The sequence below is a fragment of the Camellia sinensis genome, chromosome 15 (genome assembly GCF_055761805.1).
Source record: "Camellia sinensis isolate YWXY chromosome 15, ASM5576180v1, whole genome shotgun sequence".
Lineage (NCBI taxonomy): Eukaryota > Viridiplantae > Streptophyta > Magnoliopsida > Ericales > Theaceae > Camellia > Camellia sinensis.
Genome location: NC_138975.1, coordinates 114,440,048 through 114,512,136, shown reverse-complemented (window position 1 = coordinate 114,512,136; position 72,089 = coordinate 114,440,048). Strand labels below are relative to the sequence as shown.

At 36.2% G+C, this 72,089-nt stretch overlaps 1 protein-coding gene across 1 annotated transcript; it reads left to right on the top strand.

Moving 5' to 3' along the window:
* The first annotated feature begins 23,382 nt into the window (after positions 1 to 23,382).
* Positions 23,383 to 66,735, top strand: LOC114277582 (putative disease resistance protein At1g50180). The gene is made up of 4 exons (XM_082909766.1): positions 23,383 to 25,231; positions 28,370 to 28,993; positions 64,302 to 66,057; positions 66,508 to 66,735. The coding sequence occupies exons 1-4, from the start codon at positions 24,805 to 24,807 to the stop codon at positions 66,521 to 66,523; spliced, it is 2,823 nt and encodes a 940-aa protein (XP_082765892.1). The 5' UTR covers positions 23,383 to 24,804; the 3' UTR covers positions 66,524 to 66,735.
* The last annotated feature ends 5,354 nt before the right edge of the window (positions 66,736 to 72,089 follow it).

The window sequence follows — 72,089 nt, the reverse complement described above, 5'->3', positions numbered from 1 at the left end:
TATCTTACATTGTTATGCATGTTTACATGCGTTGCAGCGACGCCATCCCTTGCATTGTTATTCACTTTTATGTGCGTTGTCACGCGCATCATGCTTGCATCGTCGTGCACATCCCCTCCATCCGCGTTATTTCACGTATTTCATTCGCATCATCATACACCTTATCATAATCATGCATTGTCATGCATTTCAACATCCCGCACCGTCATGCGCGTTTCATTTGCATTGTCGTGCATTCCAATAACCTGTATTGTCATGCATTTCAATAATCATGCATTTCAACATCTAGCATTATTATGCACCTTTCCTTTGCATTGTCATGCATTTCAACCTTCCTCTTATTATACACATTGTACACATTGTCGCGTGTGCTTTACTTATATGTGTTCAATTTCCTATTATACACATTGTACACGTTGTCGTGTGTGCTTTACTTACATGTGTTCAAGTTCCTCTTATTATACACATTGTACATGTTGTCGCGTGTGCGTTACTTACATGTGTTCAAGTTCCTCTTATTATACACATTGTACACATTGTCGCGTGTGCTTTACTTATATGTGTTCAAGTTCCTATTACACACATTGTACACATTGTCGCGTGTGCTTTACTTACATGTGTTCAAGTTCCTCTTATTATACACATTGTACACGTTGTCGCGTGTGTTTTACTTACATGTGTTCAAGTTCGTTTTATTATACACATTGTACACGTTGTCGTGTGTGCTTTACATATATGTGTTCAAGTTCCTCTTATACACATTGTACACGTTGTCGCGTGTGCTTTACTTATATGTGTTCAAGTTCCTATTATACACATTGTACACGTCGTCGCGTGTGCTTTACTTACATGTGTTCAAGTTCCTCTTATTATACACATTGTACACGTTGTCGCGCGTGCTTTACTTACATGTGTTCAAGTTCGTTTTATTATACACATTGTACACATCCCGCACCGTCATGCGCATTTCATTTGCATTGTGGTGCATTCCAATAACCTGCATTGTCATGCATTTCAATAATCATGCATTGTCATGGCTTTCAGTTCATGCATCGTCATGCGTGTCTCATTTGCATTTTCATACTTTTCAATAACTTCCATTGTCATGCATTTCAATAATCATGCATTGTTATGCATTTCAACATCTAGCATTATTATGCACCTTTCCTTTGCATTATCACGCATTTCAACCTTCCTCTTATTATACTCATTGTACACATTGTCGCGTGTACTTTACTTATATGTGTTCAAGTTCCTATTATGCACATTGTACACGTTGTCGCGTGTGCTTTACTTACATGTGTTCAAGTTCCTCTTATTATATACATTGTATACATTGTCGCGTGTGCTTTACTTATATGTGTTCAAGTTCCTATTATACACATTGTACACGTTGTCGCGTGTGCTTTACTTACATGTGTTCAAGTTCCTCTTATTATACACATTGTACACGTTGTCGCTTGTGTTTTACTTACATGTGTTCAAGTTCATTTTATTATACACATTGTACACGTTGTCGCGTGTGCTTTACTTATATGTATTCAAGTTCCTCTTATACACATTGTACACGTTGTCGCGTGTGCTTTACTTATATGTGTTCAAGTTCCTATTATACACATTGTACACGTTGTCGCGTGTGCTTTACTTACACGTGTTCAAGTTCCTCTTATTATACACATTGTACACGTTGTCGCGTGTGCTTTACTTATATGTGTTCAAGTTCCTATTATACACATTGTACACGTTGACGCGTGTGCTTTACTTACATGTGTTCAAGTTCCTCTTATTATACACATTGTACACGTTGTCGCGTGTGCTTTACTTACATGTGTTCAAGTTCTTCTTATTATACACATTGTACACGTTGTCGCATGTGTTTTACTTACATGTGTTCAAGTTCGTTTTATTATACACATTGTACACGTTGTCACGTGTGCTTTACTTATATGTGTTCAAGTTCCTCTTATACACATTGTACACGTTGTCGCGTGTGCTTTACTTATATGTGTTCAAGTTCCTATTATACACATTGTACACGTTGTCGCGTGTGCTTTACTTACATGTGTTCAAGTTCCTATTATACACATTGTACACGTTGTCGCGTGTGCTTTACTTACATGTGTTCAAGTTCCTCTTATTATACACATTGTACACGTTGTCGCGTGTGCTTTACTTACATGTGTTCAAGTTCCTTTTATTATACACATTGTGCACGTTGTCGCGTGTGCTTTACTTATATGTGTTCAAGTTCCTATTATACACATTGTACACGTTGTCGCGTGTGCTTTATTTACATGTGTTCAAGTTCCTCTTATTATACACATTGTACACGTTGTCGCGTGTGCTTTACTTATATGTGTTCAAGATCCTATTATACACATTGTACACGTTATCGCGTGCGCTTTACTTATATGTGTTCGAGTTCCTACTATACATATTGTACACGTTGTCGCGTGTGTTTTACTTGCATGTGTTCAATTTCCTCTTATACACGTTGTACATGTTGTCGCGTGTGCTTTACTTATATGTGTTCAAGTTCCTTTTATTATACACATTGTACACGTTGTCGCGTGCGCTTTACTTATATGTGTTGAAGTTCCTCTTATTATACACATTGTACACGTTGTCGCGTATGCTTTACTTATATGTGTTTAAGTTCCTTTTATTATACACATTGTACACGTTGTCGCGTATGCTTTACTTACATGTGTTTAAGTTCGTCTTATTATACACATTGTACACGTTGTCGCATGCGCTTTATTTACATGTGTTCAAGTTCCTTGTATTATACACATTGTACACATTGTCACGTGTGCTTTACTTATATGTGTTTAAGTTTCTCTTATACACATTGTACACGTTGTCGCGTGTGCTTTACTTTTAAGTTCCTCTTATTTTGCACATTTTATGCGTTGTCGCGTATGCTTTGCTCACATTTGTTTATGTTTCAAATTGCATTGTTATGCACCACTACCGGCTTGCGTTGTTGCGCATACCACCTCCTTGCATTGTTATGCACCACTACTCACTTGCGTTGTTGCTATGCATGTTTCTAACGATGTTGTACCTGTTAAGTTTCCTTTCTTTTTTAGGCACGATATTGTATGTACAGTTCATTTGAAGTTGGCACAACCAGACGAACCGGACAGGTATTGTATACTCTCCGCGTGAGACGTAGCGAGAATTGTAGAATTCTCTTACATCCTTTCTGCATGAAATGTAGTTAGATTTGTATATGCCTGCTTAAAACTATTGCATGTTATGCTTCATTACAGCTTTCTTTGCATGATCATAGGTTATGTTCGGCTTTGTGCATTGTCTCTGCATTTTGCCCCTGCCTTCGGGCACATATCTTTGCTGCTTGTATACTTTGTCTAAGTCTTCGGCCTCGTCAAAAATGGGTCGTTTCTGGACTTTGACATTCACTCTCATCATTGTTATGACTTTCGAGTTCTATCAAAGAGGGGCAACTGTAGACACCCCATTTTTGACCGTCCTCAAGACTTGGACGTCATCGTTTGAACACTCGATAATCATCCATGCTCGTGTTCATTTTGACTTCTCGTAGGTCTCGGCTACGCGCCTTGCCTCAAGATCTCTTAACTTGACTATTTTGTGCTTGGTTGTGGACCAAATATTTGTGTTTTTGCTTATAAGGGAAGAAAGTGGCTTGTTGGCCATCCCTACACCCTACCGGCCAAGGCTTGAGGCCACTGGCCCCTTTTTCTTTCCATCCGCCAAAAGTGCTGGCTGATCGGCACTATGTTTGGTCGGCTGGCCTTTGTGTTGGTCGATCGGCCATTTTTTCTGGCCGACCCCTTTCCATCTGCTTTTGGCAGATATTTTGTGCCAGCTGGCACAGCTGACACGGACAATTATCCCCCTCCATACACATGTATGGAGGGATTTCATCCTTGAGCTTAGCTTCTCTTAGAAGCTTGGAATTGGATTTTCTATAAGAGGAGGGCCTCCCCTCCTTTCCAGGGGTTTAAGAAATCTGATATACAAGTTAGATATAGCTCTCTCTCTCTCTCTCTCTATCTCTCTCTCTCTCTCTCTCTCTCTCTCTCTCTACATTTTGTGTGTGAGTTTGGGTTCAAAAGGGTGTTTTGTTCTTATTTTTGCATCCTTGGTTGCTGAAGTACTAGGAGGTTGTTTTTAAGGTTCTTGAGCTGATTTTGATCAGAGAGAGTTGCTGGTCTTGTGTTTTTGAAGTTGTTCTTCAAGGGTGAGTCAACTTACTTTAGATACCCCATTTTTGCTTAAGCTTTTACACATACTTCTATTTTGTTTTAAGCTTGACTCTAAACTACAAAAAGTTCTGATTTTGTATGCTTATTATTGTTGCTTAAGGTCATTTTAGGGTTGGGGGTCGTCTACCCCCTCTTAGGCCTTGTTTGGCCTTATTTTCTGGCTTTCCTTTTGAGCTTCGACCTCATCTTATTTTAACCTTCTCACCACTGAAATCCAGAGGATTTACAATAGTGGAGAAGTGGTTTTGAGATCTTGAATAGGGGAGGGACACCCCTCTCCCTTTGTGTCTCATTTGCTAGCATAAATGGCTCATAACATTTGCATGTTTGGTTAGCATGTCTTGGTTCTATTTCAGCACTTTTTAGTGGCTTTTAGGACCTGCCTTAACTCTATTCCATATTGGTTTGATGGCATCTTGCATGCTTCTTATACTTGTAGAGTAATCTTGCATATTTGCATAATATGCATCTTGCATTTAGACCATCATTCTTGCATGTTTTGACTTAACTTTGAGAAGTTTTTTAGCCTTGTTCCATCATGCTTAAGCTCTGTTTGGTGTTGTCTTGGTCATGTTTGCCATGCTTTGTATAGCCACCATGCATTCTAGCTTGTTAGCTTTGGGTGTGTGAGTCATTAGCATGCTTTAATTGGGCCATTTTAGTGATTTGGCATCATTTGTCATGATATTTTAGCCCATGTTCCATGCTTGTATGCTTGCATTCGCCATCCTTTCAATGCTTTGAGGAGTTGTTATTTTATGCTCCATATTTGAACCATTGCATGGGCCTCCATGATTAGGTCTTTGGGAGGCCTTCTTATTGGGTTTTGGGGCTTCTTTCGGCACATTATAACTCTGATTTTATTGGCCTAAGTCGTGCCATGTTTGGTAGTAATAGGTGTAGTGCAATTGCCCCTTTTGGGCCTTGTATGTGTCTTGTTTTGTGCTTGCCTTTGTAGCATGTTTTGGCCTCATCCCACGTGTGTTCTAGCCTTGATTTGGCCTGCCTTGGGACTGTTTTGGGTCACCTTGATCCTTTGGGGCTTGGTTGACATGGCCATGGTATGAGCTCCCTGACTAGCTTTGAGCATTGAACCCATTGGCATGCTATGCTTCACTTGTGTATATGATTTGGCATCATTATTCACATGATTTCAGAGTTCATTGCATTGTCATGTTCTCATGTTTGTCCCCTTTTGCTCATGTTTGAGGATTGTGCATTGTTGCATAGTGTTTAGACCAATATGTGTGCATGTTTGTTTCGCATGTTGGTACCTTTTGGTTTAAGTCCATTTGGGCATGGTTGCATTCACGGTATTTGCATGCTTGTGTTGCATCACTTTTGCGTGTTTGGTATATTGCATAATGCTTAGCTAGTTGCATCACATAACATTGTTGCATACTTGGCATGTTCATGTTACATTAGTTCGAATTGCATGCTTAGGTTGTATTGCATTTGACATATTTGCTACCTCAATCTTTTGTACATGTTTGAGTCACATTGAGTTTTGGCATGTTTTTGTTGAGTTGCACTACATTTCCATGTTACATTGTATTTGGCATACATGTATTGCATTGTGTTTGGTTTGGGGTGTCAAACCAAACACGAGGAGTGAGGAACACTCGTACTTAAAGTGACGAAACGTGCCTCAACCCTCGGTTGCCGACGCTCTTGATCAAGCATGATGGAGTTCTAGGCGTTCATTTGTTTTGTTGCATTCATTCCACATTGATTTGCACACTCGGCTCCTTTGGCCATCATGCATTGAAATGCGTGATTGGTGGCCCGACGGTCGAGAGCCATACTCCATTGAGTTCATAGCATGATAGGCAGGATGGTCGTGCACACATTGTCTTGTAAATGCTTTTCCATGCACTGTCTGTCCTCTGCTGCAGCAAAAACAGAATTCGACAGGAAGATATGGCCGGTCGGCCATCTTCAGTGCTAGCCGGCTACCCAAATATGGCTGAGAGCCTTACAAATGGTCAATAACCATTTTCCAATGGCCGGTGTTCTCCTACCCTGGCCGGTGACATCTCACAGTGCTGAGGGAGTGGTTCAGAAACATAATTGGGACTTGTGCAGTCTTCAAGGGAGCAAAACAGTGCAAACAGAGGCAACATGTGGCATGGCAACGGGTTTCCGAGCGAGGCGATTGTGCATGCATCATTCAATCATTCCGAGGTGGGGCTACAGCGGCCTCCTTTTGTAATTAACTTGTTAATTAATTAAGGGTTTGTAATAATTAATTAGCTAGGGTAGTTGATTAATTATTCAGTTTGTATTATTTATTCGGACCCTCTGTCGAGAGGGCGCAATTGTGTAATAAGTGTGCATGAGTGTGTGAATGTTTTCCAACCTCACGTCTTTCTCCCTTTTATTTACCTGCTTATGATGGTTAGTTTTAGGGCACGTTTCAATGAGCATACTTATGATAGCATGTTTGCATATATTCATTCGTATTGCACGCACTGGGCTCGGCGCATCATACTAATTGCATAGTATTTCGATTCCAACCTAAATACGTGTATCGAGTTGTTGCATTTCACATGCCATTCTTAGAATAGCCGAGCCTATTTCTAATTGCATTTCGCATGTGTTGCATTAGCCATCTTAACATGAACTAGGATCATGCATTGATTACTAACTAGTTCCTTGTTTTGGCTCAGAGTACACTGTAAGTGTTTATGCTTTAGCATCTCGCATATATGTGAATGTTAACATGATAGCATGCTTGCCATGAGGCTAATTGCTTATGTGATATAACTGCATGAATGCCTGTGGGTGAAGGTTGGATTGTTTGAATTGGAATAATTCATTGAAATCCGTGTTTTACCCTACTTGCGAGTAGCAAAATTCAAACCATTTGCAAACAAACGGATATGCGATGCTTTGTTCCAAAATTAGGCAATCTAGTCTATACTTGTGTGTTGTGTGCATCACGTAGTAAGATTAGCTAATTAACCGGAATAAGAACGCATGTGTTTTCAAAAACTCGATATCATGCTTAGTACAGGCCGATCTTCGGATCGGGCGAGCGGGGGTGCTTATTCCATGACCTTCCCCAATCGTACCCAAGTTCCTGAGCCAAGGCAACTTTGGTGATGACGGACATGTGGCCTCAGGCACGAGTCAGGGTTTCCTAAATTTCCCCAAAATAAAATATTTAGTTGGCGACTCTGTATCTGGCAAAGCAGTCCATGTTTGGCACTTCTTTCTTAAAAATCAGTTTTCCAAAACGATTTGCCAAATTTGGATTCTTTGGTAATTTATCAGTCTTGCATTGCACTTTGCAAGATCAGATTAAGAACCGTGACACAATGAGTCCGAACTGTGGTAGCAAGGCCCACGGGGCACGTCCACACCAGTGCACCATTTAAATCAACGCGTGCTATTTTAATTCCTGATTTTTGCTTTGCAAACCTGCTTAACCACTGTTAAGCTTTATCTTATGCTGTTCATGTTGCTCAGACCGGCTAAATTTGTTATGCTATTGATGGTATAGGAATGGATACCACATTATCTTGTCCTAAAGGAGGAAGAATTGATAGAACTTGGAATTCAAAGTTGGACTCTCTCGGATTATTAACCATCAAATCAAAGTAAGCATTGTGTATTTATCTGTGTGAGACTTTGGCTTGATTGTGGCATGGATTTAGAACATAATTGGCTCGATGCTTCACCCTTTTAGACATTGGTTTGATTAGTTAGTTTTTTTTTTTGGTAGTCCACTTTCTGTTATATAGAGTTCTGACTGCTGGATTTGGTCTTCATTGTAGTCCACTTTCTGTTAAAAATCATTTGATAATCAAAGGTTGTGCATGGAATCCACTGATCCTTAAGTTTATACAACAGTGATGAGTAGGGGAACATAACACCTCATGCACATTCCAGAATATACAGAACACACACACACTCTCTCTCTCTCATACACATCTTGCTGTCCAACTAAGGTACTATTTGATATAAACTAAATAAGTGCATTTATTTGAGTCACATCTTATTTTTCTATATATCTTTTTATAAAAAAATTTAAAAATATACTTATTTAGATTATTTCAAACAATTTTCAAAGTAGAATGTAGTTTAGGTGAATATACTCTATGCAGAGTTATGCTTGTCATATGCAGGATTTTGGGGTCATCATAGGCAAAATGGTCTCTAACATGTGCCAATCATTATCACATTTTTGGTTTTCCGAGATGACGATTATCACATTATTTGGTTCAAGACGAGGATAAAACTCCTGTTTGATTACTTTTTTCTTCAACAAATTACTCTTAACCCCTAGATTAGATTCAAAATAAAGGAGACCCCATATAGGCCTTGTTTGGGAAGTGAATTTTTGGTTTTTTTTGAGTTAAAATTCACAAAAAGTTAAAATTAGTTAAAATAGTTAATAAGACAAAATGTCATATCAAACCCATAATAGTTTTACTTTTTCTCTTACAAACATCATAACCAACTAAAAAAATTCAGTTCTCTTTCCAAACACAAAAATTTTAACCTATTAAAATACACTACAAAAAATTAAGGTTTTCGAGACAAAAATTTAGGAACAAAATTATTTTTTAGGGACCAAATGTTTTTGTTGCAAAAAGTGTTATTATATTTTTAGTAACGAAAAATGAACATTAGTAGTGATGAATTATTATCATTTTGGGATCAAATTTTTTGTCTCAAAAAATAAACCATTTTAAGACTAAATTATTTTGTCCTTAAAAGTCTATTTATTAGTAACATTTTCAAAATCTTATCGCTAAAAGCCTTGTTTTTACTTTTCGGGACGATTTTTTAGCGACTATCCTCACAACAATAGAAATTGGTCCCTAAATGTCTTTTGTAACAAAATTTTCAATTTTAGAGATCAAAAAATTTGGTCTCTAAAACTCTTATATGTTATAGTGATAGTAAAAAATTAAAATAATCAACTTTCAAACAAGGCCATAGTTTCATTTGTGATGATAAACCTCCTTGTGATGATCATCGTACTAGCTCTCTTAACCAATAAGATGATCTAAATAAGATGAGAGGAAAAAAAAAAAGAAAGTCGAACATTTATGTTCATAGTAAAAAAGTTCATTTTTGACATTGATTTTCCATTAAAAAACATTGAGGATATAAAACAGATGCAAAATATGGAATAATCACTACAGGAAAAAGCACATTTGGCGACCAAATTTTCCGACTAAAAAAAATTTGGTCTCTGAAAGAATAGCTTTTGGCGACTAAAAAAGCATCAGTAGACAAAAGTAAAGATTTTTGGCAACTAAAAAAATTTAGTAGCCAAAAGTATAGTAATTGGCGACTAAAAATCTGTTTGGTCGCCGATATATGACTTTTACCGACTAAAAAAAATTTAGTAGCCAAAAGTTAGGCCCTTTGGCGACTAAAATAAATTAGTAGCCAAAAGTGAGGCATTCGGCGACTAAATTGATGTTTTGTCTCCAAAAGTGAGGCTTTTACCGACTAAAAAAATTTTGGTAGCCAAAAGTTAGGCCCTTTGGTGACTAAAAAAAATTTAGTAGCCAAAAGTGAGGCCTTTACCGACTAAAAAAATTTTAGTAGCCAGAAGTGAGGGTTTTTGGCGACTAAAAATAATTTAGTAACCAAAAGTGAGGCAGTCAGCGACTAAAGAGAAGTTTAGTCACCAAAAGTAGTAATTTTAGCGCAAGAATTTTATTTTTAATGACTAAAAAATTATTAATAGCCAAAAGTATAGAATTGGTGACTAAAATTATGTTTAGTCGCCAAAAGTGGTCTCTTTTTTTTCTAATAAATAATTTATTTTTACATAAATTATGTTCAATAAAAAATAATTATCTTTATATATATACTTTTATATTAATACGGGTCTATGTACTATATAAATAATATATGTTGCATACATAATCATATGGTGGTATAGAGGCGTAGTGGAAAGAGGGTGTTGTATAAGGTTGATGGTGTGGGAGGTTGATGGTTCGAATCTCCACAATAGCAGAGTGTAATTTTTTTTTTTCACGAAATCACTTTTGGCGACTAAAAGGTTTGGTCGCCGATTCCTTGAGTATTGGCGACTAAAACATTGGTCGGTAAATGTATAATTTAAAAAATATATAATTGACTATTGGCGACCAATAATTTAGTAGCCAAACATTGGCCCTTTGCCGACCAACTAAAATTTAGTAGCTAAAAGGTAGGTTTTGCCAACTAAGGCCTCGTTTGGGAACAAATTTTTTTAGTAACTTTTTAACTAAAATATGATGTAAAAAAAATTAGTATGTTTGGGATGACTTTTTGACTTTTTACGAAAAGCTGTGCAAAAAGTAGAGAGACAAGGGAATCTTTGACTTTTTGATTTTTTTAATAACTTTTTGACTTTTTGGCTAATTTGGCTGGTTCCCAAACGAGCCCTAAATAAAATAGTAGCCAAATGTTTCACTTTCAGCGACCAAACACACGTTTAGTTGTTAAAATATTCGCCGACAGGGTTTAGGCGACTAAGTTGGCGACAAAAAAATTTAGTCGCTCATTGGTTTTGGCGACTAAAAAAGTGACCTTTGGCGACTAATATTTTAGTCGGCAAAACTGTTATTTCTTGTAGTATTAATGTACATACATGTACACACAGAGAGAGAGAGAGAGATGGGTATATATTTTTGGTGTTTAGCCTTGTTGGAGTATCAAGACAAATTTATAATATAATTATTTTTCAAGGCCCTTTAAGACGTCCCATTTATTTATTTTTTAATTCAAAATGAGGGGTATATGTCTATTAAAATACAAGGATAGATTCTAAATATCCCATTTATTTATTTATTCATTTTTACGCCTACTACAGAGAAATTTAATATATTTATTTAAAAGCTCTTAAATACAAGAGGGGAAAGTAACTCATTTTGACAACTAAAATTACCTTGGAAAGGATTAGCTAGAAATTAGAAATCTACAAATGTTGATGGAAGGCATGTGTCGCACTTTGTAAAAGTCTTCTCCTTTTTCCCCGTTGACCCCTTGAAGCTTGTATATAAAATGTTTTACTCAAATTGAGTTCGGTTCAATTTAGGTGTGAATTCGTTAGGTAATTGAGGGTTTTTGTGTGTATTTTTTTTTATTTTCTTAGTGGATTGATTTGTGACTTTTAACCCGTGATTTTTTTTAATCACAATTGAAGGTGCTCTAATTATGATTTTTTTCACGTTATATCATTGTGTTAATTTGTCATTGCTTGTTAATAGATATAATTCAATTTTTGTTTAATTAGATTACATCTATGATTGTTTGATTAGGAATTATTATTCAACATTAAAATTGAATCCTAATTGCAAATTACAATCAGGGAGGATTTCAAGATTTTCACTACCAAAAGACATCAATGCTCCTAGGAGCAAGACTTCTAATCCTTGGATCTCCAGGTGATTTTGGATTCCATTTATGATGCTGCCAATTCTCTATTTTACTCCTATCCTTTGGATAAAATGGTTCTAGCACCTACTGACCAAATAGGATTTGCATCTTTAGGAACTAGTGCAGGATTTTTTGCTCTCTGCAATGAGATAAACAGAAAAGGTTTGAGCAAACAACATCTTCTATGAAAGAGATGCAACTCTAAGCTCCAGAGTGTCTATATGTATATATGCTTAAAAAACACTACAAAGTTCAATGAGTATCAATCTAAGAAGCATTAACATTTTTAAGAAGGTAACATGTCGTGTTCGACACCGACATGACATGATACTCACCGAACTCTTTCCAACACTTAGACACGTGAAACATATTACAAGTTTGAATAAAATAACTTAGAATTCAATGAGAAAACAAAATTTAAGTAAATTTGTACATATTCTCCTCCTTTATACTTAAAAAATGAATATATTTTACTTAAATATTCATATTACTACAAGAAATAACAGTTTTGCCGACCAAAATATTAGTCGCCAAAGGTCGGATTTTTAGTCGCTGATACCATTTAGTAACTAATTTTTTTATCGCCAAGTTAGTCGCCTAACCCCTGTCGGCGAATGTTTTTGCGACTAAACACGCGTTTGGTCGCTGAAAGTGCAACATATGGCTACTATTTTTTTTAGTCAGCAATATTACTTTTTAACTACTAAATTTTATTTGGTTGGCAAAAATAAATGTTTTGGCTACTAAATTATTGATTGCCAATAGTCAATTTTATTTTTGGCTATTATACATTTACCAACCAATACTCAAGGAATTGGCAACCAAACCTTTTAGTCACCAAAAGGTCATTCGTGAAAAAAAAAAAAATTACACTCACTAGCTTCTCATATGAGATTGTAGAGAGTCGAACCATCAACCTCCCACGCCATAAACCTTATACAACACACTCTTTCCACTACGCCTCTATAACACCATATGATTATATATGCAACATATATTATTTATACAGTACATAGACCAGTATTTATATAAAAGTATATATATATATAAATATAATTATTTTTTATTGGACATAATTTATGTAAAAATAAATTATTTACTAGAAAAAAGAATGACCACTTTTGGCGACTAAACTTCTTTTTAGTCGCCAATTCTATACTTTTAGCTACTCATTTTTTTAGTCCCTAAAAAATTTTAATTCCCTAGATAAAATTACCACTTTTGGCGACTAAACTTCTTTTTAGTCACCAAAAAGCCTCACTTTTGACTACTAAAATTTTATATGTTGATAAAAGCATCACATTTGGCTACTAAACATCTTTTTAGTCGCCCAATGCCTCACTTTTGGCTATTAAATTATGTTTAGTATCCAAAAACCTCACTTTTGGCTGCTAAAATTTTTTTAGTCCGTAAAAGCATCACATTTGGCTACTAAACATCTTTTTAGTCGTCCAATGCCTCACTTTTGGCTACTAAAATATTTTTAGTCGGTAAAAGCCTTATATCAGCGACCAAACAGATTGTTAGTCGCCAAAACCTGTACTTTTGGCTACTAAATTATTTTTAGTCGCCAAAACCTATACTTTCAACGACCAAAGGTGCTTTTTTAGTTGCCAAAGATGTTTTTTCTTGTAGTGTATATATAACATAATAATTATTTATTCTTATATATAACATATCATAAATAAATAAATTATATATTTTGCTGGCGTCCCTACTGTGTTATGTTCTACATTTTTTTAAAAGTTTACATGTCGATGTGTCAGTGTCCTATCACATGTCTGTATCCATGCCTTTTAGGTATATAAATAACGGCTTGAAGGTAATTAAACCCCTCAACAAAATACACAAATTTATCCATTCAGGTACCAAATGGAAGCTTAATTCCAAAACATACTCACAAGTTCGTCTATGTCAACTATAAAAAAAGAGAGCTCCCTAGAGTCACCATCTTAGATTATCGCAACGGGTATCGTGATAATCTCATGAACTTTATAATTTTTTTTCAAATTTAGATTTAAATGTTTTTAAATTTAAATTTAAGTGTAAATTATAAATACACCATTGAGATTTGTTTAAAATATAAATTACACTTTATGATTTGAAAAATTAAAAATACTCTCTGTTGGGGAAATCCCACATTGTCTAAGGGAACAGACCGACTTCACCTTATAAGCGTACTGGCCCTTCAACTTGTCACAACGCGTTTTTCCCTGAGGAGGAACAAAGCCGTGAGGCTAACGTGGCTCTACGCCCACCTCGCCAAAGCGGACAATATTGTGGCAGGTACGCAAATTTGGTGCTAAAAGGAGGGCTCGTCTCTTCCCCCACTGTTGCGGGGCCAGTCTGCTAGGGGGTTATGTTGGGGCAAATCCACATTGCTTGGGGGGACAGACCGACTTCACCTTATAAGCGTACTGGCCTCTCAACCTGTTACAACGCGTTTAAAACTGTGAGGGGGAGACGGCCAGCTCCGTCCCTCAATCCCAAAGCAGACAGTATTGTGCTCTGTCGACTGAGCAGTTCCAGCACTCACCCAGACACAACGCGTTTCCCCCGAGGAGGAACAAAGCCGTGAGGCCGACGGGGCTCCATGCCCACCTCGCCAAAGCGGACAATATTGTGGCAGGCACGCAGGCGCCAAGCATAGCGCCAAATTTGCATGCTTGGTGCCTGCATGCCTGCCACAACATTGTTCGTTTTGGCGAGGTGGGCGCGGAGCCCTGTCAGCCTCACGGCTTTGTTTCTCCTTGGAGGAAAACGCGTTGTGACAGGTTGAGGGGCTAGTACGCTCATAAAGTGAAGTCGGTCCGTCTCCCCAAGCGATGTGGGATTGCCCCAAATAACCCCCTAGCAGGTTGGGCCCGCAATAGCGGAGGAAAAGACGAGCCCTCCTTCTGGCGCCAAATTTGTGTGTCTGCCACAATATTGTCCGCTATGGTGAGGTGAGCGCAGAGCCTCGTCGGCCTCACGGCTTTGTTCCTCCTCGAGAGAAAACGCGTTGTAACAGGTTGAGGGGCCAGTACGCTTATAAGATGAAGTCGGTTTGTCCTCTTAGGCAATATGGGATTGCCTCAACACTTTCTTGATAGAATTTTTTATTTATCAGGATTAATTGAAAAAATAAAATTTCTAATTTTTTTCCTATACAATAATAAAATTAACTGAATTGTTAATTGAAATAAATTTCGATCATCATTAAAAACGGTTAATTGACTAGATAATTTATTAATAAAAAAATTATTTTTTATAAAATAAAAAATTTTAAAAGACAAAATATAATTTTTAAAATTATAAAAAAAATATTTTATATTTTAAATAAATTTTAAAAGATATATTTATAATTTTTCTTAAATTTAAATACGAGAGAAACGGAACCGGCGATGATCTTCCAACCGTCGTACTTGCGTTGAAATGGGAAGGAAAGTAAAACTACCTCAAATCTGGTGCACCGAATGTTGTACGCGTTGGGTTAGTTTGGGTGGAGCGGGGTCCTTATGTTCAACGCAGTAAGGCATGAACCATTCACTTTTTCAACGCTGTACTTTTTCTTTTTTCTTTTTAATTCTGTCTCGCATCGGGTTCACCTTCATTTCACATGCATTCCACTCACTTTTTGTTTTTAAAGGAGTCCACCAACTTTATGACATTATTATAATGAATAATTTAATTGCTCCCTTAATATGTGTTGCGAAAGATAACGTAAGGCAATGTAAGTAAGGGCCGTCTGTTTTTACCGTCACAGTTCACTTCGGACGGTGATAGATGAATGGTAAAAATAACTTTCGTTTATTTTGATTTTGAAAGCTCAAAAAAATTATGATAAGTCTTGGTTAGAGATATTAACAGTTTAGATTGGGAGATGATATTAATAAAATAGTCCGTTCGGATTGGATATTATCAGATGTTCGTCCGGAAGTTCGGCCGAACGTCCGGCCGGTCAACCGGTCAACTAAATTATTTTTTTATTTGCTGGGCATTTTTTTTAAATATTAATGTTTAATATTTTTGTATTTTTGTTAAGTAAAAATCATAATTTTATTTTTTTTTATTATTTTATATTTATTTTATATAAAAATAATTTAACAATCTCCACATTAACAACTATTATCAAAACAAATACAATTTTATTAATTCTCTCACTATCAATATTCTCACTATCAATCTCTTCCATTCTGCCTCTGAAAATAAACGAGATCTAAAAGTTAATTTTTTTAATTTTTTAAAAAGGTAAATTATAAATACATTCCTTTTAGTTTGATTAAAATACAAATCGCCCCTGTAATTTTCAAAATTACATTCCATTCCCTGATATTTTTAATTTCATAACAAATCGTCATTTTTATTAATAAATCATCAAATTAATTAACAATTTTTAATGATGTTAAAAATATGTTTCAATTAACAATTTAGGTATTTTTATTATTGTATAAGAGAATAATTATAAATTTTATTTTTTTAGTTAATTTTGTAAATCAAATTTTTAAACAAGGGGTTGTTCGTAATTTCTAAATCATGGGAGTAATTTAAACTTCAAGCAAATCTTAGAAGGTATATTCATAATTTATCCCTTTTAAATCATATCACATTTTTTTAACATATCCCTTTTAAAAAAAAAATTAAAATTAAAAAATTAACTTTTAATCTCCTTAAAATAGGCCGTTTATCTTTCGTAACACGTATTAAAGAAGTAATTATTCATTGTAATAATGTCATAGAGTGGACTCCTTTAAAAACAAAAAGTGAGTAGAGCGCATGTGAAATGACGACGATTCCGATGCGAGACAAAGAATTAAAAATAATACAATAATGATTGAGCCTCCGTTTGAAAGGTGGGTTGACTTTTTAACTTTTTAATTTTTTTGACTATTTTAGTCTGAGGCTAAAAAGTTTAATTTGAGAATGATTTTTTGACTTTTTAGCTTTTTTGACTTTTTTTGTGAGAGAGGAGTATAATGATTATGTGTTGGATTTAATGTTTTATTTTCTATAGCTAAAATAGCCTATTTTATTTTTTGTGACTATTTTAACCCATAACCCACCAAAACCAACTTCCCAAACTGTGCCTGAGATTTTTTTTTTTAGATCTCTATAATTTCTTTTGGGTTTTAAGAATTAAAAAGACAACAATGATTCATCTCACTAAAAACATCACCACTAATAGCATTAATGCATTAAAAAAGTAAAAAAAAAAAAAAATACAACTCCAAGACCAAAACATCACATCATTAATGGCGAGACCCACTGTCACCTAATTAGTGGGAGCACTAATTAGTGCTCCCAAGCATTTTTCTTAAAAAGAAAACAATAATGATGTGAGTTTACACATATATAAGTGATTTTTATATATACATTAATAATTGAGATTAAAAAAAAATTATAAGGGTCCAAAAACAGATTAAAAAAAAGGGGATCCAATTTTAAAAAAAATGGAGTGTTGAAAAAAGTGAATAGTTCACGCGTAATTGCGTTGAACATATGGACCTCATCCCACCCAACGTAACTCTACACGTTCAACATATTTTTCGGATGTTCACGTTAGTAGCATTAGCATTGGAGAAGATGGTTAGAAATTAAATTTTTAATTTTTTTTTATTTTTTTAAAAACATTATATAAAAAATATGAGTGATGACATGATTTAAAATGAGTTAAAAGTTGATTTTTGACTTTTTTAACTCTTCCCAAATAACGCCTTAATTAAGAAAGAAAAAAAAAAAATTGGCAGAAGAGTATAACTTTTGTATTTAAATTAGGTTGTGCTTTTTCTTCTTTAAGCTTGTTCTGAGAGGTTGATTAAAAATTAATTTTTCAAAAAAATTTTTAGACATTTTTTTGAAAGAATGTATAAAAAAGTATAGAGATGATATGACTTAAAATAGATTAAAAGTCAAAAATTAAATTTTAACTAAATTTTCAAAATTTGGGATGTGGGCTGATTTTTTAGTTTTTCTGACTATTTTAGCCTGAGATTAAAAAGCCTCACTTGGGATGAATTTTTTGGTTTTTTTGACTTTTATAAAAGAAAAAACGAAATAATTATGGTTTGAATGTGACATTATATCTTATTAATTTTTTAACTTATTTTATTTTTTTGTGACATTTTAGTCCAAACATCAAATGCCAAAAGAGTGCTATGAGTCTTGCTAACAAGTGTCTCTAAGGCGTAAGTAAAAGACAAAAATTTTAAAGAACACAAGAAATTTTTTTTTTATCAAATTCAATATATTTTTATTGAAATTAATATAATTTTTAATATTTTCACATATTTTAAAAATATTTTATACACAATCCTCAATATTAAACAATAAATAAAAAAACGCTGGTTAGTATTTGTCGTGTTATAACTCTTTAGTAGTGATGGGTATCACATCCACATGGTTTATGAATTAATTTAAAAAATTTGAATCATGGCTAATTATATAATAGTATAGATTATTTATAATAATCACATGACCTAATAAAATTAGAGTAATAGAATAAAGTCACCACTAAAGTTTGTCTTCATTGTCTTTTTGCTGCCTTTTTTTTGTTTGGGGAAATTACTCGGTAATTTCATAAAGTTATTATAAATTTATAAAATAAATTTTATAATTTTAATTATTATAAATTAATGATATATTTCAATAAATATTATTAAAAAACGTTACTGATTATTATTTTTAGAGATAGTTTGAAATTTTTTTCACAAAAATGTAACTAATTATAAATTTTAGCAACATATTAAAAAAATCATCACAAAAAAGTCGCCAATTTTCAAGTTTCGCTGATAGTTTGAAAAATTCATTACAGAAAAATTTTAGCGACAATTCATAAAAATCGTGATAAAAAAAGTCATTAATTATTAATTTTTTACGACATATGAAAAAAATCGTCACAAAAAATATTAACGACGATTTTATTAGAATGTATTTTTAATAAAATTGGATAGAAACTATCTAACTATTAAAATCATGATAATTTACCCTAAAATTAAAGTAATAGAATGAAGTCGCCAGTAAAGTCAGTCTTCATTGTCTTTTGCTGCCTTTTTTTTTGTTTGGGGAAATTACTTGTTAATTTCATAAAGTTATTATAAATTTATAAAATAAATTTTATAATTTTAATTATTAATATTTATAAAAAAATTTTACTTATTTATACTATTCACTCTGTTTGATTTTTATTTCCAGAATTTACTTTTCATAAAATTTTACTTTTTACTTTTTACTTTTTCATTTTTCGTATTTCTTTATTTTCATTGAAATTTTTTACTATTTTAAATTTTTTTTTTTAATTTTTCAACACACCTAACATCCTAACATAAATAAACTTAAAAAGTATAATATTTGTAAAAAAAATCTTTAAAAAATTTACTAAATACCAAAAATATAAAAATTCAATATATTTTTTGTATTTTTGTGTGTTTATTTATTTTTTAAAATAAACAATTTCTTAAAATTTTAAAACTATTCATTAAAAATAAAAAAATATAAAAAATAAAAAATTTGAATTTTTAAAAAATTAAAACCAAATTATTTTTTACATTGAAAACTTTTCCTTTTATTTTATTCCGTAAATCGTTGCCACCTCTGTATTAACGCATACAAACATCTCACACGTTTTTTTTTTTTTTTTTTTTTAATCATAAAACTTCTCACATGTTTGAATGACACCCATCAGACCGTGTTCTCTGAGGGCATTCTATTTACGCTCAAAAAAAAAAAAAAATTATTAAGTACTTTCAATTTTTAAATACATCTTATTTAATTATTTAAAATTTTATTTCACTTTTATTACATTCTATTGTTTTTTTCAAATTACTCTTAAAGTACACCCAAATAATAAATAATAAACAAACTAAAAGAAACTAAATTATTTCAAAAAAAAATTCAATATAGAAAATAATTCTCATATATAGAAGAACAAAAAAAAAAAAAAAAAAAAACTAAACTTATAAGCACATAAGCATTATAAATACAAAAAAAAAAAGAAAAAAAAAATCAAACTTTTACATAAGTATTATAAAACTTTTACATTATAAATTATCCACAAAAATATTCATGGAAAAATAAAAACCAAACTTATAAGCACATAAGTATAGGCACCAACAAAAAAGAATAGTTTTCAAATAATGTACTATTTAAATGATAAAATAATGACAACTCTAATAATATGTTATTGTTAATCTAACTACTGGGCTATTTAATTTTTGTCAAAAAAATGATATAAATAATTGATGGTACTCTACAAAAATTGTGAAACCCTTCTATATGAATACTTACCTTTTTTCTGATGGGTTGCTTCAAAAAACTATTTTAATTATTATTCTTATTCATTATTTGATTTTGTTTAAACTTTCTTCTAGGATTTAGGGTTTCAAAATAATAAAAAAACAATAATATTGATGATGATAGTGAATTTTGGTATGATGGATTGGAATTTTGGAAGGAGGAGGAGGAAGAAGAAGAAGAAGAAGAAGAAAAAACTTTGATTTCTAGAAGAAGAAGATACAAGAATTTGAATATGAATAATTGATTAGGGTATATCATATAAAAAAAATTTATTTTAGAATTTAATATTTGTTATCCTTATTAATAAATTTATATTAAAATACAATAAAAATTAAAATTTATGAATTTAAATTAGAAGTGCTACAACATATTTTAAAGGGCTTGGCTTCTGTTCAGTCCTTAATCGAACTGGACCGTACTGTTGGGCCAGTGGAGGTCCACAACGGGTCCCATTTCGATAATCTAAACCGTCAATGTGTAGAACTCGTGGAGTACTATAAGCCTGTAAAAAAATCACGTTAATCGGATATCGGTAACTATGTGATCAAATCAGTTTTGTATAAAAAAAATAGACGGTGAATAAATTAACGGTTGACAAAAATATGATTTAATCACATAGCTACCGATATCCGATTAACGTGATTTTTTACAGGCTTATAGTACTCGACGAGTTCTACACATCAAACAGTTCAGATTATTAAAATGTGACTCGTGATGAATGCCCACGAGTCTAACAGCACTGTCCAGTCCGATTAAAGACTGGACAGAAGCCAACGCCTATTTTAAATTCAAATAAAATCACCGTGTTGTTAACGCCTGAGCCCAGTCCCATCGTCCCGCATTGGGTTGGATCCCATCCCATATGTTAATTTGTGAATCATATCGTCCCACGTTGGATCATCTTTGGGCAAATTACAAACACCCCCTTGAGGTTTGATGAAAATACAGATTCCTCCCTGAGGTTTGAGAAATTACATCCCACCCCCTGAGGTTTATATTTCCATAACAAATTGCCCCCTGAGGTTTTTCTTTTCATACAGATTCCCCCATAATTTCTCCTAATTTGTTATGAAAATTTGACCCTCAGGGGACAATTTGTAATTTCTCAAAACTCAGGGGGAAATCTGTATTTTTACCAAACCTCGAGGGGGTATTTGTAATTTGCCCATCATCTTTTCATATGTAGTAATAAAAAATTATATATATACTTTTAAAAAAAAAAATTGACACTCAAATTCTATGATCCAAATCATTCTAGAGTATTATGTATATATTATTAATAAAAACAAAATTAATTTAATTTAATGATTATAATCTTTTTATATTATATAATTTATTTATGAAAAAAATAAACGATAAATATATATTTAAAATTTAATCATCCATTTTACTTTTTGAGTAAATTACAAATACACTTCTAACATTTGCTTAAAATATGGGTTGGTTTGGGATATTCTAAAAAAGTGCGCTTTTTGACTTATTGGCTTATATGGGTTGAGTTTGGATTAGGTTTGATGTGATGTGTTAAAGAGGTGATGTGATTTAAATAAGATGATGTGACTTAAATAAGATAGTGACTTTTTGACTTTTTGTATTATTTAGGTCATGCCAAACTTGGCCATAGATTGTCTCATATGATTTTGAAAATTACATCTCACTACTTCAAGTTTCTAATCACCCAATAAGTGCTTGTTTGGGGTATTCTAAGAGGTTATTTGGGGGGTTCTAAATAAGTGCACTTTTTGACTTTTTGACTAAAAAGTTAAGAAAAAAATATAAATGTTTGGGTTAACTTTTTGACTTTTTACGAAAAAATATATATTAAAAAATTGTATAAATAAATGTGTAGGAGAAGGTAGTGGAGTAGGCCGTACACGTTGGGCAGTGTGGTGTGCTGGTTAGGAGATGGGAAATGATTGTCTCCTTTTCGGACTTGAATTGAACGGTGTTGTTTGGCTTGTGGGGCCCACCACGAGTCCCGTTTTGCTAATCGGAAACCGTTCAATGTGTAGAACTCGTCAAGTACTATATGCTCGTAAAACATCACATTGCTCGGATATCAATAGCTATTTGATCGTGTTAGTTTTTTTGTCAACTATTAACTATAACACCATCCTTTTTTATACAAAACTGATTTGATTATATAGTTAACGATATCCGATCAATGTGATTTTTAACAAGCATATATTGCTCGACGAGTTCTACACATTCAACGGTTCAGATTATCAAAATGAGACCCGTGATGGGCCTCCATGGGCCAAACAACACCGTCATTAAGCTTGCCTCCGCTTATGTAATTTGTTCTCACCAAAGTCAGCAAAAGGTAACTCACGTGCTTTGTACCTTTTTTGTATAGAAATAATTTTTTATAATTTTTTTTGGTCAATAGTGATAACTTTTTAATTTTTGTTATAACTTTTTATCTTTTTTAAAAGATCCCAAATCAGGCCTAAAAAAATCAAAAAAATTAAAAAATTATTAAAAAAATAAAAAGTTAACACCATTCATAAAAGAAATAAAAAAATAATTTTTTTTATAACTATGGGAGACGCGCACCTGCCAAACAATAAAAAAAGGAAAATGTTTTGTTTCTCGAATTTTTCTTCCTCGAATTCATCGACTGTCCAAAACGACATTGTTTTGGGCAGGTTTTTTTTTTTTTTTTTTTTTTTTTTTTTTTTTTTTGCTTATGTCTGAAACCAGAGAGCAGAGAGAAGAAAGAGAAAGAGAGGAAGAGGGAGAGAAAGAGAAAGAGAAGAGAGGGGATCATCGCTCGCCGCCTCCGCCTCTACCTCGCCTCTGATTTTTTTTTTTCAGCTCGATTTATTTTTTTATTTTTTTTATTTTTTATGATGATGATGGTGATGTGTGGGTTTGATTTTTGTGTTTGATCGGTGGGTGGGTTTGATTTTGATTTTGATTTCAGTTTTAATTTTGATTTTGTTTGATCGGTAGAGAAAGAAGAAGGAGATGGTTGAATTATTATTATTATTATTATTTTTTTTTTTCTGGATCTGATTGTTGAATTTTTTTTTTTTTTTTTGGATCTGATGATGTTGTTGATGATGAAGATGAATGGTTGATGTTGGTCTTGGTCTCTCTCTCTCTCTCTCTCTCTCTTCTTCTTCTTTTTTTTTGATTTTCTTCTTCTTTTGAAAAAAAAAAAAAAATCAAAACGACGAAACGACGTCGTTTTGATTTCGGAGGGATTCGGGTAAAGAAAGATTCAAGCTACACAGCATAATTGATAAAAAAAACACACAAAAAAAAAAAAAAAACAAAAGAGAAAAGCGTGGTAGCTCGAATACTGTGGCTCGAAACTGGCCCGAATTTGTACACATTTATTCATTTCTCTTTTAATACGTTTCATTTTAAATAAAAAAAGAGAGAAGATAAACAGCCTAGAGAGAGAGAACAGCCTCTCTTTATATCTAAAACAAAGGGGGGGGGGGGGGTTGAGTTTGATTTTGTGTGAATGCATTCATTTTTTGACAAAGAAAAACAGAGGCCTCTCACTCCTCTCTTTTTGATTTGGGTTTGATTTTTTGATTTTGATTTTTTTTTCTTTCTCTGAAACTTTTTTTTTTCTTTTTCTTGCTGGGTTTGATGAATCTCTTCTTCTTCTTCTTCTTCTTCAACTTCATAAATCAAACCCACTTTGTTTGTTCCAAGAAAAAAAAAAAAACCCATTTGCAAAACTCTACGAACCAAAATAAAAAAAATATTTCTCTGTAATGAAGACCCAGAAAAAAAAAAAGAAAAAGAAGAGAGATGGTGATTTTGGATATGTGATAGTGATATTGAGGAATTGATTTTGGATCTTGTGGTGATGGTGATGGTGATTATGAGATGCTGTGTTGATGAAGAGGTTGTTGTTGATGATGCTCTGTTGTTGATAATGGATGTTATTGTTGATGAGATGCTGTGTTGGTGAGGAGGTTGTTGTTGATGATGATGCTCTGTTCACCAGCTGCTTCTTCCTCTTCTTCTTCTTCAGATCTTCAGAAAACGAGAGTAGAAAAAAAATATATATATCAAAATGATGTCGTTTTAATTTTCGGGCCAATCACGTCACACGGATTTCGAACTACTTACCAGGTTACAAACTTTTCAAAACATCCAGTGCAGACCACGGCTGAAAATAACCATTACACTTTCCATTAAAACCGTACTGACATACATTTTCCAACAAAACCAGTACACATATTTTTTAACAAAAATTATTTAATACATAACTTTTTTTTTTATAAAAAGTAAAAAAATTATTCCAAATAATTATATCTTTTCTCTATTTTTTTACTTAAAAAGTTAAAAAGTGCACTTATATAGTTCATTCCATACAACCTCAAATGACTATTTTTATTAATGAATCATCAAGTCCATTAATAATTTTTAATAATATTATAAATATATTTCAATTAACGATTTAAATAATTTTATTGTTATATATGAGCATAATTGGAATTTTTATTTTTTTTATTCATTCTATTAAATAAAAAATTTTAAAAATTAATATTTGTAATTTTTAAAATTATAAAAACAAATTATATTTTAAATAAACTTAAGAAGTATATTTATATTTTACTTTTTATTTTTAAAGATAAATAGGATAAAATTTTAAAAAAAATGAAAAAAGAAATACATAATGTACTTTCCATAAATCAGCTCCGCCACAAAATTGTGCAACCCCTGCTATTTCTAAGAACTGTCTGTCAATTAATCAATCTCTCTCTCTCTCTCTCTCTCTCTCCAGTCTCTACAATCACCCCACATCCCAACCCCTTCTCTTCTCCAACCTTCATACAAGGTTACCACCTGCTCTTTAAACCCAGATTTTGTTGGGTTGGGAGGGAGTGGGTTTGAATTCAATTGAAGTAAGCACAGTTTCATAATGGAAGTGCCTGTTGTGTCCTTCATTGTTAACAGACTTGGAGTTTTGTTGACTGAAGAAGCTAAATTCTTATACGGAGTAAGCGACCAAGTTGAACAAATCCGAGTCGAGTTGAAACGAATGCAATGCTTCTTACAAGACGCAGATTATGCAATACAATCAGATCATCATGTAGATGCGAGGGTCAACAACTGGGTTGCGGAAATCAGAAAACTTGTTTATGAAACCGAAGACATCCTCGAACTTTTTGTCATCCAAGTTTCATCCAAAAGGAACAAAAAGGGTTTCCGAAACACCCTTAAGAGATTTGCTTGCATCTTCAATGAAGGGCACGATGCTCACAGGGTGGGATGTGAGATCGGTGCCATTAAAAATAATATCACTGGCCTCACCGCTAGTTTGCATACTTACGGCTTAAAAAGTACAGGTGAGCCAGTTTAAGAGTTGATTTTAATTTAAGTTTTTATTTATTTATTTATTAATAATTTCAATTATTGTTTTATATTTTTTATTTGAAGTATATATATATTTTTTCTCTTTTCAGATGCAAAATTATTACTAATTAAAATTTGAAATTTAAATTATGTTAATTTATTCCATTAGTCTTTCGTGTTACATAACCAATTTTAGGAAAGAATAATATTTTATATTTAAATTTTTCAGTTAAATTTAAGAGAAATTAAAAAGACATCTCTATAAGTTTGTGTAAGAATTTATGAAAAATTTACCTATAAATCTCATGTTAAGAAATGGTGATCCATTTAGTTCCAAGAATTTTTTTTATAGACCAATTAGTTTCATTGATTTAGAAAGGTTGATTTAATATATTATTTGAAAATTGGATTTACGGTTATACCTTTATTTCTATTATGTTTTCTTCTTTTTTTTCTTTTCTTTTTTTTTTCTTTTGTGTGCTAGAAATATAAGGTACACAATTTATGATGATCAAATTTGGGATAAGTTTTTGTATGAGAATCTTTTTTTATTTAGAAAATATTTCAAAAGGAGTACAAAAATAACTTCAAATATAGGATTCTTCAAATATTCTAAAAGGGTGTGAGATTCTTCAAACATTTCAAAAGGAGTATAAAATCTCCTTAGCAAGCTTTCAATAAATGTATAATTTCAAAATATAATACTCCAATGTAATACTAAAACGTAGCACCAACGTAACACTAAAAAAAAAAAAAAAGTCCTTAGTGTATTTTTTTCAAGCATAACACTCCAATATAATACTTCAAAAAAATTCCTTAGTATAACACTCTAATATAACACACTCTAATGTAATACAAAAAAAAAAAAAAAAAAAAAAACTCCTTAGTGTACTTTTCTCAAACGTATCACTATAATATAACACTCCAAAAAAATTTCTTAATGTAACACTCTATGTAACAAACACAAAAAAAACTCCTGAGTGTAACACTCTAGGATAACACACAAAAAAACTCTTTAGTATAACATTTTAATGTAACACACAAAAACAACTCATTAGTGTAACACTTTTTTCAAACATAACACTCCAATGTAACACTGTAAAAAAAAGTATGTAGGATTCTTCAAATCATTCAAAAAGGATGAGAGATTCCTTAAATCATTCCAAAAGGAGTACGAAAATTTCTTAGTAAATTTGGGCAAATGTATAATTTCAAATTGTGAGTGTTAAGTTTGGAAAAAATACACTAAAGAGTTTTTAATATTTTTGGGTGTGCTACGTTGGTGTATGCTACATTTGAATGTTACATTTGTGATTACATTGATTGGAGTGTTACGTTTAGAAAAAATACACTAAGGGATTTTTTTGTTTTTAGTATTATGTTGTTACGTTTAAGAAAAGTATACTAAGGAGTTTTTTAATGTGTTACATTAGAGTGTTATGACATTGGAGTGTTATGCTAGAGTTTTACGTTTTGTCCGTAATGTGGGATTTGTTCCAGAATGAGAAAAAATCCAAAACTTCTATAGTGCAGATTGTTCAAATGTGTAATTTTATATTTGGAGAAACCTATTTTTATTCTTGAAAATTAAACCCAAACATGTAAGTGACTACCATTTTGTATAATTTTTACTTTAATGGAATCTTTGGGTTCATAAGGGAAAAAAAAAAGGAAGACTAAACAATTCAAAAGATTACATTATGAAATTTATTAGTGCTTCACCTTTAAGGATAACAACAATTTGCTTGCTAATTAAAATTCTTGAAATTTGAAATCTTAAAATAATAATGACAACTTTAACATATATAGCCCAAAATGCCCTTATGATCTCAAAAATCATAACTTGTTTGGTTCTGGTTTTCAGAAAATAGCTTTCAGAAAATTTTACTTTTTTATTTTTTGTATTTTAATGTTTTCAATAATTTTTTTAAATATTTTAAGCAATTTTTTTTTTTAATTTTTAGACACATTTAACATAAATACACTTAAAAAATATAATATTTATTAAAAAAACCTTTAAAAAATACACTAAATACCAAAAAATACAAAAAAAAAAATAAAAATTCAGTACATTTTTTGTATTTATGTGTATTTATTAATTTTTAAAAATATTTTTTCACAAATATTTTATTATTTAGATACATTTAAGTAAGATACATCTAAAAAAGTAAAAAAAAATTACTTAGAATTTAAAAAATATTCACTAAAAACAAAAAGATATGCAAAAAAAAAAAAAAAAAAAAACTCAATTTTTAAAAATTTAAATTCAAAAAACTGAAACCAAACACACTGAATTTTTCTTAGAACATCGTTTCTCTCTCGTGTGACCTTTTTACATTGTTGAAGTGATTTCAAAATTTTAAAATTTAATAATTTTTTATTTATATCTTTATTTTTTTTTCTAAAATTTGTATTTTTGAAAATTTCATTGACTTAGTTTGACTTGATTATTGAAATTTCACTAACTAACCAAAATTTTACCGCCTTGTCTCGTTTTAATAAAATTACATCAACTTTTTTTTTTTCTTTTTTTAAATTTTGTGTTCATCATGGATCTTATTTTACAGATCTTGATGAAACAATTTCAAAATACAAATTTTATAAATTAAAAAAATATAGATCAAAATTATATAATTTTAAAATTTTTAAATGAGTTAAAAAAAGTAATAGGTGATATATGAAGCGGTATAGTGGGAGTATTTTTTTCGCCGCGTATTTTGGAGGACCTATGTTATTATTATAAAAAATTGTATTGTCTTTATTCTTCAAAAAAAAAAATTACTAGAAATCATAAGCAAAAAATCCTGTAAATTTATAGAAACATATAAAAATAATATTTCACAATTTTAACCTCCACTTTTTTTAATATATATTTTATAAAGGATGTTTTGTTATATGGTGAAAAATGATTCATAAAATATAATTTTTATATACAAAATTCATACAAATTATGTGACACTGTTATTTTTGGACCATTTTGGACCATAAAATGAGTGTTTTTTCCCTCTTTAAAATGATCACAAAAGGGAAAAAAAAATCATTTTATGTGAGTTTTTTACATGAAAATTCTATTTGTAAAACATTATTATTGAATATCGACCGTTAGAAAGACTAAACTAATACTGTTATAGGTGAAGGCATAAGAAGTTCGGCGGTTAAGAAGCAACAAGAACTGAGACAATCATATCAGCATGTTGTTGAAGAGGATTTTGTTGGGTTTGAGGAAGACTTGAACAAGGTTGTGAAACATTTGGTGCAAGTTCATGACTATACTTCTAGTCGAGTTGTCTCTATTTGCGGCATGGGTGGTTTGGGAAAGACCACTCTAGCTAAAAAAGCATATCATCACAAAGATGTCCAGAGTCACTTTAAAGGTTTGGCATGGGTATGCATATCTCAACAGTATCAAACAAGAGATATTCTGCAAGAAATCTTCATCAATCTTGTTCCAGAGAGGAAGGGAGATGTTGTTAGGATGACAAATAATGAGTTGTTTGAGCAACTTTATGAAGTCCAACAGAGTAAAAAATGCTTAGTTGTGCTGGATGATATTTGGTCAATAGAGGCTTGGAAGAGCTTGGAACCGGCCTTCCCAAATGGAAACACGGGCAACAAAATATTGCTAACGACTCGTAATAAAATATTGCCTTCATGGATAGATCCATACCATATCGTCCATGAACCCCAGTGTTTAAATGACAAGGAAAGTTGGGATCTACTTCAAAAAAAATCATTACTAAGAAGAGATGGTAGAGGTAATATTAATCCGTCCACATTGCTATATATTTTGATGCAAATTAAATTATTTCAATGTTAGTTTTCATATCATCTGTGTGATCTATTATCATCTAAAAAGATTAATGACCCATAGGTTGAAATTTGGGAAAGATATGGAAAATACTTAAGCTCTACTGGCCATAGGGTCGTACCAAATATATTTAGAATATTCATTTACAAAAATTACATAAAATTGAAAACTTTCAAGGGATTACTTTACAGTGAGACAAAAAAATAAAATTTTACACAAACATGCCTGCATCCCCAAAACTTTTCACTTGCATCCCACCACATAATCACTTGCACCCCCATATTTTTGTAATTTTTTTTTTCTATCCCATTGTGCTATAATTTCCCCATGTTTCGATAGTTGGAGTAGGGAAGGACTCAAAAAAAAAAAAAAAAAAAAAATATTAATTGGGCATTCAAAATCATATGATCCATAGTTGTTTTCTAAAAATAGATAGTATATTATCAAAATCATATATATTTTTTTTTAAAAAAATATGATTTTATTATTATGTGATTATAATATATGATTAATTATGAATTTTTTTTTATAATTGATTTACTCAATAAATCTTATAATATTAATTATTTAAATAATCGAAATAGACCAAACAAGAAGGGTCGCAACAACATTATCAAGACAACAACTCAAAATGGTTATCAAACATATAAAAACAAAAAATTTATACAAATATATATATATATAGATATATGATGTTACATTTTAAATCAAAAGACCAATTGGATGGATCATTCTATATACAAGTTATGATATTTTTGATTTTGATTATAAAAAACGTCATAACTAGATTCTTTTCAAATATAATTATAAAAAAAAAAAAGGGTTATAACTAAACACCACAGAAGGTATAACTAAAGACATTTTAAATCATATATAAAATAATGTTATAATTAACATTACAATTAGTTATAACTAACACAACAATGAATTAAAACTAAATCATAACCAAGTCATAACTTCATAACTAAATATCATAAAAATTATAAATAGAGTTCGAATGTAGAAGTTCCCCCCATTTGGAGTGACCTTTATTTCAAAAATATGACGGCCATATTATTCTAATTAAATATTTTGTATAAAAAAAATGATAAAATAGCAATTCCATCTCCCAAAAAAATGTGGTCCAAGCATTTTACTTAGAACAAAAGTTACTTCATGCTAAAAAATTTAGTGTTAATTATAATAACATCTCGTGAACTAGTACTGAATATTAGAGGGTGTTTGAAATTATCTAAATAAATATGTTTTTTATTTTCTTATAAAAAGATGTATAGAAAAATAAAAAAGTGATATGATCCAAAAAGATAAAAAGGTAAAAAAAATTATGCTTTTTTAGGTCAAGCCAAATAGCCCTTTCCTCCTAAACTATAAAATTGTACAGTTAAGCCTTTTAATTTTAAAATATCATACAAATACCTCAATTTAGCTAGGTGAATGAGTCTCTAGAGCTAAAAATTATTATGTAACACCCCAATTTTTTAATTCATTTATGTTGGCTTTTTTGGCTTTCGAAAGTTAATAATATAAATTTGAGCGTGCCAGCAACGATCAATCAGTCATTACAGATTTTATAATTGCCAACCAATTATCAAACGATTGTGTTGTAGTTCTTTCAACCTCAATGAAGTGGACTTTTACTGATGGCTTGTTTAGGAGAAATTAGTAACTAATAATAAGTAAGGAACAATATCAGAATATGAATTTCATTAAGTAAATGAAAACTTACAATGATTTGACCCAGCCTCGTAGAGATTCACAGCAACAAATTATTTGAAACTACTCCTAGGAAATAAAGTGCAGTACATGAATTGAAATGCTGGAAATATAAAGAACCGGAAATGTAAAACTAGAAAGAAAAATAAATAAACTAATTTCTGGATCTGAGTCAGGGTCCTTCATTCTGGGGCCTTCTTTGCTATTTGTACTCTTTAATGATAACCGTCGAAATGGGCTTCCAAAAGTCGAAATGTCCTCCTATGATTGCTGAACACGCTCTTCTCATAGTCCATCCCACTAAACCACTTTTGTAGTTAAGCTTCCCTTATGATTTTGAATTTAAACTTTATGAGTAACTGTTAGGCCACATCATCTTGTATCTTGGAAGCTTCTCTTCTTCCCCACCACCTTCTGCATGGGACACAGCTGCTTCCTCTTCTTATAGGTCTACTGGCTGGGAAAGTTGGCCAAAACCTGATGAACCCAAATTAAGGAAACGGATTCACCATCGATTTGTTGAATTCGATGATCCCCTTTCTGTTCTCTCTTCTGCTCAGAGCTTAGTGGTTTACCCCTATGTACCCATTGATCATCGACGCAGTTTGGAGGCCAACTTGCTTGTGACATGGTACACGTCCTCTATGCCAATGAAGATAGTGTGAGAAACTCCTCATCCTAACGAAACACAGGGATACAATCCATCATTCTTGGCTAAGAGGGAAAAACTTTGCTCTTCTGACTGGCTCGAATGCGTGAATAAACCCCAATTCCCCTCTTCTTTTGGGATGGATCCCTCTGCACCTCCTCTTCCTCAGAATCCTCATTGGAAGGAGGAATTGAAACTTATTCTTTTTGAGAATCAGTTTCTTCCTTCCTACCAACCTCCAGCTCTTCCAACAGCCTGTGAGCGATATCAAGTTCAACTTCTGCTTGCTGCCTTCTCTCACTTACCCTTCAATGTTCTTGGAGATGAGATTCCTCTCAAGAACTTTCAATGGGCCTGCAATGTTATGACTCGGGGTCATGTTCTCAACCCCATCGCCCAGGAAGAACTTCAAACTTTTTTGGACCAAATTCCACTCTTTCTTCACTGGCACAAAATTTCTTTGGCCACCAGTGATTCTTTAGATGAAATAACAACCAACCGAATTCAGACACAGTACGAAGCAGAGAACCTTATTGAAGAATATAATGGCTTCAAAAATAAGAGTTCAGCGTATTTGGATGATCTCGATATGGATGAAATGGAACAAGGCCTGAAAGAGATAGAGTTCGAAATGAAAGCTGAACAACTTTTTCATCAAATAAGGGCATACCAACTGCAACAACCTAGCTTTGATAGGACAGAAGATAGAATAAAGAAAGAACATAAGTTCATTGAACATTGTTGGATCAAATTTAATGAACTTGTTACTTTTTCTATTCTTTATTTTTATGAAATCGAATTTGTAGCCAAGTAGGCTTTCTAATGTAATTACTTACATATCAATAAAGTTAGGTTTTCCTTTCTTTATTTGGCATGATCTGGTTTTATGTTCCAATTGCATGCTTGTGACCATTTTATTTGCACAATTAAAATAAAATTAGAGCTTCGAATGTTCCAATTTTTTTTTTTTTTTTTTTTTTTTTTTTTCGAAGCCTGATTTGAACATTTCCAATAGAATACTTGAAACTTACTTTGAATATCTCCAAAATATGGAGTACAATTAACAATCTTTATCTTAGGTCTTTTTATTCCAATCGCATGGTCAACATAATTTTAACAGCTTTGAATTGACCAACCTTTATATCAAAGTTACTTTTTAAGTATTTCGAAGTACTTTTAAAAGTAACAATGATGCTTTCCAAAAAAAGTTTACTTTGATAGAGAATCCCAAAAGGAATTTTTGCTCTGCGATCTTTTACTTGACTTGGTACTGGCTCTACAACTTTGAAGTTTAAAACATCGAATAAGAATCAATTTTCGGCTACCAAATACTTCCAAGTTCACTTCAAAGGATTTTATCTTTCACAAGAAATCTAAGAGCTAGTCCCCAATCCCTTTGAAGCAGAGCAAACCTAAATATTCCTGCATTCTCAGAAATAAAATGTGCTTCGAAGTCAACTTTCTACTCACGAAGCCTTAGTTGGTTGTTTGACATCTGGCTTTGGAGCTAGATCTTGACTTCGAAGCCAAATATTTGTTTTCGAAACCAATCTGATTGTCTGAGATACATTTCCTGTCCAAACAATTATCCTTGAGAGAAACTTTTCACGTTGTACTTTCAAGACTCCTGCGAATTTTAAGACAAAGTCTTAAACTTATACAGGTTCCAAAATTAGCCAAACAATTTATCTCTGGTCTTTTTACCCACTTAGATAGATTGGGCATTTTTCAGACAGAAAGGTTTAAAAACCCTTTTCTTTTGCACTTTTAACTTACTTGCTTGCCCAGAACACAAACCCTTCATTTCCATTGCTTTCTCTTCCTCTGTACTCTTTTCTCAACTTCGTCCTCCGAAAACTCTTGTTAATGGCTTCTTTCTCCTTGAAAGTGCCAGTTATGGAACACGTGAGCCCATCTATGGCTTTAAAGAGGTGTATTGACGAAGAGATATCCAAGCTCAAAGCTGGTGAACTGAGTACCATAGATAGTCGCCTCTTTATTCCTCGCCATAATGAATAATAGGAATACATCTTAGGACCTATCTTCAGAGAACCCCCAGTTCAACTTCCTACTTTGTATCCTCGTCTAGAGAATCACTGTCTATTCTACGAAGGGGGTTTTGATTGGGGAAGCTGGAGGATAAACCGCCCCCACCGCTGTTGGCCCACATTGAGGGTTGAATGGGAGGAGTGGTATGGCAGGGTTGTTCCTGCTAGAGAACGGGATCTACAGGAGCTCTATATTCTTGATGCCCTTCGCCTTTCTAGGTTCATTATCCTTGAGGATCCTTTTTTGATTCCTACTGCCCTTTGTTTCTAGAATTCGGCTTTTTATTTTTTTCAGTTTCGATGTAGTATGATGGCCCCCACCGTTCTTGATATTTTCCATCTCTTAGGGCTCTCATCACTTGGTGTTCCCTTTACGCCTGGTCACCTAGACCTTCTGGTCAACTTCACCATTCCACTCTTGAACTCTTCCTTCAGTGATTTTGTAAAATTTGAGAACAAGAAGGTAGGCTCTATAGGTGATCGAGTGTTCTTTTCCTTCATTCTGTATTGGTTATGCAAATTTCTCTTTTGTACTTTATCTTAGCAGATTATGCCTGAGTTTGCCCCACTTGCCAAGGCTTTTGCCTCGAAGAAGAGAAGAGCCTTGGCCCCTTATGTTTTAGGCCATGTTTATAGGGCCTGTTCCCAATTTTGCGAGAAACCTCTGGATGTTAACCAAGGAGGCCCCCTCTGGGTATTACAACTCTAGCTCTTCGCATATTTCACTGGTCTACACTTTAAGTGCTTGAGATTTTTGGTGCAAGAACCCACTACTTACGGAGAGAAATTTGCCAAAATCTCCTTATACCCCTCCTGCTTTGCCTATTATTTTACTTTCTTTCATCAACTCTCAATTTCCCCACCTCCTTCCTTCTTTTGTCCCTTTGAAGCCAATATAGGACAAGCTTGGCTCAGGGCATTTTTGGCTGATAAGGCATGCTCTAATTTGCTACACAAGGATATGTGGGCTTCTATCTTGTTGCCAAGGGAGCTCTTTATTGGTACTTTGAATCTTTGAGCCTACAAATGTATATTTGAAGTTTACCGTTCTTCCCAATTTGCTAGGCAATTTGGGCTTACTCAAGGAATTCCTATCCCTCTCTGTAGCCTCTCCATTACCAATCTCATAGTCAAAGACTTAAAGGTACCCAAAACCAAATTGGAATAAGCAACATTTAAATTGCTACAAGAGTTAAGTGAGTTTCAATTCATCCCTTTTATCCCACATGGCATGGCTTTGAGAAGATTTCAAAATTGGTGGATGGCCAATATGAAAGTGCTCCTAGCAATACCTTCTAAAGATCTACTAGTGGGATTAGATGTGCCATCTCAAGCCAAACCCAAAAAGACTGGGATCATTGTTACTGCCCCTGTTATCCCAGCTCTTACTCCTGCTGCCACAGTGACTGCTTCTGCTGCCTCTCCTCCTCCTTGTAGAGTCACCAGGGCTGCTTCGAAGAGAGGCATGCATTTTCATCTCTCTTTTCTCTTTTCTTTATAATGCTTTGCTCATCTACTTATAGCTTCCTTTTGATGCAGGAGCTTCACAAGTAGACTCTCCTCAAAGGGCTCAGGCGCTAAGCATTCTTAAAGACAAGCCACAACAGCAAAAGAAGAGAAACTTGTGCTCGGTCCTGAAAAGAAGGAGGTAGAGGAAGAGGTACCTGAAGAAACACTATTTAAGAGGAAGAAGAAAATTACAGTCTTCTTTTTGGATTTCAATGACGACCCTACTCATCAGGCAGCCGCCAAGGCAGTAGAGAGGGTGCAATCCAAGGAATTGGTGGTTTTCCAGAGATATGAGAAAATTAGGCAACAATAGATATTAAGGAATGAAGCTGCTGCTGTTGATATACTCCAAAGGGAAAATGTAAGGAGGCACCAAACTGCCGATCATTATGCTCTTCCCAGTTCTCCAACCATTACCACTACCACTTTCGAGGTCGGTAATTTCCTTTGATTTTCATAGTAATTTCATTTCCTAAGTTTTTAGTAGTAAAACTTAACACTGCTTCTTATTTCTTGTCTTGAAGCAACAATTACCCCATCTCTTCCTTCGACAAAGGCTTCCTCAATCTTATCTGAAGTTGAAAAGCCATTGAAGGCAGTCTCGAAAAGGAGGAAGAAAATCAACACCAAAGTTCCCTTTAGTGTAGAGCCCATCCAGACAATATTTTCACTTCTCAGCTCTATACTTTCCATACCTTTTTTGAGGCAAGGCATCCCGATTTCTTTATGCTTGGGCTTAACTCCATATCTACCTCATCTAACTTTCACCTTAGCCTAATTCACTCTTCCTACAGTTCTGGCTACTCCTTCATCCCCTGAGAAAGCCCTAGTTGTCACCTCATCAGTGATAATTGGTGCTCCCAGAGAAGATACTGGTAGCTTACCAATTTCTTATTCTATACCACCATCCGGCTCCAATCTCTCTTCCCTTGATTTACTGGTGGCTAGGACTATAGATACTGCTAGGGACATTTTAACCTCTTCTCCTATTCCATCGTAACCATCTCTTCCAGACCTCTCTGCACCCTTAATGTCAGTGGAAGAGATGGACATTTTTGAAGCCCAACTGGCTAGTCTTTTTGACACACCTTCAACCATTCCAGCAGCCAATAGTGAAGCTGAGCCATTGGCCCTTGCTGACTCCCTCTTGGAAATTTTTGACAACTCACCAACTATCAGCAAAGTTTCTTTGCCTCCAGTGGACTTAGACACTTGTTTGGAATTTCTAACATCATTTTCAAGGATCCCATTTGAAGCCTTACAATGACCCATACTTAAGAATGGTTTCCTCCAATGCTGTAAAGTCATTGAGCAATCCAGCATGGCCATCTCAAGCCACTTATCTCAGGCAGCAGCTACCATAGATTTCTGTGTCAACATCTGTTACATTGCTAAAGCTGCAGAAGAGAAGCTATTGAAAGACAAAGAATTTGTTTCCCATATACATACTAAGATATCTAAATTGAAGGGACAACATTCTTTCGCTTCTCAATTTCGCATCCAACTTTTGGAGAAAAAGGCTCAATTAGAAGAGGAGTTAGCAGCAGTTAACTTAGCCTTGGATCGAACTACTACAAAGTTGCAAATCACCAATCAAGGGCTAGCTAACCATAGGCAGGACATGGCTATAACCATTCAATTGTTCTCATCCCTTAGAAGTAAAGAATCAATTATAAGGGAACAACTGAAGCATTGTACTGATTTTTGGGCCAATCTAAGGCTGCATGCATTTATCTCTTTATGAAATAAAATCTTGATTTATTATCTGAATGTTTTCATGTTTTTCTTGTTTAGCATTTTCTATACTCCTTGTGTTTCCCACACAGTTGGATAATAAGGTTTCAAATGCCTACCGTTCATTTTCTTAGGATGCACATATCCATTCAAAATTTTCAAATGGTATGCTTCCCTAGGAAAAAATCTATGAATTTGATATGGTCCTTCCCAATTAGATGACAATTTGCCAAACTTATGGCTTTTAATTCCTATTGGAAGTATTGTCTTCCATACCAAATCCCCTTCATCAAAGCTAATGTGTCTGACTTTCTTATTATAATTTTTGGCTTCCTTCTTCTTTTGGAAAAGAATACTATTTAATGCCAAAATTCTAACTTCATCCATATTTTCTAATTCCAAGAACATGCTCTAATGGTACTGCTCAGAGCTAACTGGTCCTGGCATTTCACCCTCAAGCACCTAATGTTAATCTCTACAGGAAACACTACATCATGCCCGTATACTAAGGCATAGGGAGTAACTCCTGTACTTGACCTAGGAGAAGTCCTATAAGCCCACAATACATCCAACAAGAAGTTATGCCAATCCCTAGGATTGTCTTCCATAACTCTCTGTATTCCTTTTTTTAAACTTGTTGGATGATTCTGCCTGACCATTTGCTTGTGCATAATAAGGGATGGAATTAACAAGACTAATTTCAAACTCTGCTGCAAAAGATGTTACCATTTTTCCATCAAATACAGTTCCATTATCTACAGTTATGGTCTGTGGGATGCCAAACCTGTGAATCAGATCTTTAATAAATCCAATAACTTTAGTTTGATCCACAACCTTATATGGTTTAGCTTCGACCCACTTAGTGAAGTAATCTGTGGCCACTGGGATGAAACAATGATGCTTCGAAGAGGGTGGATGTATTTTCCCTATCATATTCATGGCCCAACCTCTAAATGGCCAAGGCTTCATAACTGCATGCAAGTCAGTTATTGGTACATGTCTTATCATGCCATGCTTTTAGCATGCCTGGCAACCTCTAGCATACTCTATACAATCTTTAAGGATGATTGGCCAATAGTAAGAATGTCTTCAAAGCAATCATCCCATCTTCACACCAGGCTCATGGGCACCACAAATGCCTTCATGGACTTTAGCCATGGCTGTCAATGCTTCCTTCGGCCCTAGACATTCCAATAACAACCCATCTGTTCCCTTTTTGTAAAGAGCATTATCATACACTATGTATTGCATAGACTATAACTTAATCTTTCTGTTGGCTTTCGAAGATGGGCCAGTTAAGTACTGCATGATTAGATGCCTCCAATCTTGATCTTGTAAGTCATTATGATTGACTTCCAACACAACATTCTTTTTAGCTAAAGGTGATATCAATTTTTGATATGTTGCTTGACTTATGTTTAATTGAGTGTCATCCCACCTTCTGAAATTCGAAACCTTCTGAGCTACATCATTGGCTTTGTTATTCATGAACCTTGGGATATAAGTCACATTTGTTATTTGAAATTGAGAAAGCAAATGTAATGCAACAACATAATATGGCAACGTGCTTGCACTTTGACATTTGAAAATTCCTTACACTTGGTTAACCACTAATTGAGAATCTCCAAATATGTCAACTGCATGAGCTTGTAATCCAATAAGCATTTCTAGTCCCATTATCAAAGCTTCATATTCAGCTTGATTATTGGAACAAGTAATTTCATCAACTCTAAAACCATGTGTGGTTTCTACCCCCTGTGGTGACTTGATCACCACACTAATTCCAATCAGACCATTGGCTTTTGATCCATCAAACCACATTTGCCATGGCTCAATATTGACCATACCAAGATCCATTATCTCCTGGCTTTCTATTTGACATGGATGATCTACCAAGAAATTAGTCAAAACTTGTCATTTTACCGCCTTTTGGGGGATATGCTCTAGATGAAATTATGATAAAGCTAATATTCATTTGCCAATTCTTCCACTCAACATAGGTCTAGATAATATGTACTTAACCAAATATGTGGTTACAATTACCAAGACAACAGTAGGCAAAAGATAGTATCTTAATTTCATTGCTGCAAAGTACAATGCAAGGCATAACTTTTCTACAGTTGAATGTTTACATTTACAAGAATTCAAAAACCTACTAAGGTAATAAACTACTTGCTTCTTTCCTTCTTCATTGTCCTGGGCTAAGAAAACTCCCAATGAATTTTCTACTGCAGCAATGTATAACTTTAATGGCTTGTCACTCATTGGCGGCATCAACACCGAAGGCTTGGCCAAGTAGGCTTTAATTCCTTCAAAAGTAGCTTGATGCTCTACTTTCCACTCAAATTCTTCTTCATTCCTCAACTCTAATAAAGAAGAAAATACTTTATTTTTTCCTGTAATGTTAGAAATAAATCTTCGAAGAAAATTAACCTGAGCAAGGAACCTTTGCAACTCTTTCTTACTTGATGGAGGTTTGGCTTTTATGATGGCTTTGGCTTTATTCTGATCAATCTGTATTCCCTTCTTGTGCACTACATACCCCAAGAAGTTTCTAGCTGATACACCAAAAGCACATTTGAGAGGATTAAGCTTCAACTTGAACTTTCTCGTTCTCTAGAAAGCTACTGTTAAGTGAGCCAGGTGCTCCTTCATAGACTGAGACTTCACAACAATATCATCAATGTAACAATCTAGGTATCCTCCAATGAGATCATGGAAGATGATATTCATTGCCTTTTGATATGTTACCCTAGCATTCTTTAAACCAAATGGCATTTTAACCCATTCAAAGGTGCCAAATATTTCCAGGACATCTAAATACTGTCTTATGGACATCTTCCTTTGCAATGCAAATCTAATTGTAGCCAGAATGCTCATCCATCATAGAGAAAATCTTGTGTCCTGCCGAACTATCCACCAATAAATCCACTATGGGCATAGGGTACTCATCTTTTGGGGTTGCCAAATTCAGATTTCTAAAATCGATGCATACCCTCATCTTGCCATTCTTTTTAACTACAAGCACAATGTTAGACAACCATTTGACATTCCTGGCTGTTCTAATGAAGCCTACTTTAAGGAGCCTGAAAATTTCCTCCTTTACTTTTTGAACCACTTTAGGGCTTATCCGTCTTGGTTTCTGCTGTGTGGTTTGAAGTTAGGCTTCACAAGGAGCCTATATTCCATTAATGACCTATCCAATCCTGGCAGTTCATTATAAGACCACGCAAAACAGTCCTTATATTTCTTTAGGACTACCAACAACTGGTTCTTGTCAATAGAACTTAACTAAGCACTGATATAAGTGGGCTGCTATGCAGAACCTTCCCCTAAATTGACTTCTTCTAAGGGGTCTTGTATTTGAGCACTTACTACTGCTTTTCCTTCGACTTCTTTTGCCTTCGAAACAACTTCTCTGCTTTGTTCTGCTCCCACCTTCTTTGGTTCAACATCTTTGCTCTCTTCCTCATAGATAAAATCTGTCGATAAGGCTTTTTCCTCCTGTATTTCTTGGACTTTCGTTTCAATGTTCAATGCACAGTACTTATCAAGGGCCAACGGCCAAGCCTTTTGTTTTTCTTGATTACAGCCAACCATTATAACTTCACTCTCTTGTTTCTGAACCCTTTAGACTATTAACTTTATGTCCAACGCCAAAAACTTGATTAAAACCAAGTGTCTAGCTTCTTGGGTCTCATCTTCTTGCCTACAACCAGGCATCATGGTCATCCTTGGTGACGAACTCTTCATCAACGCTCTCATGTACTAAGTGCTATAGGTGTGCTACTTCCTCATCAGCCACCACTTCGGCTGTTCCATTAGGTTTCCTCAATTTACTAAGTGGTGTCACTCTTTCAGTATATAACTTGGCCTCTGCAAAGTCAACACAAGCGATAAAGGGTTGAAGGTCTGCGTTGATCTCTTTTGTCTCTCCATTGCATAGGGCCATCATTATTTTCTAATGTAGAGAGGAAGGCACACATTTGTTGGTGTGGATCCAATCCCTGCCAACTAAAGCATTATACTTAGCATTATTATCTATAACAAAGAATGCTGTCATGCAATCTCTGGTTTTCACACTCAAGTTGATGGGCAAAATGCCCTGGGCCATCTACTTATCCCCAGCAAAGCTAGCAATGGTTGTGCTGGTTGGGATTAGTCTGGGGTTTCTTTTTCCCAGTTTCTTCAAAGAGGACTTCGGAAGCAGGTTCACTGCTGCCCCATTATCCATTAATACCCTGTTCATTTGTATCCTATCAAAAAAAGCCTTGATATACAACGACTTAATGTACTGTGTCATAGATATTGTAGGATATTCGAAGGGATACGAGAGATTAATACTCACTTTCCCACTTTCATCTTCAGTTTCCATTGGTATGGCTACTTTAAACTCATCTTGAATCATGCTAACCTGTAAATCTTCACTAGAAACTGGAGTAGGATCAATTTCTTGACCTTTTTGGTTTCTATCCTCAACCTGGAACTTCTATGGCAATATATGTACCATGTTTACTAATACTGGAGAAAATGAGCCAAACTGAACTACTGGCTGCACTTGTTGCTTTTCTAAACTAACTTGTTCAGTTACTTTAGAAGCATCTTCCATGCTACACTCTAGTACCTCAGTACTGATGACTTTCTTCGAATCAATTTGTTTATGGTCTACTCCTATTGGCTTTTCGACCAAAAAGGTATGTTCAACCATGAACGCTTCAAACATCTCATCTTTAGCCATTTCTTTACTTTGGCCTAGTTCTACTTCTCCTTCTATCTCAGTGTCGTTTTCCATCAAGGCCTTTTCAAGACCTGCTAAGCTAGATCTTTCCATGGCTTTCAATTCAATGTGAACCTTAGCCAACTGCTCCCTGCTGATACTTCTTTTGTTCTGAGGAGCCAATTTTGGAATTTTTTTTCCCTCTGTCTTGCTTTCTGACTGGGCCAATGAAGAATTCTCTCCACATTCCTTCTGATCCTTTTGGTACTGGGTGTACCTTCGTTGGATCTTCCTCCTTTGAGACCTGGAGATTATTGGAACCATATCTGGTTCTTTTGTTTTTGGGTGCTTTAGTAATACCCAGTTATTTGGAGCTGCCAAGGGAGGTTTAATCATTCTGTCCTTGTCTTCAAAGACATTTCTCTATGTAGGTATTTCCTTAGGCTTGTTTTGTATGACAAACCAGTCTGGCACCCCGCGTACCCATGAACTCACTAGTTCAGTTGCTGAACTTGCTTTTCCAGTCTTTGAGGCCACCTTCGAAGCTAACCGTTGAGGCCAGTCACTGGCTCTGACACCCTGTCTTGAGCCTAACTCAGGCTTTCTTTCAAGGTAATTGCCTTGCATGTTGTTCGAAGTTGACTTTGGAGGCTAATTACTGGCTCTGATTTCCTGACTTGAGGCCCATTCAAGCCTTCTCTCGTGATAATGGCCTTTTATTCTATAGTAATTAGGTGGTCTGAACTCATGAAGAGGTCTCTTACCCTTGGATTGCATTCTTTTGGCTAATGGCCCAACCAAGAATGGCTGTTGTCTAGGACCAGTTGGGTATGACCTCTTGTTGTAAGTATTAGTTGACTTAGGGTGCCTCTGTACATCCTTGCAATACTATTTCCCATCAATTGGGAGCCCTTTCAGCCATTTGTAACTTAACCTACATCTAGGACACATCCTTTGGATGACAAATGCCTCTAGAGAGTCATCATCCAGTGCCTTCTCACTAGAGTCATCCTTTTGGTCTGCAAAGCTCTGTCCATTTGCTGGTGAACTTCTGGTATCCTTCTTAAAAACAGTCTGGCTGGTAACATGCATATGCACATTAACCTCCTCCAATTCTCAAGGATAGGCTTTGGAAATTTGGCACGCTAACATTTGCTGTAACTTCTCCAATCTCTGGGAATGGGTTAGTGTCAATCCCTATAGCTTTCTCAGCTTTGGCTGGGAACTTTAAACCCCCCTTTCGAATCTGTTCTTGGATCCTGTCCCAAAAAACAACGCAGTTTTTAGTTGAATAAGACCAAGAATTGTGCCATTTACAGAACATTTTCCCTTTAAGTTCTTCCGGGGCAGGGATCTTAACTCCCTTTGGTAACTTTAGGAAATTTGCTGCAAGCAAATGATCAAAAATGCCATCTTCTTTTGTTAAATCAAAAGAATACTTCCTATGAAGGTCTTTCTTTTTAACCTACTGGTCTATTGTAGTGTCCTTATGAATTAACGCCTCACAGGTTATAGGTTCTTTCCCTACGATCTCTGTTGCATCAATTTCATAATTAGGGTCCCTATAATAAGTCTTATATGATGTATTACTTCGATCATGTTCTTCCTCAAGTAAAGATTCATATCTAGACACCTTATAGGTTAATTCCACTAAGTCTTGAAACTTAGTTGAATCGAACTTCTTTCGAAGCCTAAACTCTAAACTATTTTGAGCCAATCTCACAAATTCAGGCTCTAGTAGAATGACCTTACACTTGTTTTGTGCCCTTTTGAATCTGGCAATAAATTGAGCTGCCTTCTCATCAGGTCTTTGGCTCAACCTTGCTAGATCTTCCATGGAAACTTCAAGCTCTGTTTGGAAGAATTGGGCATGAAATACTTCCTCTATCTGTTGCCAAGTTTGGATAGAACTAGGTGTAAGGTTAATATACCATACAAAGGCTGCCCTAGTTAAAGAATTTGGAAAAAGTCTCAACTTCATATAATCATTATTGGTAAATTCACCACATTGGCTTGTGAACCTGGCAATGTGCTCTACCGTTGACTGGGTTCCATGTCCGTAAAAGAGAGCAAAGTCTGGTATTCTAAACCCCCTTGGGTATTCATGCACCATATCCACCCATTCTAGGTATGACTTTCTATATGCAAGAGTCTGAACCCCTCGATCCATAGGTCCACACATTTCTTTGACAATATCAACAATTTGGTCCTTAGGAACCATATTTTGTGCTTGCTGGACTACTACTAGAGGAACAAACACAAGGTTTGATGGAATCCCATGTGCTTGGGGTCCTCTTGGTCAATAGGGAGGTACATTCAGGGCTGGTTATCCCTGTTGTATTGGCTATTGTTGAAGGTATGGTTGGCCTCTTGGGGCCTGTCCTACAAAAGGTCCTACGAAAGTTGCTGCAAGAGGAGGAACAGGTGTTGTTTCTCTCCCAGCCGCAGGAGACCCTTCCAACCCCCCGGGTGTGAATTCGAATAGAGGGTTAGTGAACCCCCTTGTGCCAGGCATGGTTTCGAACATAGGATTTGGAAACATTCTTATGCCATTTTCTTGTGCTAGCCCAGGTCCACCAATTTTTATGGTTTCGCCGTTAGGTAATGATATATTTTGATTCACCAAAGGCCTCGAATGAGGCTCATACCATGACTGAGGTACAAACGATGGTCTTTCATAATTTTGATTACTAGTCTGACCATTAGTATGTCTATTAATTTGCATAGGCTGTTTATCTCTAGCCAATATTTGCTGAAGAACATTTGAATTTTTTTCCATATGCCTTGTGATAGTTGGTTAATAGGAATTCATTCGATCCATGAATGATGTTGCCCATCTTTCCATTGTATACATTAATTGCTGTCCTATGGCATCTACGAAGCCTCCCCATAGATTCATTGGTTGGGTAGATAGAACAGTGGATGGTCCAATTCCATGGCCTCGTCCAATATTTTGAACATATGGTACATGCTCCGAAGTGTTGGTCTGTTCGACCATAGGTTCTGATAAAATAGGTACTTCCATAGAATGGGTTATCACATTATCCTCTGGATCAGGTACTTCTACCTCTCCCTTCATATTTTCTTCTAGGCGTTCATTTTCTCATTGTCTCCTACGTCTAGCCATTTTATATGTCCCATTGGGCGTGCCAAAAATATATGTTGGCTTTTTTGGCTTTTAAAGGTTAATAATGTAAATTTGAACATGCCAGCAAAGATCAATCAGTCATTACAGATTTTATAATTGCCAACCAATTATCAAGCGATTATGTTGTAGTCCTTTCCGCATCAATGAAGAAGACTTTTACTGGTGACTTGTTTAGGAGAAATTAGTAACTAATAATAAGTAAGGAACAATTTCAGAATCTGAATTTCATTTAGTAAATGAAAACTTACAATGATCTGACCCAGCCTCGTAGAGGTTCACAGCAACAAACTATTTGAAACTACTCCTAGGAAATAAAGTGCAGTACAGGAATTGAAGTGTTGGAAATATAAAGAACTGGAAATGTAAAACTGGAAAGAAAAATGAAGTAAATAAACTAATTTCTGGATCTGAGTCTGGGTCCTTCATTCTGGGGCCTTCTCTGCTATTTATACTCTTCAATGATAACCGTCGAAGTAGGCTTCCAACCGTCGAAATATTCTCCCTTGATTGCTAAACACACTCTTCTCATTATTAGTTCCACTACACCACTCTTGCAGTTAAGTTTCTCTCCTGATTTTGAATTTAAACTTTATGAGTAACCGTTAGGCCACATCATCTTGTATCTCTTGATTGTTCCAGTGCTATGCAGATCCATTATTACCAATACAAACTGCCACGTGTTCGACTTTGATTGGCAACTTGTGTTAACTCCCCATATTGCCTTTTTTGTGCCACGTGTTAAATTGTGATTGGCTTTTACAAATTATACAACCAACAGTTTTATAATTACCGAACCTTTAACAATCACCAATTTCAAAATATAAAGAAGGATTATAGAAAATAACTCAGAGTACAACCATTACACAAGTCCAGCACATAAGGCCATAGATGGAATAACTTTCAAGGGTAGGGCCTTGATTACACGTAATGGTTGTACTCCGAGTTACACATAAGCCCATAGATGGAATAATTTGGTCCCTAGGAACCTTTATATAAAAGAGATATGACCAAATGCCCAAAGAGGGCTAACAACTTTCAAGGCTAGGGCCTTGATTACACCCATAGATGGAATTCTATTCCAAACACATAAGCCCGGTGGCTGTAATCACATAAAACATCCAAAATAAGCTTCTGTGATCCATCAAGATCTCCACCAATTCGTAGCTAAGGCACATCATTACAACCTGAAATATTTGTTATGGTAAGAATGAGCTAATGCGCAGTAGAGAATATATTTAACAAGGTATATAAACATTTTATATAATTATATGTGACCCAAAATACGTTGCTCCAAGACTCTTATTTAAAATAAATCCACATGAGTACATATACATATATATATATATATATATATAAGAGTATAAAACTTTTTCAAGTAATCCCACATAAACCCTTTCCAAACAATCTCACATTTTCTGTCCTTACACGGATGGCCCAGTGGGCACCTCACACTTTCCACATTTATTGTCTAATTTCACATTTTTCTGTCATCACACGGATGGCCAGTGGACACCTTATACTTTCCACATTTATCGTCCTTACACGATCAGGCACGTGGATACCTTAGACATTCCCACATTTGTCATCCTCACACGACCGACCAAGTGGGCGCCTTAATTTCTCTGCACTAGTACCAAACACACCACATAATATATCATTTCAACAAACACGTGGATTCAAATTAGGGTTTTTCTTCATATTCTTTATCAATTCAAGAATCATGGAATCAAAGTTGATTTTATTCATGAATATTCAAATATTACAAAATTATTGAAGCAAAACCTCCATTTTTTCATAAAAACCTATAACGCCCCAAAATAAATACAATAACCCAACTCCCAACACTAGTACAAAATGATATAAATAAAATAAGAAGCTTTCATTAATCAGAGTTAATATAAAAAAGATAACACATGCGATATACATTCATAAATTGTTCATCCTGAATCTACAACATGTATTACAAGAAATAATAAGGAATAAAAGCTAAACAGATATACATACGCCCTAATGGCTTACATATTTCCAAGACCGTGTTTGGTTATAACAAAATGAGTCATAAGCTCAATACAAAGAAAGCCCTAGGCTTGTAAAAGAGTAAATACAACAAAAACATAAATTGTGCCTTCAGCTCCACATTTCTCTCAAGCTAAGTCCTTAGTGGAGGCATATTACCAGCACCTGAAAATAGTTTTCCCAAGTAGGGTAAGCCAAAGCCCAATAGAAATAATCTAACACAATATATGAATCTTAACAAAAATATGAGCATGAAATGCATACAACGCTCATGAGAAAATCATCAGTATTGTTACAAAATCATAATGTGCCAAGTTTCATATCTCAAGCCATTTTATCTTAATTCATTTCACCTCAATCCATGAGTCAAGTCCATTGTTATCCAAACAACGCAACTGAGGCTACAACTCAGTGGTTGTCGAACCAATGCAATCATTTCACTAACACTTTAAATTTGCCATTTTACGAAAATTTCGTCTGCTGGAATCGGCATTGTAGACGTCCCGAACGTCTCGGGAAAAATCCCATTTTGTTCATTGGGCTTACTACAGTTCGGACTCAAATGTCACGGTCATGTATCTAATCTTGCAAAGTGCAATGCAAGACCGATGAATCATCAAAGAGTCCAAACCCGGCAAATCGGTTTAAAAAACTGATTTTAGAAAGAAGTGCCAAACATGGACTGCTTTGCCAAATACAGAGTCGCCACCTAAATATTTTATTTTGGAAAATTTAGAAAACCCTGACTCGTGCCTAAGGCCACGTGTCCGTCATCACCAAAGTTGCCTCGGCTCAGGAACTTGGGTACGATTGGGGAAGGTCACTTTGTGAGCACCCCCGCTCGCTCGATCAAAGATCAGCCTCTACTAACCATGATATCGAGTTTTGAAAACATTATGTGCTCTTATTCCGGTTATTAGCCTAGAATTACTATGTGATGCGTACAGCATACAAGTATAGACTAGGTCGCCTGAATTAGAACAAAACATCTCATGTTCGTTTTGAAAAACGATTTGAAGGTGCTACTCGCAAGTAGGCTAAGACGTGGATTTTGCCACCCTCTGGTGGGCTTAGAAAACATGATTTTGTCACTCTCAAGTGGGCTTAAAACTCTCATTCAATGCATTGTTCCAATTCAAACATCCCAACCTCCACCCACAGGCATTCAGGCAGTTATATCATATAAGCAGTTAGTCTCATGGTAAGCATGCTATCATGGCAGTCACTCACATGCATGCAAGGATGCTAAAGCATAAACACTTACCGAGTACTTCGAGCCAAAGAAAGAAGCTAATTAGAAATCATGTATGAATCCTAACTATGCTAAGAGTGCCTAATGCAACACATGCAAAAATGCCACTACAATAGGCTCGGCTATTCTAAGATGGCATATGAGATGCAACAATCGATACATGTATTCAACTTGGAATTGAAATACAATGTAGTTAGCATGATGCGCCTAGCCCGGTGCATTCAAGACAGATGAATGAATGCAAACATGCGAAGCATAAGGATGCTAATTGAAACATGCCCTAAAACTAATCATCATAAGCTGGTAAATAAATGGGAGAAAGACGTGGGGTTGGAAGACATGTATCACACACACTCACACTTATTACAAAATTTGCCCTCTCAACAGAGGGTCCGAATAAATAATACACAACTGAATGAATAGCGAATTATAGCTAATTATTACACAACCCTAATTAATTAACAAATTAACTAAAATAAATAAGCTAGCATGGAAAACATATGAAATGGACTGCCTCAGCTCGGTCTTGAATGATAAGGAATGCATGCATGCTCGAGTCGCCTCGTTGGGAAATCCATCGTGATGCCCTGATTTGCCTCTGTTTGCAACTGGTCCCAGAACACTGTACAAAGCTCCAGAAGGCTGCTAACTAGTTTTTGCTACTGGTTTCCGGTTTGTTGCAACAGAGAGTGAGAAAGGGGCATGGCAAAGTATTTTCAACATATGTGTGCATGACCACTCTCCCCATCATTGCATAAGCTCCAGGGAGTGTAGTCCTCGATCCTTGTGCCACCAATCACGTATCTCGATGCATGATGGCCGAGGAGTCGGATTGCACGACTCGATGTAAAATGAATGCACATATAAACACAACAAGGCCTAAACTCCCTCATGGTTAATCCGGAGTGTTGGCGATCGAGAATCGAGGCATGTTTCATCACTTGGAGTACGAAACGTCCGTCGTTTCCCGTGTTTGGACTAAACCCTATTCCAAACACAATGCAATATACATGGCATACACAATACGACTAGCATGCAACCCTAAACGTAATGCAACCTAATCATGCTAGCATGTGAGGGATGATATGCAAACATACAACTAGCATACACAATGCTATGAACTAAGAATGGCATACTCAATGCACATGAACTATATGGCATACGCAATGCACATACGAAGATGGACATGCACGAAGACATGAACAAGGCATACACAATGCGACGATCAAGCATGCGACAACATGGATATTGCATACATAATGCAAGATGGACTTAAACTAAAATGAATGGGCCTCAGCCACACTCAAATCAGTGGCCAAACATGATGAAATTAGGCAACCAAAACACATGCAAATATACACAAATGCAAGGGACCAAACCTAAGGCACCAAATGCAACTCTACCAAAGCATGGCAAGGGATGAAATATGGCATACAATCACACATTTTCTAGCTCTGAAATGACTTGCAAGATGGTCTCGAATCATGTAAACACCTTACACCATGCATGCTAGATGGCCCGGATACCGAAACTAGTGAAGTGCATTACACTAGAGGTACACAAAGCAATGCTCAAATGACCCAACCAGCCCCAAACAGTCCCTATGCAGGTCCAAGACAGTGGGAAAATGGTCTAAAATGATGGCTCAAAATGCATAGAAATGAAGCTCATGCAATGGTCCATAAATGAGGTATTCATGCACAACTCTCAAACACGTTTAAAGAATGGAAAACATGGGAATATGGCACAAGTATAGGCTCTGAAATGACATGCTCAATGGCCCCAAAACATGAAACTGCCCCAGTATAAGCATGCAATAGGCTTCAAAACTCAAGGCTAGGCAAGGGTTTTACACTACAACCATGCATAGCAAGCATCATTCAACCATGAGGCATAAAAAAAGAGCTAAGGTAGTCCAAAACATGCACAAAATCAGTTTAAGGCATGGCCAAAAAGTGCTAGAATCAAAGACCAAAATAGTATGCAATACAAGCTAGTGAAGAGGGTTTACACTACAAGTATATGAAGCATTCAAGAGGTCACTAAACCAGAAAAATTCAGAGGTATGACATGCCAAATAAAGCCCCAAAACCCACTGAAACATGGTTAATGCATGCAAGCATGAGATGCTCCTTTGATAAGCTATGAAGAGGATTGTTCTACACATGCAAGGTGGACATCCAATATGGAAAAACAAGCTCTGGACAGAGCCTATGCAGGTCCTAAAACTCATCAAAAATGGCCTGAAACATGCCTTGGAAGCATGCAAATAAGGGCTCCTTTGTAAGGCCAAAAATGCTAGAAAACAAAAAAAGGAGAGAGAGGGTCACCCCTCTCTGATTTTGGCACTCAAAAACACATAATAACCACTGAAAATCCGCTGGATTTTAGTGGTCAAAAGGGCAAACAAAGCTCAAAGCAAAGGCCTTAATGCATGGCTCAAAACAAGGTGAAATGAAGCATGCAAGGGGGTAGATGACCCCCAACAGAAAAATGATCTTAAACAAATATGTTAAGAACCTCAAAATAAGACTTTTTTCAGTTTACACCAAAGTTCAAAAATGCTTGCAAGTATGGCTAAGAGATGGAGCAAAATAAAGCTCAAAAGAGGGAATAGGGTGTTACCCTTGTAGCTCAGCAACTCCAGCAGCTTATGGACTAAAAATGTAGCTCGTTAGGACCTCTCAAGACCCTCCAACAACTCAGCAACAATGGTGGAGGTGTGTGGTTGTGAGGTGGTGTGCAAAAGGCCAAGAACAAAGCAACTTTTGAGCCAAAGTGCGGAGATATAGGGAGAGATGTATGGTATGCCTTCAAACAAAATCTGAACCCTCTACAAGGAAGGGGAGCCCTTCCTTTATAGACAAGAGGGACTAAAGCTTCTCCTAGAAGCTTAAAACCAAGGTGGAAGATCCTTCATACACGTGTATGGAGGATCCAGTCTGTGCCTCCCAACTATCACAGCTGGAATCAACTCACTGAGACAAGATTGGGGGAAGTAGGCTGACCAGTTCAAAAGGGTCAGGTGGTCGGCAGCCTTGTTTGGTGGTCTCCCAATTGAATACAAGCTAGTCGTGTGGTGGGAGACCAGCAATTGTGGCCTAAAAGTGAGGGAGACCAGTTACCTGTCAAGAAAATCGGCTGGCGAAGAGAAAGGTGATCTCCAAGGAGAAAAGGTGGTCTCCCACCCTTGTACCACCTTCCAAACAAAGAAAATAGGGTCCATGCCAAAAATGAACCAAGATGGATGCAAAACGAGGGTTCGGGGGCCAAAACGCGCAGCCGGGTGCCCCAAAAACAGGCTGTTAAGCATCGAAAGTGGCGTGCGACCACAAACGTGGTCTCCCGGGCCACAATGTCCCTCTAGAGAGAGGAAACAAGGTGTGTGCCAAAAACCGTGCCAAACAGAGAAAGTTAAACGGTCCCGAACCGAGGCGCACGGCCGACGGCTCCGAAAATCAAAAACTGGTCTTCAAACGGGAACAGTGGCCTACGACCATGAAAAGTAGCCTACGGCCACTGAGAGATGGTCTACGAGACCTTTCCCTCTCTTCGGGAAGAGAAAACAAGACCTGGTTCGCAAATCGAGGTAAAGCACAAAAGGTTCCGAGGCTCGGAGGCAAGGCTCTCAACCAAATTCCAAAACTTCAGAATGAGCACAACATGCGCAATCACTGAGCACTCAATCGATGATGTCTGAGTCTTAAGGTTGGTCAAAAATGGGGTGTCTGCAGGCATCCATGTATATACACACAGGTTTCGGGACTTTCACCCTAGACACATAGGCCAACTTAATTCAATGGAGTCCATCCCCTTTCTTCTCCCAAACATGGAGCACATCTCCTTTTCTCTCCCAAATATCATAAATATGCAATGTATTAAAACACAGTCGTATGTAATGACAACAGGAGATGAGATTAGTTTCAATGCACCCAATCCTCATGCAATTTCTACAACAATCATGGCTATCCTCCACCGATAGCCCAAAATAGATATTTTTAAACAGATATACAATCTCCAAGACAAATAAATTATCCAAATTTTCATAGGTAAAAGATAAGACACATCCAACTCCACCATTTACATAAACATCCATCTAATTTCATATTTCGAATATCAATTTCATTATTTATATGAAATAATTATTTGAAACATTTTAGGGTAAAACTTCATTTTCTTCCAAATCCAACCCATGTGTCAAAATCAATAAATTTAACACAACACATCCCCATATCTACTTCCATAACCATTTTCAATACCTTCATTTGACATTACAAGAAATTGTACTCTTGGTGACTAAATTTTTAGTTGCCAAAAGTCAAATTTTAGTCGCCAAAAAGATTTCCCGTCTAAATAGTTTGGTTGCTAGCTTGGTCGTGGGAAGACTGTCGCGGAAGGTATTGGCGACTAAAAAATATTTAATCGCCGAATGTCCTAAATTAGCGACTAAAAAATTAGCCGCCAAAAGGAAAGGTATTGGCGACTAATTTTTTTTTAGCCGCCAAAAGAAGGCAATTTTAGTCGCCCAAAGTTTCCAATAAATGTGCTTTTTCGTTTTAGTGACTAAGATATTTAGTCTCTAAAAACGTCGCAATCCTTTTTGGCTACCATTTTTTTAGTCGCTAAAATTATGGTGCTCTTTTTCGGCTACTAATTTTTTAGTTGCCAAAAACTTTCATTTTTTTGGCTACTAACTATTTAGTTGCCAACAAGTTCCCTTCTTATTTTTTGGCTATTAAATGTTTAGTCGCCAAAAGCTCTATTTATTAATTTTTTTAAAATGCATAAATTGAATATTTTTCATTACTTTCTAAATTATATGCATTCCATTATCAATGCAACTTATAACTTGTACATATATAGAATAATACATCTATCAATTATCATCTAAATCCATTATCAATAATACTCATTTTGGGGTTTTTAGAGCCATACCTCTTCGATCCTTGCACAGCCTGCGACTTCGATCTCCATTCGTGGAAGACCAGAGAAGAGAGAGAGAGTGAGAACCTGTGATCTGCAGCGATAGCGATCTGCGGCAATGGCGGTGGAGGTGGTCTGTGGTCATGTGAAGTGGGGTGAGGTTTGGTGTGGTGAAAGAGAATAAATAGAGAACAGGGGGCGAGTGTTAACCAAATATATATATATATATATATTACACCATCAGCGACTAAATATTTTTAGTCCCCAATTAATTTTATAAATCCCATTTGAAATCTCTCATTCCAAATATTTTAATTTTTGGGCTACTAAAATATTTTGTCATTGAAAATATTTTGGTCACCAAAGATAGAAAATAATTTTTTATTTTACATTCGGCGACTAAATAGTTTTGGTAGCCAAAACTCAATATATGACGACTAAAATATTTTTTTGTCGCTGAAAATATGGTTTTTGGCGACCAAACTTTTGGTCTCCAAAGATAAAAAATAATTTTTTATTTTACATTCGGCGACTAAATAGTTTTGGTGGCCAAAACTTAATATACGGCGACTGAAATATTTTTTTCTCACTGAAAATATGTTTTTGGCGACCAAACTTTTGGTCGCCAAAGATAAAAATAATTTTTTATTTTACATTCGACGACTAAATAGTTTTGGTAGCCAAAACTCAATATACAGAGACTAAAATATTTTTTTATCGCTGAAAATATGTTTTTGGCGACTAAACTTTTGGTCACCAAAGATAAAAAGTAATTTTTTATTTTACATTCGGCGACTAAATAGTTTTGGTAGTCAAAACTCAATATACGGTGATTAAAATATTTTTTTGTCGTTGAAAATATGTTTTTAGCGGCCAAACTTTTGGTCGCCAAAGATAAAAAATAATTTTTTATTTTACATTTGGCAACTAAATGGTTTTAGTAGCCAGAACTCAATATACGGCGCCTCAAATATTTTTTTTGTAGCTAATTCTGGTATTTTTAGCGACTAAATTTTGTTTTAGTCGCCAATAATCAATATACCCTGACTAAAAAAAATTAGTAGCTAAATATTGTGCTTTTGCCTACTAAAAAAATTTTTGGTCGCCAAAGGTGCATTTCGTTGTACTGTGAAAACCCTCTTTTGATTTTAAATCAAAACCCTAGGTTTTGCTAAAATCCTCCAAATCCCAACACTATTTACACAATCAACAAATAACTAAGTCACAAGTCATAGGAGAGTGTAGAAAGTCCCTACCTAAAAGTTAGAAGACGAGCAAAGCATGGAGAAAACTTCAAGACGCTAAAACCGACTTTTGTTTGGATCAAAATGGAGCTCTTGAGATGCTCTACCTTTTTCCTAAAGACACAAGGGTAGAGAAACCAACGGATCTAGGTGGAAATGTAGAGAGAATGTGAGTTCTAGAGAGAGAGAGGCTCTAGATCTAGGGTTTTGAAATGTTTTAGAGAGAGAAAGAGATGAAAAAGTGATGTAAAATGCGGCTGTTACGAACTGATACACACACGGTCCGCTTGAGCCCAAGAATTGATGCTCGAGTGTCAGACATAATAAGTTGTTCTGCTCGAGCACAAGAATTGCTGCTCAAGTGCAGAATGCACACTCCTAGTAGTTTTGCAGACAACAAACCAATGCTCGAGCACCCACCCGCTCGAGCGTAGGAAACGCTGCTCGAGCGTAGAATACACTCTCCCAATAGTTTTGCAGACCTACAAAAGTACTGAGAATTCACAAAGCCTGCTCAAGTGCAAGAGGCGCCGCTCGAACGGAGAAGTAGAATTCTAGACAACAAAAGGTTTGAAAACCAAGCAACCAACCTATTCCAAACATGCTCGAAACAACCCAATAGCCAAACTCAAGTGAGAATAAGCAGGAAAAGACATGAACAACGTTCAGAATCCATACAACTCGAGTCCAGAAAATCAAATGGGTTGGGTCAAAACCAGAATTGCTATAATCTCCCCCCTTAAGGAATTTTGACTTCGAAATTTCAAATCAAGTTTTAAAATTATGCTTAACCCAAACACAACAACGATAATTAATCAACTCCAATTCCATTCTCCGATCATCCATTCTCATCAATTCAATATACAAGTTCCAACATTGAAAGTATAATACACATTTTCCCAAAACATGTACAATGTTTACATTAACTTCATGTTTCCAAAACATACATAACATATACAATGTTTCCGTATTCTCAAAACATATACAATGCTTTCATATTTTATTTAACATAATCAAAACTTTAGTACATGTTCAAACATCAACAAATAAATCCGGATATTTTTCACAGACTTGCAACTCATGTTCCCAAGTTACTTCCTCAACCCTGTGATGTTTCCACAATACTTTAACCAAGGGAATTGTCTTGCCTCACAAGACTTGGTCCCGAGTATCTAAGACTCTCAACGATCTCTCCTCATATGAGGCATCCTCATCTACCTCTAAGTCGGTCCAATCCAACACGTACGATGGATCTGACTCATACTTCCGAAGCATGCTAATATGAAACACATCATGAACCTTGGAAAGTTGTGGCAGCAAGGCCAAACAATATGTTACCTCTCCAATTCTCTCAAGGATTTCAAAAGGCCCAATGAATCGAGGGGACAACTCCCCACTCTTTCCAAACCTCATCAAACCCCTCATAGGAGAGAACTTCAAGAAGACAAAGGTCTCCTCCTACGATCGGCATAACTTTTTTGGCGACTCTGAGCCATAACCAACCTCTTACGGATAAACACAACCTTCTCTGTCGTTTCTCAGACTAACTCTGGGCCTAACATTGGTGCATCACCCACCTTGGCCCAACACACAAGGAATCTACATGGTCGGCCATACAAGACCTTAAACGGTGCCATGCCAATACTCGATTGGAAACTATTATTATAGGCAAACTCCACTAAGGGCAAGTGCCCCTCCCACGAACCCTTAAAGTCAAGGACACAACCCTGAAGCATGTCCTCTAAAATCTGAAAGGTGCGCTATGACTGCCTGTCACTCTGAAGATGATACGTAGTGCTAAAAGTTAGTCTTGTGCCCAAGACACTCTATAGGTTTTGCCACAATCGAGCCGTGAAACGTTAATCTCTATCTGAAACAATCATCACTGGAACCTTGTGCAATCTCACTATCTCCCTAATGTAAAGGTCGGCAAGATAATCTACCGAGTCACTCACACACATAGGTATAAAGTGCGCTAACTTAGTCAACTGGTCAACTGCCACCCAAATGGCATCGCTACCCAATTGAGTCCTCGGAAGGCCCACCACAAAATCCATAGTGACATGCTCCCACTTCCACTCGGCTATAGGCAAGGGTTACAACAAACTAGCTGGCCTCTGATGCTCAGCCTTCACTTGTTGATAAGTAAGGCACCTCAATACAAACACGGCTACATCCTTCTTCATCTCCCTCTACCAAAATTGGCGACAAAGGTCGTGATACATCTCTGTGCCACCCGGATGCACTGCAAGGCGTGAAAGGTGAAACTCCCGGTGTACTTCCTCTCGACAAGACTTCGGCACGAAGAGACAGTCAAGATATCTAACAATCGAGTCGGAGTACACGTTCAAGCCTCTTTCTACCTTCCCATTGGAGATCTTCTCCTGGAGGGATTCTACTTCAAGTTCACCCTTTTGTGCTTCTATCACTCGGTTCACAAGCGTAGGTTGTGTAACTACCGAAAACAAGGTTACAGACTCAACAAACTCGCCAAGATGCAAGTCAAACTCCCCAATAGCACCCAACATCTCCCATTCCCCGATGGTAATACAAGCTACACTACTAATGGATTTCCTACTCAAGGCATTGGCCACAACATTGGGCATCTTCAAATGATAATGCAACTCAAAGTCGTAATCTTCTATGAACTCCATCCATCTCCTCTGCCTCAGATTCAAGTCTTTCTGTGTGAACAAATATTTCAGACTCTTGTGATCAAAAAACACTTCAAACTTCTCACCATACAAATAATGCCTCCAAATCTTTAAGGCAAAGATCACTGCTGCTAACTCTAGGTTATGAGTAGGGTAGTTCCTCTCATGTGTTTTTAACTGTCGTGAGCCATAAGCTGCTACTTTCCCCTCTTAAACCAAAACACAACCCAAATCTTCCCATGAGGCATCACAATACACTGAATAACCCCCACCCCTCTCCAGAATAATCAACACTGGAGTTGTAGTAAGTCTAACCTTGAGTTCTTGGAACAACTTCTCACAAGTCTCACTCCACACAAACTTAATTCCTTTTCTCGTCAATCTAGTCAATGGTAAGGCTAGTCTAGAGAAATCCTTCACAAATCTATGATAATACCCGGCCAATCCCAAAAAACTACGGATCTCACAAGCATTCTTAGGTGCTTCCAGATCTTGCACGGCCTCTATCTTGGATGAATCTACGGTCACCCTTTCCCCGAATACTACATGGCCTAGGAACTTAACTTATTTCAGCAAAAATTCACATTTCCCAAACTTGGCATACAATTTGTGGGCTTTAAGCAACTCGAGCACCACCCGCAAGTGTTCCTCGTGCTCCTCCTCAGAGGGTGAGTAAATCAGAATATCGTCTATAAAGACGACTACAAAGCAGTCTAGGAACTCACAGAAGATCCAGTTCATCAGATCCATAAGCACAGCTTGTGCATTGGTTAGCCCAAAGGGCATCACTAGAAACTCATAATGGCTATACCACATACGGAATGCCATCTTCGAAATATCCTCCTCTCTTACTCTCAACTGGTAATAACCCGATCTCAAGTCTATCTTAGAGAAGCAACAAGACTCCTTCAACTGATCAAACAAATCATCTATATGAGGCATTTGGTACTTGTTCTTAACAGTTATCCAGTTCAACTTCTGGTAATCTATACAAAGTCGCAACGCACCATCTTTCTTTTTAGTAAAAAGAGCCAGTGCTCCCCAAGGTGAAGTATTAGGACGAATAAAACTCTTATCTAATAATTCCTAAAGTTGAATCTTTAACTCACTCAACTCGGAAGGTGCAAATCTATACAATGCCATGGAGATCGGTGCCGTGCTAGGCACTAAATCGATAGAGAACTCGATCTCTCAATGAGGTGGTAAACTGGTAAGATCCTTCGGAAAAACATCTGGACATTCACAAACTACCATTGGCAACTCAACTTGGATTTCATCACACTTAATGCTCAGGAAATTAACAAGAAGGCAATTAAGTTCACTCCATCCACGCGGATCATACACCGGTGATAAGACTTTATTAACCCGGTCCCCCAAGAAATAAAAGCAATCACCGCTCAGGGTACATACAGTAGCCCTCTGACGATATCAATCTATAACAGCCTGATAGGATGACAACTAGTCCATACCCAATATAACGCCAAGGCTAGACATATCAATCAATACAAATGCAAATGGAAGTCGGTGACCGAAAACCTCTATGTCACAACCCCGACTCCCCTGCTTCAAAACAATCTCACCACTAATAGGTGACTTTACACAGAGAGGAGATGCTAACTGAGAGAACTCTAACCCCGAAATTGAATGAATGGGATGCACTCTCATCAATCAACTCATTAGCAACTGAATTGCAAAACAAGAAGGTACCTCTCACTATCGAAGGCCTTGGTACTAGGTCTGGCGCAGGAACAACATACACACGCCTTGTAGGTCTTTGTTCAACCTACTCACCCTCGAAGCATAAGCCTGATGCACTGACTGAGCCGAAGAGGCTCCCTGATTGGCCTTCGAGGCTTGTCCTGACTGTGCCGGCCGGTGGCTCTGTGTCTGCCTTGAACCAGACGCACTAGATGCGCCACCCAACTGAGGACAAAATCTCTTCATGTGCCCCGCCTGCCCACACAGATAATAAGTGAGCGGCTGCCCTCTTCCCTAACTCTGGCTCTGAGAACGAGCCGAAAATGATGCAGATCACTACCCTCCCCCTCTCTACGGGCAAGCTGGAGACTTGTGGCCTGACTGGCCACACTTGTAACAAGTGACATCTCCTTGACCACCTTTCCTAGAACCTAAACTCGGTACTGGAAAAGTGGACCTTGACTGCGCTCCTTAGGATGGCTGTGGGTTAGAACCCCTCTGCCTCTTACTGTCCCCCTGAATATCTTGACCCCTTCTGGAGCCCCTTATCCTCTCCTCCGCCATCTGCATCACAATCTCAAGATGAGCCGCCGCCTCCACAAGGCGTCCATAATCCCTAATCATCGACCCGGCCACTTTGAACATGAGCCCAGTCCTCAGCCTCTTCTCAAACTCCAAACAACAGCGCTCCTCTATCGCCACTAGCTCTGGTGCAAAGCTAGAGAGGCTAGTAAATGTGGCCTCAAACTCGGCCATCGGAGTGTTCAACTGTACCAGATTGGAAAACAAATCCCTCAACTTCTCCCTAACAATGGAAGGAAAAAATTTGTCCTGGAAGGCACTGACAAATGCCTCCCAAGTCACCCCAATGCGCCCACAAGCATACTTCCACCAGTGACTCGCATCTTCTTTTAACTGGAAAGAAGCCAGGGTCACTCTCAACTGATCGTCCTCGATGCCAAGCATCTCGAACGTCTTCACTATTTGCTCCAGCCACTCATCTGCCTTCAATGGCTCCTTGGGATCACCCACAAACTCATCTGGATTTAACCAGAAAAACTCTGTCTTTAAGAAAGATGACCCTACCTTAGCTACTTAGGCTTGGACTTGATTCTCAGCTCTGAGAATGTTCATAGACTCCCGCAATGCTCCGGCCATCTCGCGGGCTAAGATGCCCATGGCCTACTGACCAACTAGTTCGGTCACATTAGCCTGATCAACCCCTTTTTCTTGTGCCAGAATATTATCCGATAAAGCCACCTCATGCCTCCTAGCCCTACCACACCTACCACCACCACTTCTTGACATCCTAATGAAGGTAACAAAAGATATTAACAAATTTACAAATGTGCTGAACCTAATTCACTCACGTCCTAATGTAGTGGACAATGATAGTTCACTCTACGTAAGCATGTTATCATATAAACACATACGAATTTCATTTCCGGATAATGATCGTCCCACGGTGTTACCAAAGTTCCGATTAGAAACACCAGTGATCAAGTGCTTTTCAAATAGGACTTCTAAAAATCCGTAGAGCCAATCAACATCCTAGAAACTAAATCCCATACTCATATAATCACATAAGCATGTTATCATGTAAGCACTTCGTACAAACTAAAGTCTCAATCAAGTGAGACAAACCCATTGTGGTACTAACCACTTCCCACATACCCAAAATATTCAAACCCTGTACACTCTGGTACCAAGTTGTCACGCCCCAAAATAAAAACAATAATCCAACTCCAAACACTAGTACAAAGTGATATAAATAAAATAAGAAGCTTTCATTAATCAGAGTTAATATACAAAAGGTAACACATGTGATATACATTCATAAATCGTTCATCCTGAATCTACAACATGAGTTACAAGAAATAATAAGGAATGAAAGCTAAACAAATATACATATGGCCTAATGGCTTACATCTTTCCAAGACCATGCTTGGTTACAACAAAATGAGTCATAAGCTCAATAAAAAGAAAGCCCTAGGCTTGTAAAAGAGTAAATACAACAAAAACAGGAATTGAGCCTTCTGTTCCACATTCCTCCCAAGCTAAGTTCTTGGTAGAGGCATATCACCAGCACTTGAAAATAGTTTTTCCCAAGTAGGGTAAGCCAAAGCCCAATAGAAACAATCTAACACAATATATGAATCTTAACAAAGATATAAGTATCAAGTGCATATACAACGCCCATGAGAAAATCATCCATATTGTTACAAAATCATAATGTGTCAAGTTTCATATCTCAAGCCATTTTATCTTAATTCATTTCATGACAATTCATTTCACCTCAATCCTTGAGTCAAGTCCATTGTTATCCAGACAACTCAACTGAGGCTACAACCTAGTGGTTGTCTAACCAATGCAATCATTTCACTAACACTTCAAATTTGCCATTTTACGAAAATTTCGTTGTAGGAATCGGCACCCATGTATATACGCGCGGTTTCTAGGACTTTCACCCTGGACACACAGACCAACTTAATTCAATGGAGTTTATCCCCTTTCTCTTTCCAAACATGGAGTACATTCCTTTTCTCCTCCCAAATATTCTACACATGAATTGTATTAAAACATAGTCATATTCAATGACAACAGTTAAGAGATTAGTTTCAATGCACCTAATCCTCATGCAATTTCTACAACAATCATGGTTATCCTCTACCGATAGCCCAAAACAGATATTTCTAAACAGATATACAATCTCCAAGACAGATAAATTATCCAAATTTCCATAGGTGAAAGATAATACACATCCAACTCCACCATTTACATAAACATCCATCTAATTTCATATTCCTAATACCAATTTCATTATTTATATGAAATAATTATTTAAAACATTTTAAGGCAACACTCCATTTTCTTACAAATCCAACCCATGTGTCAAAATCAACAAATTTAACACAACATATTCCCATATTTTCTTCCACAACCATTTTCAATACCTTCATTTGAAAATCCATCTTTTGATTTTAAACCAAAACCCTAAGTTTGTCTAAAATTCTCCAAATCCCAACATTATTTACACAATCAACAAATAACCAAGTTAAAAGTCATAGGAGAGTGTAGAAAGTCCCTACCTCAAAGTTAGAAGACGAGCAAAGCAAAGAGAATTGAAGACGCCGAAACCGACTTTTGTTCGAATCAAAATGGAGCTCTTGATATGCTCTACCTTTTTTCCAAAGACACAAAGGTAGAGAAACCAACGGATCTAGATGAAAAATGTAGAGAGAATGTGTGTTCTAGAGAGAAAGGCTCCAGATCTAGGGTTTTGAAATGTTTTAGAGAAAGAAAAAGATGAAAAAATGATGTATAATGCGGCTATTACGAACAGATATACGCACAGTCCACTCGAGTGCAAGAATTGACACTCGAGCGTCAGACACAACAAGTTATACCACTCGAGCGCAAGAATTGCCGCTCGAGTGTAGAATACACACTCCTAGTAGTTTTACAAACAACAGACCAACGCTCAAGCGCAAGAAAGACTGCTTGAGTGCCCACCTGCTCGAGAGTAGGAAACGCCGCTCGAGCGTAGAATACACTCTCCCAGTAGTTTTGGAGACCTGTAAAAGTATTGAGTGTTCATAAAGCCCACTCGAGTGCAAGAAGTGTCGCTCGAGCAGAGGAGTAAAATTCTGGACAAAAAATGGTTTGAAAACCAAGCAAGCAACATGTTCCAAACACGCTCGAAACAACCCCATAGCCAAACTCAAGTGAGAATAAGGGGGAAAAGACATGAACAACGTTTAAAAGCCATACAACCCGAGTCCAGAAAATCAAATGGGCCGGGTCAAAACCGGAATCGCTATAAAACCTATTAAATCAAATCATCTATCTCATACCATACATATATCATGAAAACTAACACATAATCAAATCAAAATATAGATATATAAGGTTAAAAGTATTCATACCTCAAAGGTGATAATGAAAAGATGAAAATTCAACTTGAAGCTCCAATAAAATCATGAATCAATCGATAGAAATCTTGATCAAGGCTTGTTCTTCAACTCTCTTGAAAGATTTAAGGTGAATTCTTAGTAGAAATGAGAGGAATCATGTGTTTTTAGGGCTAGGGTTTCGGAAATGGGTGAGAGAGAGGGGATATGAAAAAGCAGGTGAAAAAATGAGCAAGAGTCGGTTTTTAAGTTTGCTGATTCGCGCAGACTGCTTGGGCGGGAGTGGTCTTTCCACCACTCGAGCGGTGAACTCAACCTCCCAGTATTTTAGTCTGTAAAATAAGATACTAGATGCACCCTCTTCACCGCTCGAGCGGTCACTCAGGACACAGTAATCACATGGGCACAAACCCTAAGTCACTTGCAACACATCAACCTTATTTCCTTTTGTAATCATTTAAGTAAATGTTTTCATTTAGCCTCTTACATTTATATTTCATTTACTTAAGTTTACAATGTAAATAAGGAAATACCTCCCATTTGGATTTAAAGAAAAATACAAAAAAATCAAAATCCAATTAAATCAGAAAGTGCTTCCTCCTATTTTAGTACAAAAATAATTTTTTGATTGAAATTTCTAAGTTTAACGTTAAAGTAAAGGGGTTAATACTTCATAGAAAAATTTCATAAAATCAATTTAGACTATTTAAAATATAAGGAACAATTACCGCCGAAAACTATTTTCAAAATTGTAAGTTTTGAAAAACCCAATTTCCACACTTAGAAAATTTTCTAGTTAAGTCAACTTTTCGACAGCAACCCTTTTTAATACACTATCTTTATACGAAAAGGAATAGAGGTCGGGTCTCAACTCGAGTTGTTACATATTAGATACTTCAGTACTATGTTATCTACATGATCTACTATTGGCCAATGAGAAACCGCAACACACTAAATAGTCATCATTTGTCTCCTAACTACCCTACAAAGATGACTTAACATGTTTCATTCATAAATTTTTTTTTTTTGCTATGCAATTAATTTGAAACACCATATAGTAGTCACTAATTATTCATTAAAATTTGAATGACGTATGTCATGTATGACAACTTTGTAATACTAGCTCGGAAAAGGAATCTAAAAGAAGGTTACGGGTACATACATCACTCTTTCTACTTTTTTGTACGCCTTTTCATAAAAAGTTAAAAATCGACTAAAATAGCAAATTTGCAAATGGGGCCATAGTTCACCTCTTGCCCCTTAACATCACTCTCCCTGCACCAAATGCATGCATGAATTTGAGAAATCCTTTTTCTTCTTCTTTGTTGATAAAGAACTTATGATTGAAAAGATGCAAGTATCAATGTAAACAGTGCTGACTTTGAGGCAAAGTTGAGGAAACGACTGTTTTGGACTTCAAAAATTGGTTGAAAAAAGGGTTCTAAAAAACTATCCCTTAAATAGAAACAAAAAAGCTTGTTGATGTAGTAAATTATTTAAAACTAATGGATGATTCTTTTCTAAATATATAGTTTGTATATAAAATGTTATTGTCTATCCTTGTCACAGTTGTTTTTGGGGAAATCAACTTATTAAAACTAAAATTGATTAGATCTTACCTTCGGTCAACTCTGTCACAAAAATGATTCGATGGATTTGATTGTTAAATTGAATTATGCAAGTTTGATTAGTAATTTTACAACTAATAATTTGAGTTTTATACTTGAGAATACAAAAGTTCAAAATTTTTAAAATAAAATTTAAACTACCAACTGATTTGATTTTCCCAAAAAAAAAAAAAAAAAGAGTTTAAAAATCAATCCATATTACAAGCCTGCTTTAGAATTATCTATCTATATATGTATAAAAGGCCCATATTAAAAACTTGATTTGGGTCTCGAAAAAGTCGGCAAAATTTCCTTTTTTATTGCTTATTCACGCATGCATTCATTGGCATTTTCATTTTTGTTGGTTTATAGACTCTAGGCAATAATCTATTTTTTGTTGTTTTTAAGTTTTGCATTTTGTTGTTTTTGTAGACTCTGGAGTGCTTGACACAACTATGGAGGCATTAGGGTGGAAAATGGTAAAGCTGTGTGCTGGTTTACCATTAGCAATCATTGTGCTTGGTGGACTTTTGGCAACAAAGCATACATTAAGGGAATGGGAGATGGTATACCAAAATGTTCGTTCGCATAAATGGAGCGACGACCCCATACAACATGACAATGGAATATCAAAGGTGTTAGCTTTAAGCTACCACGATTTGCCTTATCAATTGAAGCCATGTTTTCTATATTTTGGTCACTTTCCGGAGGATTCTAAGATAGATGCCGAAAGACTATATCACTTGTGGATAGCTGATGGTATAATTATATATGATGATAGAGTGGGGGATGAAACAATAATGGATGTGGCAGAACGTTACTTGGGTGCACTAGCACAGAGGTGCATGGTTCAAGTAACAGTAGAAAACTATACTCAAAGGATCAAGTATTGTAGCATTCATGATCTCATGCTAGAGCTATGTTTGTCAAAGGCAAAAATAAATGATTTTCTTCGAATCGTTCATCTCCAATGTGAAACTGATCTAGCTGATTGCTTTTCCACCACATCAACAACTACTATTCCAAAAATGCGCAAGCTTGCAATTCATTTGAATAGGGATGTCGAAAGAGTTGTCCTCTGTGACTTGGAGACAACTAATCAGCTAAGATCAATATTGTTCTGCAATCCAAGATGTGACAACAAGTCTTCAATAGAGTTGAACTCCCATTTCAAGTACTTCAAATTGCTTAGGAATTTGGATCTTGAAGGATTGAAGTTTGATGAGAAGTCAGTTGAATCAATAGGTAACCTAATTAGCTTGAGGTACTTGAGTTTAAGACGTTGTTCCATACCGAAGTGGCATTCATCTATCTGCAAGTTGAAACACTTGGAAACCTTGAATTTACAATCTTGCAAGTTCAACTCAGGTGAAGTAATAATCTTACATGGAATGGAACAATTGAGGCATTTGTACATTTCTAATGAGCATTGTGCCGAGTACAAATTCAAATTGGATGGGTTGAGCAACCTCGAAACATTAGGAGGGTTTAACACAGGGTCTTGTGACGTCAATGATCTGTGTAAATTGATCAATCTTCGGCAACTAGAAGATGCATATTTCTGCAAGAGGGACAATCAGGACTTTGCGGCTTTCATCAACTACCTAAACATCAGTGCCAACCACCTCCGACAAACATCCTTATCAGTTCAATTACACAAATTCCAAGTAGAGTTGACTCTTGTCAAACAACTGTTAGGGTGTCACCATCTTTACAAATTGTATATTGATGTAATTATTCCCGAGTTACCAAAGTACTGCCAGGGTTTCTCTCCCAGCCTCATCGAATTAACGTTGGTGGGATGTAAACTTAAAGAAGACCCTATGTCAACATTGGAGAGGCTACCTAACCTACAATATCTCAAATTAAAATTTGCTGCCTTTGAGGGGGACAAAATGGTTTGCTCAGCCAATGGTTTTCCCCAACTCAGAACCCTATTTCTCACTCATTTGAGGTACATAAAAGAGTGGGAGGTGGAAAAAGGAGCGATGCCCAATCTCTTTGATTTATGCTTAAGTCATTGCTGTCAACTGGAAATGATTCCAGAGGGATTGAGATTCATTGCTACCCTCCAACAATTTACAATTACAGGTATGGGCGAAAATTTCAATAACAAGCTTCGATGGGTCAATGGTAAAGAAGGAGAAGATTTTTACAAAGTGCGACATGTGTCTACCCTCGACATTCGGTAAATTTCCTAATTCTGCCTGAATAATCCTTTCTCAAGAGAAGAACTGTTGGGTCTCTTATCATTTCTTTCACATTCCCCCCATTAATTCTCATTATAAAATTTTGATATATATCTCTTTGCTTTTTTGCCTTTATATTGGTTTAGGGGTGGACAAATTATCAAAAAAAAAAAAAAAAACTAAACCCAACTGAAATTATTGGGTTGGTTTGGTTTTTATTTATTTATTATTACATTGGTTTAGTTTTGAGTGTTCAATTCTATAATTCAATAGGATTGGATTAATTTTTAGTTTAGGTTCTATCTATATCGAACAAACTTGATAACCAAATCTATACATTCATTTATATTATAAGATTCAATCAATATCGGTATATTTTTGTCTAATTGATCTATTCTTATGGACTTGATTGCAACTAATCATTTCTCACTATTTATTTTGATTTTCAGTCGTGGTATATTCTAATGGGAAGTGGAAGAAGAAAATACTGGAAGGTAGAGTTGGAATTACGGTACTTAATTTTATTTTATTAGTTGTGTTACTGGATTTGATTTATTTTGGTTGTATTTAAGCTTGAGTTGGATTTCACTATACTATTCACAACTGTTGGCTTGTATTAGGCAATATTTATTCTATGTTTGCGTTAAATTTAAATATTAAAGACTTGCTTATTTTAATTATTTATTATTGATTGATTCATTTTTTGGATTGGATTGATTTGGTTCAAGTGCATGATTCATTTAAATATGTTCTAAATTTAATATCAACTCAAACCAAACTGACGCAATCACACCCTTCTATTGGTTCATATCCATAAAAAAAATAAAAATAAAAATAAAAATAAAAATAAAATAAAATTAGTACAAGACTTGAGTAATAAAAGTTGAGATTTTTTATAATAGATCCCTTATAATAAGATTTTTTATAAGAAAACAAATGAGCCCATAAGTTTTATTTTGAGGAGGATAACATGTGCAACAAACACAATCCAATTACTGAATAATTAATTTTATTTTTTAAACTTTTAAATACTAACTTTTAATTTAAATTTTTATTTTTTTGAAGTAATTTTTAGAATACTGTCATCGAAATCCATTCAGTAAGAGTTTGTATTGAATTTTCAATATTGAAGAAATGTTATTTATTTTCAAACAATAAAATTTTTATTATCTATGAATAGAGAAATTTCAAATTCAAAGCTAAAAATCCAAAATTAAGTGCTACAAAATGAAAAACCATATTTCATTGTTTGTAGAGTAGAAAGAAATTTCACTGTCTATTGACATAAAATAGAAAAATTTAAACTAGAGGGATATAATGCAAAATTAGCATTGGTTGCTAAAAAGATTGCGATAACAAGAGGCATCACGCTCAATATCAAGTAGAAACTTTTGTTATGTATGGTGTTTTTTTTATTTTTTCTTTTATATCCCTCTATGCTCATTAATTTGTTTTTTACGAGTAATAAATATAAGTGATGGGCTAAAATATATATATATATATAGATATACTAGCAATCTACATATGCAATACATGTACAACTCAATATATATATATATATATATTATAAGAATAATAAAATAAAAAAAATGCACATACGCTGCTCTAGTGGTAAGAACATTTATTATTAAATCCATGGTCATGAGTTTCAGACTTATCCTCCTCTTTGTATAATTTTTACAAAAAAATACAAATATAGGAGTATTTTGAAAAAAACTCAAAATATGAGGCAAAAAATGTCAACATATTGTTATGTACATACATGTATGTGTATATAGAGAGTATCATTAAAAAACTGAATGGAATTTTTTATATTTTTTTTGAATTACCAATCAATGCACATGCAATGCATATTCCATATGACCCTTCTAATAGATAAATTAGCATTAAATTGAACTTAGTAAATCCAAATTTCAAATGTAAAAAACAATTTGTTACATGTGTACATTTTGGTTAAGAGGTCCTTGTTTCAAATCATGAAAAGAGGATATTTAAACTGTGTTTGGATCTTAAACTAGGTATTTAGAAAAGACAAAATGAAAAACTAGGTAAAATGTACATGAAATATAACTATATTTTACTTATTTTTACCCACCTTTTTCTCCTTCCCTTTTCAATTCCATGATCCAAACACAACCTTAATATTTTAATAAGACTCAATGGAGACACCCATGTCCAACCCTTCTGAGAGGGTAATTTATATATAAATTGGGCCGAGTTAGGGTGATGGCCCGTTCTATGGGCCGTGTTAAGGAGGCTTAAAAGATGGGCCATGGACTACTGGTAGCTCGGTCCGAACTAAGAAGTTTGTTGCCGGAGTAAGTGGGATTAGTTCGGTCTATATGATTTGGGGGGTTAGCTCGGTCACGTTGTTTGGAACCATGGTATGTTGAGCCCTCCCTATGAATTGATCATAGTTAGCTCGGCTTAATTCTTCTACGGATAGCTCGGCTTTTGTATATAAAATCGAGGTAGGAGAAAGGAAATGATAGCCGAGGTAACCGTTAGATCGGTCTTGCTAGTTAGTCTAGCATGGTACTGTTATTTCGGTCCTGTGGTAATTCGGCCATGGTAAAACCATCTCACTTGGTTTAAGCAGTGAGGGGGGTGTTGAAGGATTAGCGTTATCCTTCAGGAGTTTGAATCCTAGGAGGACTCTGCATGGAGGAGTAAAAGTCCTACTAGGATTGTGCCACGCAAAACCTATAAAAGCTCACAACATCACCTTTGGAGAGGTAACACAACTTTGTTTTCTGAATACACAGGGCTTTTGTCTATTTGTCAAGCTTACTGACTTAGGCATCGGAGAGGTTTCCGGCACACACCCGCCGGCTAGCTCATGTTTGTGTTTTCAGGTGATAAAGCGACGACGAACGGAGGAGCGCAGACTTGATCAACATGATTATACGAGAAGGTTTATTTCTTTCCCGTACAATTGGCGCCGTCTGTGGGAACTACAGACAGAACAAAACCTCTTGATCAAGCTTTTCTTCTTGAGAATCAATGGCGCACAACGAAGATTTGCCCCAGTCCGCCATCGACGGACAAACACCGAAGGGGGGTGCAAAATACGAAGGCCTACCTTCTATCCTTCCCATGGCGGACTTAGAGCCACAGTGGCAGAATCCCAGGAGGGATACAGGGGGGAAGCGACGGACTAACAGCCCCCGTCACTCTCGATCACAAAGTCCTGACAGACAAAGGAGGAGGATTGATCCTCAAGTTCTGGAGGACCGCGTAAAGGAGCAAGATGAATTAATAAGGAAGATGGTGGCGGACATGGAGGCCTTGAAGTGCCAAGTGAAGGGAAAAGAAGTGGCGACAGGAGAGGGGCGCAGAAACAGAACGCCCCCTCGCCGCTCAGAAAATCGTAGTAGGAATACCACACCCTTACAAGCAGAGAGCAGAAGCCTCAGGACAGGCGATGCTCAATCCAAGTCTTCTAGAACTCGTCACTCAAGGTCTGAGAGGACGAGATCTGCGAGATTGTACACTGAAGGAAGCACCTATTGGCCCTCACATTCACACCGAACCAGATCCAAACAAACGGAGTTGCTCAGATCGTCCAACTTACGAACCGTGCTCGAAGAAAAGGCACAATGCAAGGAGGATGCCAGGGCACGCAATCCACATAGAGTTTCTGCCTTGCAGCGGTTGGCTCCTCGGACGCATGGAAGCGTCGAGGTTGGAATGCTAATACCGTGCCTTGCCTATGAATCGACAAACAAGGCACTAGCAAGGCTGCAGACCTCACCTTTTGTTCCAGCGATTGAAAACGCGCCCCTACCATCAGGCTTCCTTTAGCCCAAATTCAACACATACGAGGGAAAGACAGACCCCTACTCACACTTTCGCCACTTTCGCCAGGTTATGGCAATATATCGGCGAAACGAGGCTTTAATGTGTATCTTCTTCCCATCTAGCCTTGGCGACCTAGGCCTGACTTCGTTCGAAAAACTTTCAGAAGGCAGTATAGCCTCCTGGGCGCAGTTGGCGGAAGCGTTCGTGACAAGGTTCCGAACAAACACTAAAACCCCGGTGGAGATCGACCAGCTACTCTCCATCGACATGGGCGACAAAGAGACCCTAAGATCCTACAACAGTCGCTACTGGGAGACCTTTAACCAGATTGGGGACTATCCCACCAATCTCGCCATTGCACAATACAAGAGAGGCCTTCCGGTCGGGAACAGACTAAGGGACTCAATCACCATGACACCACCCCTCACCATGGAAGCCCTGATGGAAAGGGTGCATCAGCACATCATGGTAGAAGAGGATGGCGCACGTGCCAAAACAAAATCTGGCACGACCACAATACCAGACAAGAAGGCCTCAGCAAAGGTCAACACGGTACACCGTTCAAGCAAAAACAGACGAAGCAGACGAAACGACGATGAGGACCAGGATAAAAGATGGTTGAGAGTCCGCACTGCCATAACCACAGTCTTTCAGAAACTGATCTACCGAATTCTAAGTGAAATACAGGATGAGCCTTTCGTCAGATGGCCAGCTAAGCTTGGGGAAGCTCAGAAGGACTATGACGAAAGATCACGGTGTACCATCCACAAAGAAAAGGGGCACTGAACTGAGAATTGCACGCCGTTGAGACAGCACTTGGAGGAGTTGGTGGCAGCAAGTCACTTAGATAAATACATTGAAGGAGGAACGCAACCAGCCCCCCAGGACCAGAATATGCCCAATGGGATGCCAATCGACGCCCCACCTCAAGGCATTATCAATGTGATACATGGAGTCTTTGAACCTGAGCGTGTATGCGAGCTCAGGGGATCAATCAAGAAGACCGAATACTTAAGAAAGGTGCTAAGTGCCCAACCCGCCGTCAAGAAGGGGAAGACAGAGGCCAAAAATGTCATGTCTTTTTCGGATAAAGACTTGGAACGAATATATTGCCCTCACAATGATGCCCTGGTCGTCACTCTCCGAGTCAAGGATTTTGACGTCAAGCGGATTCTGATTAACCAGGGTAGTTCATGTGAAATCATGTACTACGAAACATTTAAACAATTGAAGCTACAAGACAAAGACTTGGCGCCTGCCGTATCTCCCCTAATTGGATTCAACTCCATGCCAGAATGGCCCGTCGGCAAAATAATTCTTCCAGGCAGAGCAGGAAGCGTGACGAAACAAGTGGAGTTCTGGGTATTGAAGGTCCCCTCCACTTATAACATCATCTTGGGCAGAACATGGCTGCATGCCATGCGATCGGTGGCACCATCCTATCACCTAGTAATGCAGTTCCCCAACGACGCCGAGGTAATTGAAGAAGTCTATGGAGATCAGATCATGTCGAAACAATGCTTCGTTACAGTGAATGGCAGCCGCGCTGCCAAAAGATACGTTCATTCTGTGGAAGAACCTGAGAGCAATGAGCTATTCGCAGATGTCGGCAAAGCAGCTGATCAAAAAGCGGTAGAAGACTTGGTAAAGGTAAATATAGATGAAGAGAACCCGGATAAGTTCTTTTTGCTCGGTTCGTCGTTGTCCAGCACTGAGAGATTAGAAGTCTTGGAATTTTTGACCTCCAATATCGAAGTGTTTGCCTGGACACCATACGACATGCCAGGCATTGATCCCAACTTCATCTGTCACCAACTTAATGTCCACCCATCCGCCAGACCAGTCATTCAGCGCACACGCAGATCGGCACTCCACCACGCCGAGATAGTGGCGGAAGAAGTGGGAAACCTACTGGAGGCAGGAGCAATCAGAGAAGTGCACTACCCAAGATGGATCTCCAACACAATCGTAGTGCCAAAGAAGAATGGCAAGTGGCGTGTCTGCGTCGACTACAAAACAGTCAACAAGGCGTGCCCAAAGGATAGCTTTCCTCTACCACGGATAGATCAACTGGTCGACCTAACGGCGGGGCACAACCGACTTAGCTTTCTGGATGCATACAGAGGCTACCATCAAATCGCCATGCATGAACCAGACCAGGAGGTCACATCCTTTACAACTCCCAGAGGACTATACTGTTACAAGGTCATGCCCTTTGGCCTAAAGAACG

Excerpts from the sequence above, each read along its gene's own strand:
- LOC114277582 (XM_082909766.1), top strand. The coding sequence starts at position 24,805 with ATGGAAGTGCCTGTTGTGTCCTTCATTGTTAACAGACTTGGAGTTTTG. Across the intron at positions 25,232-28,369 it reads TTACGGCTTAAAAAGTACAG|GTGAAGGCATAAGAAGTTCG; the intron begins GTGAGCCAGTTT and ends ATACTGTTATAG. Across the intron at positions 28,994-64,301 it reads ACTAAGAAGAGATGGTAGAG|ACTCTGGAGTGCTTGACACA; the intron begins GTAATATTAATC and ends TTGTTTTTGTAG.